Source organism: Impatiens glandulifera, chromosome 9, assembly GCF_907164915.1.
Source record: "Impatiens glandulifera chromosome 9, dImpGla2.1, whole genome shotgun sequence".
NCBI lineage: Eukaryota > Viridiplantae > Streptophyta > Magnoliopsida > Ericales > Balsaminaceae > Impatiens > Impatiens glandulifera.
Window position 1 is genome coordinate 19,200,176 of NC_061870.1, and position 64,440 is coordinate 19,264,615.

Below are 64,440 nucleotides of genomic sequence, written 5' to 3' on the forward strand. Positions count from 1 at the left end.
TGTATTTTGGTAATGAAAGAAACATGTAATTTGGACTTCAAGAGAGCAAAGGTGAAGAAGGGACACAACTCTAATGAAACTGTAGATCAGAAGTTTTTAATGAGAATGGTTGCGAAAAATATATATACAATACTGAAAAGATTTGTTTGACTACACCGAAAGTAAAGGGTTCGTCTCGTTTCAGCCGACATGAATTTTTTCTACGATTAAATTTAAAATTTATTTTATATAGATGTTAGTAATAGTCAATTTCAGGGAAAAATAATAAGGTTGAAAATCTCTTTATTTTTTTCTGCAACTGACTTTTGCTGAGGTCTATATTAAATGACTTTTTGATATAATTGTAGAAAAATGTTTTGTGTACTGAATCGAGATTAATTCTTTTATATTCGGCGTACTTCACCAAACTTTTCAGAAATGTATATATATTCCCCTTAGTAATCCACACCCTCTGTTTAGGTTTTTTCAAAAAAGATTTGCCATTTTTATTTTCTTGCCATCATTATTATTGTATTATTTTTATTAGGTGTCTTTTCTACTTTGATCAAGAAAAAAATGAATAGATTGATGAATCTGAAGATGAAGTGAGATTCTGCTGCTAGTGTTGAAGTAGAGGTAATAATGGTTGATTGTACAAACATTATTCTTTTATTTTTGTTTTTGTTTTGATGCTTTCATAGTTGAAATACACTAAGTCTTTGTCACTCATCTGCTTGTTGTTACAGTTAAAAATCATGTTTGTCAAGTTAATAATTGTTTTTGTAACATTTTAATCCTTTGTTTCTTGTACTCCAACCTAATAGGTGGATTTTGAGGTTTGTGCAGCCTGGAGATGCATCTGAGTGTAAACCAAATGTATTGCAAGCACCACCTAATAATCCTCGTTTAAATTGACCCGTGTCCATTAGTCCAGCAAGGGAAGAAACGATGACCAAGTGGTCATATTTTTTGCAAGCATGTATAGGTACTGCAATCAATGTTCAACACAAATGTCCTACTTGTAGGAAGAAGCTGAAACTAAAGAACACCATCAGGGTTTATCTTAACTGATTGACTGACTATATGTGAGTTTTCTCTTATTGAATGTTTTATTTGTTATTTATATGCATTTGAACTGAAAATGATTGTTCCATGTTCCATGAGACAGATCATCGTTAGATTAATTGACTATACGTCTGATCGTTGTTTAAGTTTGTTAATCTCTTTTTTGTGAATAATTTTGAATTGATTATATCTTCCTTTTGGGATTGATCTTTTGTGCAGATGGTTGTTTCAACATTGAGGAAGAAACTCTAATGAAAGAAACATGTATTTTGGTAATGAAAGAAACATGTAATTTGGACTTCAAGAGAGCAAAGGTGAAGAAGGGACACAACTCTAATGAAACTGTAGATCAGAAGTTTTTAATGAGAATGGTTGCGAAAAATATATATACAATACTGAAAAGATTTGTTTGACTACACCGAAAGTAAAGGGTTCGTCTCGTTTCAGCCGACATGAATTTTTTCTACGATTAAATTTAAAATTTATTTTATATAGATGTTAGTAATAGTCAATTTCAGGGAAAAATAATAAGGTTGAAAATCTCTTTATTTTTTTCTGCAACTGACTTTTGCTGAGGTCTATATTAAATGACTTTTTGATATAATTGTAGAAAAATGTTTTGTGTACTGAATCGAGATTAATTCTTTTATATTCGGCGTACTTCACCAAACTTTTCAGAAATGTATATATATTCCCCTTAGTAATCCACACCCTCTGTTTAGGTTTTTTCAAAAAAGATTTGCCATTTTTATTTTCTTGCCATCATTATTATTGTATTATTTTTATTAGGTGTCTTTTCTACTTTGATCAAGAAAAAAATGAATAGATTGATGAATCTGAAGATGAAGTGAGATTCTGCTGCTAGTGTTGAAGTAGAGGTAATAATGGTTGATTGTACAAACATTATTCTTTTATTTTTGTTTTTGTTTTGATGCTTTCATAGTTGAAATACACTAAGTCTTTGTCACTCATCTGCTTGTTGTTACAGTTAAAAATCATGTTTGTCAAGTTAATAATTGTTTTTGTAACATTTTAATCCTTTGTTTCTTGTACTCCAACCTAATAGGTGGATTTTGAGGTTTGTGCAGCCTGGAGATGCATCTGAGTGTAAACCAAATGTATTGCAAGCACCACCTAATAATCCTCGTTTAAATTGACCCGTGTCCATTAGTCCAGCAAGGGAAGAAACGATGACCAAGTGGTCATATTTTTTGCAAGCATGTATAGGTACTGCAATCAATGTTCAACATAAATGTCCTACTTGTAGGAAGAAGCTTAAACTAAAGGACACCATAAGGACACCATCAAGGTTTATCTTTAACTGATTGACTGGCCATATGTGAGTTTTCTCTTATTGAATAGTTTTATTTGTTATTTATATGCATTTGAACTGAAAATGATTGTTCCATAAGACAGATCATCCTTACATTAATTGACTATAAGTCTGATTGTTATTTAAGTTTGTTAATCTCTTTTTTGTGAATAATTTTGAATTTATTATATCTTCCTTTCGGACTTTCTTTTGTGCAGATGGTTGTTTCAACATTGAGAAAGAAACTCGAATGAAAGAAACATGTATTTTTGTAATGAAAGAAACATGTAATCTGGACTTCAAGAGAGAAAAGATAAAGAAAGGAACATGACTCTAATGAAGCTGTAGATCAGAATTTTTAATGAGAAGGTCGGGAAAAATATATATACAATACTGAAAAGATTTGTTTGACTACACCGAAAATAAAGGGTTTGTCTTGTTTCAGCAGACATGAATTTTTTTTATGATTAAATTTAAAATTTATTTTATATAGATGTTAGTAATAGTCAAATTTAGGAAAAAATAATAAGGTTGAAAATCTTTTTATTTTTTTCTCCATCTGGCTTTTGCTAAGGTCTATATCAAATGACTTTTTGATATATATATTCTCCTTAGTACTCCACAACCTCTGTTTCTGTATTTTTGAAGCCATTTTTATTTTCTTGCCATCATGATTATTGTATTATTTTTATTAGGTGTCTTTTTTACATTGATCAAGAAAAATGAATAGATTGATGAATCTGAAGATAAAGTGAGATTCTGCTGCTAGTATTGAAGTAGAGGTAATAATGGTTGATTGGACTGCTTAGTAGTTGAGTTCGGAGACAACAGTTAGAAGAAACATTATTCTTTTGTTTTTGTTTTGATGTTTCATATAGCGACCAAGGCTGCATTATTAGGTTTTGTCTGTTTGTAGCTCGTATATATTTTCAAGATATATATCGTTGAAATTCACATATTTTTCTTAAAATAAGTGACTAATGGAAACTTCTATGTTTATATTGATCTTGAGCAGACCACGAAGAGATGGGATCCATAAGGTTACTACTAGATGTTTAATTTACTATTTACTACTAAATGTTTTTGGTGTTATAAAATGGAGGAAACACATATTACAAGATGTTATTTTGTTATAAAATGATGGTGCAAGCACATAGTGTCTAACTTTATACTATAATTTTGTTCTTTTGTTTTTTGGTCTTAGGGGTAGGTAGATGATGACGGACTAAATGAAACAGTTATTGTAAGCATCTTACTTCTAATGGTTAATCTTGTATGTTTTGATTACTCATTTTTTTTTATTTTTTTTATAGTTGTTGAGAATCAATCAACTCAAATTTTCCTTGTCATTTCATTACTAGTGAAATAATCCAACACTAGAAAACTAAAATGTCATAAAAGTGTATTCATGTATTTTGTCAAGTGAAGGTCCACTTTTGGAATGTCCACAATGAGCTATATGTTGGATCCTATAAGAGCATGGAGGGTTGTTTGACTCGGTTAGTAGATTCGCATTCGTCAAAATTCGGTTTGTTTTATAAAATTTTATGACTTTACCTTCTGATGGTAAATCGTCACACATTCTCCCATTGCACATGCAAATATATGTGCTCTTGGAAATACTTGAATGGTTAAACTTTTATTTTCTCCCAAAAAATTATTTAAATATTATTTTACTTATATCTCTTTGATAGATAATAAGTGAATTATGTAAACTAGTTGCTATTTTAATTTCTTTATTCTTTAGTTGAGAATAAATTTTTAAAAAAAAGAAATCTCCTACATTAATATAATTCAAATTATAATATATAATTGGAGACCTTTCTAAAAAAAACATATATATAATTGAATTTATATTAAATCATGTACTTGTAACTATTAAATGAAATAAATTGAAATAAACATTCCTGATATCAACTATGTCCTATGTTTGAGAGTTGAGGAAAGTATAAACTATTTATTTGGGGAATGCACTTTTATAATACAAATCTGGAGGAGGTATGCTGCAAACATTAACGTCATCAACTTTCCAGGAACATGGGAAGAAATCCAAGAATGGATGAAGAATAAAGCAAAAGAAAGATTCTTCTATGTAAATATGCTAAAATACTACTTTAGAGTAGTAATCTACAATATCTTGAAAGAAAAAAAAAATTAAGAACTCACAGTGGAAGAAGTAGAACTGCTAAAAATATTTGAAAAGATATAACTTCAAATTGAAATGCACTTATTTAATTCTGGAGAGAAATCGAAAGGAATGAAAAGAATATGAAGTTTTTCCATATATGAGATATTTTGTTTGAGAAAGTAACAAGTAGAATCAAAGTAAAAACGTTATAGGCGTTAACTGATTGTTGTTATTGTCTGTAACTCAATTCTTATTTTATTGTCAAATCTAAAAATTGTCTAGATCTGATTTTAAATTTTTGTATTTTTTTCTCTCTTTTAAATTTTTCTAATGAATTGATACTAAGTTATTTTCCCAAAAAAATATTTTGGCCAATTTTTAGAAAATATTTTACTTATTTAATTCGTTTATCCTATCCAATCTAAAATATATATCATATATCTTAAAACTTAAAATCTAAGGATATATAATCAATTATTTATTATATACAACAAATGTCTTAACTTCGGAAAAATGATAAAATAACTCTAAAGTGGTATTTAAGAATTTATTATATTCACAAATTTATTTTTGTGAAAATAATAAATCAACCCACGAATTTTATTGAGTTTTATAGTCTAATTTGGATACATAAAACAAATTAAAATAGATATAAAGGAATGAGAAAATCATTTTGATTTAAAAATATTCTTTTAATTTTTTTAAAAGTATTTTTAATATGTCCAAGGCATTTCTTACAAAAAAAATAAAATGAAAAATAAAGAAATGAAACAAAAGTGAAATGGACCTAAGGGGCTTATTCCTAGGCCTTGGGCCCATGTTTCATTTTGAGTCAGCAGACCAATCAATGGATAAACTTGATAGTGGGCTCTCCGGGAAGCTAGACCAGACCAGCAAATTGGCCTAATTGACGGAAGATGACCTAAATCAGTTTCTTTCGTACATTAGAACAAATAGAGTTCTCCTAACTATCCATACATTCATGATTCATCGCTTGAGATCGCTCAACCGTCTATGTCTGATATCAAATCACAAAAACTATCCAAAACAAACTAAACATAACCTAGACAACATATAAAGGGAGAAATCTGAAAAAAAAATGAAATACAAAATTGATTTCGATCGATGGATATTGATTTGGGATTGATCTCGAATCACCCATAATTCACGGCTTAATCCATTGGGTTTTCCATTCCTGAGTAGAGGCTCAAGAAAGACTAGTTTGACTTCGATCTTAATAAACCAAAATTGAGTATTCTAAATCCAAAATCAACTGAAGAACTACGAAAGTAAAAGCCTATTTCAAATCATACTAGTGAAATACTACCAATTGTAATTCCAAATATCAGACAATAATAGATAGTAGGCTTTGGTAATTCCAAATATCAGACAATAATAGATAGTAGGCTTGGTGATAGTATCAAGGGGTTTTTTTTTTTTTTTTTTTTTTTCTAAAGGGAATCGTAAGAGAGTATTATTCACCGGTAGTGGAGGGGGTAAATTTGCCGCCATAAACTAGGGAATGTCAACTCAATCGAGAATTTACCCCACCTCCACAAATGCTTACGTCTTGACGGACGACCCATCGCTAAAGGGTGGGTCAATCCCGTACATTCTAGTTTTTCCTCTCAAAACATCACTTAGTTTGTAACAAGTTGTTATTTTCGTGGACAATCTTTACACATAAGTGTAGAAGTATCGATCTCAGTCGTGTACATCTTTGCAAGTAGGGTTAGGGTTATATACCCTTTTCAAGTAAAAGACATTTAATAGGGTAAAACTTATGAGTCCCTTAGTTGTTTAAAAACATGCCTATTATGTTTAAAACGTGATACAAACATTTTAAAATCCAAGTTTATGTTTTCGAGTTAAACATTCGATCACCAATAGAGTCGTTAGAAAGTTGTAACCCCCGAAAAACCCTCAAGTTCCGATGGCATTAGCATGAGGTTCGATTATTTCAATATTAGTTTGCTTGTCATGAATCTTTTTAAAATAAAATATTATTTTAAAAGGTTTTGAATGATTCCTAACAGCTTTTGAAATTAATTATAAAAATAATTAATCAGAGTTCAAATTTGAATAATCTTGGGGATTTGTCGCAATCAAATTACAATTTGATTTTTTTAGAAAATCCGTTGTTTAAATTAATTAAACTTAATTAATTTAAAAGATTATTTATTTGAAATAGAGTCGCCAATTATTTTTAAAAAATCAATAAAAGTGGCATACATGTACAAACGTATATAACTAGAGTTTCTTTTTGGTTCGTAATTTGGTGATATTTGAAAAAGTCATTCGCACTTCATCCGTCGTACCCGTTCTATCAACGGTCTCTACTTATAAATTGTCTTTTGAAAATCGGTTATATAACGTTTTATTTAAACGATTATTCTTTCGATCCTATTCATGCATAAGTTTGTGCGTTATTTAAAATTTGTAACTATAATTATTTAAATGTTGGTACATTTGCAGATGAAGTTGACTAAGGAGAAAAATTCCTAAAATTCATCAGTTGCTTAGAGGCATTAGAATTTAAGCATATATATCAAACAAACATTTGTCAAAATATTTTTTTGTGTGGAAATATCTCAAATATATTTTAAAATCATTTTCTATTTTTTCGGGGCTTTTAGAAAATTGTTTGGAGTTCCAAAATTATAAATAATTTTGTAATTTTAAAGAATCAAACATGCCTTAAAACCGGCGTTAAAATTTTGATTTTTGATTTTAAAACTATTTTAAGGAGAAAGGAGCTATCCAATAGTTCCCTTATATCTCATATACTTGATTGGTACCAAAACAAGAACAATAGTTGTTCGTTTTGATCAAATCAATAACTCAAATTTTCAATTATTTTGAAAATTTTAATTTTGATCAAACATGATCGGGATGGATCAAACATGATCCAAACAGTTGTCCAACATGATTATAATCATGTTAAGAAGTTTTCTAGGATATGATCTTAAGATTATCCCAAGAACAGCAAACTCGTTTTTTTTTTCAAATTTAAATTTGGGTTTTTCTATTTAAGATTATTTGATTGTCTCTAACCTATATAAAAAGTTTATAAATGATCATAGAATTTATTTCTAACCTTAAAACACCATAACTAGACAGCATACAAGTTTGTTCAATTTAAAATATGAAAATTTCAAATTCCAACTGAAAATATGAATTATAGGGTGATTGAAATCTTACCAAGGATTAGAGAACACTCCTTAGACCTTAGGGAAACTTTGGAGATGCTCATATCCAATTTTTAAGGCCTTATACAAAAAAATTGGAAAATTTTGAAAGCTTGAAGCTTTAATGGTAGAATTCTAGTTTTTCTAATTTGAGGCTTAAGAGTTGATCTCTTGCCTTCGGAATGATTCGGGAGGTCTATTTATAACATTCATGAGTCGGTGGAGGCTTTAAGTGGATCGAATCAGCCAAAAACCATCAATGGTGTTTTGGCTTTTCTTGAACCAACTTGGCGAAATATGGATGAATCACCCTATGGAGATAGGAAAAATGATCACCGTGGTAGAGTGATCATTTCATTTTTTGAATCAGCCAATTTGGTTGACTATTGGGAGAGTTCCATTTTTTAAAATCAATGGATAGAATTTTATCCTTATCTTTTCGGCAATCAGGAGACGAAGGTGGCGGTGGAAACAACGTACATTGTTTTGTGTGCTTTAGCACGTTCTGTTAGTGATCTGTCCAATGTTGTTAGCGTTTGGGCGTTCCGTTAGCGATTTGGCTAACAAGCGTTAGTTGATCCAGTGCTTCTTGGGTCCAGCCCAATTAGGTAATATAAAAACCAAATAAACCCTAATTTGTTTCTCTCTCTACCACAATTTTCAGAGAGAGTTCTGTGAAGAGATCAAGAGAAACAGAGTGAAGAAAATACAGAGGAAGAAGAAGAGAAGAAGATATAGAGGAAGAAGAAGAGAAAGAGAACAGAGTATCACCTTCTTTGTCTTGATTACCCTCAGGTTCATTTCTCTCTTACTTGTAAAGGGAATTTCATGTTTTCTCAAACCTAGATTTGTTTGGGTTTGAATGAAATTAGTTTCTCCGTATGTATACCTCAACTTTAGGTTTAAAGTTGAGAAGAACAATTGTATCGGTTTCTTACTGATTAGTGAAATCTGTTGGTTTTGCCCCGTGGTTTTTTACCCTCCGTGTTGAGAGGGTTTTCCACGTAAATCTGGTGTTCTTTATTACTTTGCTGATCTGCTAATATGATTTGGTTGACTTGTGAAATTAATCAGATCAATTGATTTCAATAGAAAAGTATTATTCAACTTGAAATTCCTAACAAGTGGTATCAGAGCTGTTAGGTTTACTTTCTATTGAAGAGTGTTTTTCTCGGGTTCAGATGGAAGGCAGTAGCACTATGATCAGGCTGACAAACAATAACTGGCAGATTTGGAAATCCAAAATGGAGGACATCCTTTATTGTAAGGATCTGTATGAGCCAGTTGAAGGAGATAGTGCAAAGCCAAAAGAGATGGCTGAAGCTGATTGGATAAAACTGAACCGGAAAGCAGTCGGCACAATCAGACAATGGCTTGATGATAGTGTTTATCACCATGTAGTAAGTGAGAAAAGTGCTCATGAGCTATGGAAGAAGCTAGAGTCATTGTATGAGCAGAAAACGGCAGGTAACAAAGCGTTTCTGATCCGAAAGTTGGTAAATCTGAAATTCAGAGAAGGCACAGGTGTTGCTGAACATTTAAACGAGTTCCAGAGCTTGATTAATCAATTATCAGTGATGGAGATGACCTTAGAAGATGAGCTACAAGCCTTATTGCTATTGGGATCATTGCCTGACAGTTGGGAGACATTGGTTGTGACTGTTAGTAATGCAGCTCCGAATGGTGTGCTTACTATGAGTATAGTTACTAGCAGCTTGTTCAATGAGGAGACAAGAAGGAAGTCAACTAATACAAATAGTGCACAGGCCCTAGTCACAGAGAACAGGGGAAAAGCTGAACACCGACAACAATCAAGAGGCCATAGCAAGTCAAGAGGCAGATCAAAATCTAAGGGAAGAGAATGTTATCACTGTGGTAAAGAAGGTCACATGAAGAAAAATTGTAGAGCCTGGAAAAGACTACAGAATGAAGGCAAAAATCAGAAGAAAGATGATGAAAACAGAAATACCACTGCCACAGTAACTGCAGATGATGTAGTTATTCTTTCTTGTGAAAAGGAACAATATATACATGTAGAAGATCACCAAGGAGTTGAGTGGATAGTTGATACAGGTGCTTGCTATCATGCTACACCGAATAAAGAGTTTTTCACCACGTACAAGGCTGGAGATCTTGGTACAGTGAAGATGGGTAATACTAGTCACTCAAGCATTGTGGGTATTGGTGACATTTATTTACAGACAGAACAGGGGCATCGGTTAACACTGAAAGATGTGCGTCATATTCCTGATTTGCGTCTAAATTTGATATCAGGTGATGCATTGGACAAAGATGGATTCAAGCATTATCTTGGTGGTGGTGAATGGAAACTCAGCAAAGGATCAATGATTGTAGCAAAAGGAAAGTCGTGGCACTCATTGTACAGAACACATGTGAAGGTACTCAAAGATGATCTGAATGCAGTACAAGCTGAAAGCTCTCTAAATCTGTGGCATCAACGCCTTGGCCACATGAGTGAGAAAGGGCTGCGAATTCTGGTGAGGAAGCTGCACATCCCCTCAACCAAAGATGAGGTTCTGGATCTATGCAACTATTGCCCATTTGGTAAGCAACATCGAGTCTCTTTTAGTCAGACATCAGAAAGAAAACATAATGTGTTAGACTTGATTTATTCTGATGTGTGTGGTCCTTTTGAAGTGGAGTCATTGGGTGGCAATCGATATTTTTTAACATTTATTGATGATGCGTCTAGAAAGGTGTGGGTTTATTTTATGAGAACAAAAGACCAGGTATTCAATTACTTTCAAGAGTTCCATGTCATGGTAGAAAGAGAGACAGACAGTAAGCTGAAATGTCTTCGCTCTGATAACGGGGGAGAGTATACCTCCAAGGAATTTAAAGCATACTGTACCAAATATGGTATTCGACATGAGAAGACAGTGCCTGGAACTCCGCAGCACAATGGTGTGGCTGAGAGAATGAATCGCACCATTGTAGAAAAGGTGAGATGCATGCTGAAGATGGCAAAGTTGCCAAAACAGTTTTGGGGAGAAGCAGTTCGCACAGCCTGCTATCTCATAAACATGTCGCCATCTGTTCCTTTAAAATTCGAGATACCAGAAACAGTATGGTCTAAGAAGAATGTTTCATACTCACATCTAAGGGTGTTTGGATGCAAAACATATGTGCATATTCCAAAGGAACAAAGATCCAAGTTGGATGATAAAGCAACTCCATGTATTTTCCTTGGATATGGAAATGAAGAATTTGGGTACAGGTTATGGGACTCAGAAAAGAAGAGAATTGTCAGGTGCAGAGATGTTGTGTTCTTTGAAGGTCAGACAGGGATAAGTCCAGAAATCAACGAGAATTCAGAGAGGGTTGATGAGTTCATAGAACTCATACCAGTTCCTTCATATGTACAGTCAGCAGTAACAAATGAAGATGAACATGATGAAGAAGTTGCTGAAGAAACCTCTGACATGAATGGTAGTAATAATGATGATATTATTAATGATGCTTCTATGCAGGGGGAGCAACATCATCAAGTGGAGCCAGAAGAGCCCCAAGTAAGAAGATCAGAAAGAGAGCACAAACCTTCTAAAAGATACCCTTCTTCAGAGTATATCCTGTTGACAAAAGAAGGAGAGCCAGAAAGTTTTCAGGAGGCACAAGCTCATAAAGACAAAGTTAAGTGGCATGATGCAATGAAAGACGAGATGAAGTCATTGCAAGAAAATGACACATATGAGCTTGTGGAGCTTCCTAAAGGCAGAAAGGCCTTAAGAAATAAATGGGTGTTCAAGCTAAAGAGAGATGAAAATGGAGAACTTATGAAGTACAAAGCCCGACTGGTTGTAAAGGGTTTTGGACAGAAACAGGGCATCGACTTTGAGGAAATTTTCTCACCAGTGGTAAAGATGACTTCCATTCGTGCAGTGTTAGGTCTAGTATCTGGCCTAGATCTTGAACTTGAACAACTTTATGTAAAAACTGCATTCCTTCATGGTAACCTTGAAGAAGAGATCTATATGGTGCAACCAGAGGGATTTGAAGTGAAAGAAAAAGAGAACATGGTTTGCAAATTGAAGAAGAGTCTATATGGTTTGAAACAAGCCCTGAGACAGTGGTACAAGAAATTTGACTCCTTTATGATGAGTCATGGGTACCAGAAAACCAAGGCAGATCCATGTGTTTTCTTCAAAAGATTTCCTAATGGAAAATTTATAATCCTTTTACTTTATGTTGATGATATGTTGATTGCAGGACATGATGCTCTGTTTATAGCTATGTTGAAGAAAGAGATGTCCAAGACATTTGAAATGAAAGACATGGGTCAAGCACGCCAGATATTGGGCATGAAGATTACTCGTGACAGAAAGGCTAAGAGACTTTGGTTGTCACAAGAGAAGTACATTGAAAGGGTGCTTGAAAGATTCAACATGCAAGGAGCAAAGAAAGTAAGTTGTCCACTTCCTAGCCATTTGAAATTGAGCAAGAAGTTGTGTCCATCAACAAAAAAAGAAAAGGATGAAATGTCAAGTGTGCCATACTTCTCAGCTGTAGGGAGTTTGATGTATGCAATGGTTTGCACTAGGCCAGATATAGCTTATGCAGTCGGTGTGGTAAGCAGATTCCTTTCTAATCCAGGAAAACAACATTGGGAAGCAGTGAAATGGATTCTTAGATATCTAAGAGGCACTTCCAATTTGTGTTTGAGTTTTGGAAATGGTGAACATGTGCTAGAAGGTTACACTGATTCTGATATGGCTGGAGATCTGGATCACAGAAAATCCACTTCAGGTTATGTGTTTACTTTTGCAGGGGGAGTCGTGTCATGGCAATCCAAATTGCAGAAATGTGTGGCTTTGTCAACCACAGAAGCAGAATACATTGCAGCCACTGAAGCTGGTAAAGAGCTATTGTGGTTGATTAGATTTCTCTTGGAGCTTGGTATGCAACAAGAAGATGCAGTTGTTTTCTGTGATAGCCAAAGTGCTATAGATTTGAGCAAGAATGCTACATATCATTCCAGAACTAAGCATATTGATGTGAGATTTCATTGGTTAAGAGATGCAATAGAAAGCCAGCAGATGAAGCTGAAGAAAATTCACACTGATAAGAATCCATCAGACATGTTTACGAAGATAGTTCCAAAAGACAAGTTTGAGCTTTGTTGTCGGCTTGTCGGCGTGAATACCAAGTGATGACTTGAAGATCGGTGTGCCTCTCTCCGTGGGCTGGAGGGGGAGATTGTTGGGCCTTATGGGTCCAGCCCAATTAGGCAATATAAAAACCAAATAAACCCTAATTTGTTTCTCTCTCTACCACAATTTTCAGAGAGAGTTCTGTGAAGAGATCAAGAGAAACAGAGTGAAGAAAATACAGAGGAAGAAGAAGAGAAGAAGATATAGAGGAAGAAGAAGAGAAGGAGAACAGAGTATCACCTTCTTTGTCTTGATTACCCTCAGGTTCATTTCTCTCTTACTTGTAAAGGGAATTTCATGTTTTCTCAAACCTAGATTTTTTTGGGTTTGAATGAAATTAGTTTCTCTGTATGTATACCTCAACTTTAGGTTTAAAGTTGAGAAGAACAATTGTATCGGTTTCTTACTGATTAGTGAAATCTGTTGGTTTTGCCCCGTGGTTTTTTACCCTCCGTGTTGAGAGGGTTTTCCACGTAAATCTGGTGTTCTTTATTACTTTGCTGATCTGCTAGTATGATTTGGTTGACTTGTGAAATTAATCAGATCAATTGATTTCAATAGAAAAGTATTATTCAACTTGAAATTCCTAACACCTTAGACCTTAGGGAAACTTTGGAGATGCTCATATCCAATTTTTAAGGCCTTATACAAAAATTTTGAAAATTTTTAAAGCTTGAAGCTTTAATGGTAGAATTCTAGTTTTTCTAATTTGAGACTTAAGAGTTGATCTCTTGCCTTCGGAATGATTCGGGAGGTCTATTTATAACATTCATGAGTCGGTGGAGGCTTTAAGTGGATCGAATCAGCCAAAAACCATCAATGGTGTTTTGGCTTTTCTTGAACCAACTTGGCGAAATATGGATGAATCACCCTATGGAGATAGGAAAAATGATCACCGTGGTAGAGTGATCATTTCATTTTTTGAATCAGCCAATTTGGTTGACTATTGGGAGAGTTCCATTTTTTAAAATCAATGGATAGAATTTTATCCTTATCTTTTCGGCAATCAGGAGACGAAGGTGGCGGTGGAAACAACGTACGTTGTTTTGTGTGCTTTAGCACGTTCTGTTAGTGATCTGTCCAATGTTGTTAGCGTTTGGGCGTTCCGTTAGCGATTTGGCTAACAAGCGTTAGTTGATCCAGTGCTTCTTGGGCGCGCGCGTCTTTGGTTGCAATTGGCTACACGGGCGTGTCTATAGCATTGGATGAAAATCCAACGCTCATCCATTGGACGTGGTTTCGGTTGTAGCTTTATTGATTGATTACGGCTACACCCGATTGTAGATTTAATTTTTATTTTAAAACTTTAAGGGTTTGTTTGAAATTGATTTTTCTTTCACCATTTTTTCTTTAATTTTGATTATTTTAAATGCAAAAAAATATGAAATAAATATGAAAAATATTTTACCAATATATTTTATTTTATTTGTTTTGCATATATTTAGGGTTAAATAAATATTTTTTATGTATAAAATGGATATCTCTTTTCATCCTTAAATTATTTGTTTTAATTCCTTGATTTTTTTCTAAAATTATTTTAAGATAAAATGAGTATATCATTTATCCCAAATAAATATATTTTTTTGTTTTGACAATTTCCCTTAATTAATTTAGATTTAATTGTCTCAATAATTAATTTTTTAATTAGGTTTTGACCTTAAGGTTAATTATCTTGATTTTATTTATTTGAAAATAAATCAAAATAATTATTTTAATTTTATAAATTGAGTATGTAAATTTTTAGTGCTTACAATTTCGTTTTCAATAAATAAGACTCGAACTTTGAATTATGTTATAGGAGAATTGAACTATCAAAATTTTAGCCATTTGAGACTTTTCTAAAATGGATAAAATGTCGTCTTCTTATTTTAACTTATCATTTCATTTTTTTAATTAATTTGTCATTTTTTTAAATGAAGTAATATTTAGAGACATGTTGTACTTTTTTTTAAAATTTAGTGTTGCTTTCGAGATTTATACCTTCTAATTTATCGAAGTTTGTTTCGGTGACTAAAATAATGTTTAATCTAAGGAAAAATTGAGAAATCTTGAACATGATAGATTTTGTATTAATTTTTCAAATAATTTCGTAACCATATTATTTTGTGTAAATTTACTATTTTTTTTATTGGATTTGTGTTTTAAATAAAATATTTTTTCAAGATATACACGTTCAAAACTTTCAAATAAAGTTTGAATGTTTTAAAAAATTATAATGGGTAAAAGTATTTGAAAAATAAAAAAAAATGTTATTTTGTTTGTAAAAATGTGGTAAATTAATTAAGTAAAAGACAATATTATTTAAAGTAAAAAGACAAGCTTTCAATCTTTTATGAAAAAATTTAAATGTCTAAAATTTTTAGAATTGGAACTTACGTGATACAATTTAATATTATAAAAATATCTAAGGTCGAATATGTTTTATATGATGAGAAAAAATATAATATATATATAATTAATATTTGAAGAGAATATAATATATATATATATATATATATAAAAGTAGAAAAAAAAAATTATGAGAGTGAAATTAACTATTAACTCATATAGTAATACTATGATTTATATATATAAATTTAAATTATTTGTGACTTTTTTTGAAGTAAAAATATTCGACTTAAAGTTACAGCCGACGTTTCGGTACCGCAGACGGTTTCAAATTATCGAGACTTAAAGTTACAGCCGACGGTTCGGTACCGCACACGGTTTCAAATTATCGAGACTTAAAGCAAGACAATAAGTAGTTTCATCTTCCGAAGACGAAGAAGGAGTAGAAGAGATTGAAAACCTACCGTGGAGAGTACGCTTAGAGAGAGAGAGAGAAGCTGACTACTTTTGCAAGAGAAGTGTTTCTTCTTTCAGGGTTTGTCTGTAAATAGTTCATACGACGGATGACACTCTGATACGGAATCAGAGGGAGGCGTTAGAAGTTAGAACTCCGCCTCCAACACCAGATCTGAGGTTCTTTAACTTCATCCCCAGGCAGCCATCTTTCATCAAAATAACCAAAATCTCTTGATTATATCTTCCTCTCTCGATCTGTTACATGCAGGTAAAAGGGTACATGGGAGAGAATTAGCTTAGGGAAGCACTAGAAGGATCTGATGTAGTTGTTATTCCAGCTGGTGTGCCGAGAAAACCTGGAATGACTCGAGATGATCTGTTCAATATCAATGCCGGCATTGTTAAAACTCTGTGTACTGCTATTGCAAAGTACTGCCCGAATGTGAGTGTAGAGATTTGTCAGATATAATAATAATAATAATAACTTGTTTTGAAGGGTAAATCTTGATTTGTGTTATTTTCAGGCTATTGTGAATATGATTAGCAATCCTGTTAATTCTACTGTCCTTATTGATGCTGTCATTGTTCTTTTTATCTACACTAAACTATTTACATACCATAAGACTTTTCATCTTTAAGTAAGATGAATGTTGATGTTCTATATTTTTATATTGTGAGTAATATTTAACATACTACAAGAATGAAAAACTAACATTTAATTGAATAAATGTGCAGGACTAACTAATAGGGAACTTGTAGCCCTAACTGGCGGGCCTTTACCTTCTTCAACCTTGGGACAAGTAGCTCCAACCGGAGTGATAATGGTTAGTGATCAATGGAAACTAATGCAAAATTAAAAAAATGTTTTCTTTGACATTTATTAACTATCTTTTCCTTTGGTGGCAAGATCTGTTTTTCATTATAAATTCTTTGATCGATCTTGAGATGAACAAAATGATGTTTGTTTCTATGTTTATTATCATGAAAATAATGTTAAATATTTTCTCTAGTGGTCACCATATTGGAATAATAGTGGCTTGATAGCAAGTATATATATGATTAACCTTGTTCATTATAGGCAATATGTAATGTTCTTTTAAGATATACATGATTGGACATGAATAGCTAATAATTTATTCAAAAATAGATACATGATGTTGATGTTTGTGTAAAGAAACTAAAAAAACAAATTAGATATGATATGAATGACATGTTAATTAAACTTGTTCAATATAGGCATCATAGAATGTTTTCTTTTCAGAAATACAAATACATGATTAATTAGAAGTTTTGAATTAGATATATAATGAGTACCCTTTTTTTTATTTGAATAGTTGATTTCTAAAAATGTACTCATAAAAAGAGTTTTAATATTTTTTATTGGAGAAACAACAATTCTCTCGATCCAATGATTTGTCAGTCAAAATCAAAGAAATTTCCTCCAATACCTACGAAGATTACTACTTCTAACTAGTTATGGATTATGCTTTGTCTTCTGGAGCTTCCTCTAAGAAGTCGAGAGGTTTCCCTGCACCTCGGGATGGAAAGGTTTTCAAAAAATTAAGAAAAAGGAACACAAAAGAAGCAATTAGATTCAGTGTAACTAGTAATCTCTCGGTATGACACTGAATTTTATTCACAATCTAAAAGCATTCCTCACTTACCTTTAATGTTAATACAATAACTTCAAATTCATTGAAATCTCTTCAAAAAAAATATAAGATTCTTAGATCTAAACCAGACACCGTCGATGTCTTTCCTTCTGGAGCTTTTTCTAAGATGCCGACAGATAGCCCTCTTGGGGAGAAAAATTACTCCAATAGATTGAAGAAAAATAGACAGAATTTTAATGAAGCTGTAGACTAGAAGTTTCTTAATAAAAATGGCGAATCTTCTTAGAGGTTGTGGAGTGTGGAGGATATATATAAAATACGGAAGAGATTGGTCGATGGAAAATAAAGGGTTTCTTCTCATGAGATTTGTCTGGTACTTCTTCAACCTACTTATTTTTTCATGCATTTGACTCTTGATAAAATTTATATAAAGTAATTTTCTGATAAAATTGTAGAAACATTCATGTCTGCTGAAGCGAGATAAACCCTCTATATTCGCGTACTCGACAAATCTCTTCAATATTGTATATATATCTTCATCACTCTACAACTTCTGAAATATAGGTTTTTTCAAAGGAGATTTTTCATTCTTATTCAGAAGTTTATAGTCTATAGTTTCATTAGAGTAATGTCCCTTCTTTTTCGTTCTATTGGAGTAATTTCCCTCCCTATGAGGGGGAGTCTGCCTTCTTAGAAGAAGTTCCAGAAGGAAAGACATCGATGGTGGCTTGTTTAGACTATGAATCTTTATAGTTTTTTTAAGGAGATTTGAAGTTAATTTCTTAACATCCAAAGGTAAGTGATGAATCATTTTGGATTGTCAATCTGATTTAGTGTCAGACGGAGAGACTACTGGTTACATTGAAGCTAGTTGCTTCTCTTCGTGTTCCTTTTTCTTAGCCCTTTTGGAGACCTTTCCATCCCGAGGTGCAGGGGAACCTCTCGCTTTCTTAGACGAAACTCCAGAAGACAAAGCATCGTTCATGACTGGTTAAAACTATAAATCTTTGTAGGTCTTGGAGGAAATTTCTTTAGCTTTGACTGATGAATTTTTGGATTGAGAGACTTGTTGTTTCTCGAAACCATTTGCTTCTTTGTTGGAGGCGGAGTTGATCTAACGCCTCCCATTCCTGGAAATCAACAAACAACCATTCAAAAGATATAACTTAATTACCTTTCATTAACCCTAAACAAACAATTGGATTATTTGAAATAATGAAGTGGCCAAGATTGTATTTTTAGGTTTTGTCTGTTTGTAGCTACTACATATTTTCAAAATATATATTGTTGAAACTCACACATTTTTCTTCAAATAAGTGACTAATGAAAATTCTATGTTTACACAGATTATGAGCAGGCCACCAAGAGATGGAATTCATAATGTTTAACTTACTAGATGTTTTTGATGTTATAATATGATGGAAAGCACATATCATTTGTTATAAAATGATGGTGGAAGCACATAGTGTCTAACTTTACACTATGAGAATCAATTAATCACTCAAATCTTTCTTTGTCATTTCATTATTAGTGAAATAATCTAGAAAACTAAAATGTCATAAAAGTGTGTCCATTACATGTATATATTTTGTATTTTGTCAATTGAATGTTATGTTGTATTTTGGGTGCTTGCTTGGAGAAAAGAGTCCAAAATGTCTCTCAGTGTCTAACCCCGGTTTTTGATTCTCATCAAACATGGCAAATAAATAAACCTCTAGAGGCCTACTTCCTGCAGTCTTAGGTGTTCCTCCGGTTCCAGTGACATGAGTAATTAAGTTTTTGTAATAAGTTTCTGCATTTCCAACTGTTGCCACTTCATCGTTTCCACTCGAAGGCCAACCTGTCTCAGATATCACGATCTCCACGTTTTTTCCACCAGCCTTCTCAACCGCATAGTATGCCGCATCCACCATCGCGTCAAAAAGATTTTGATATTGAAACTCCCCATTTTTGTCCATGTTACCTGTCGATGTTGATGTGAACAAAGCATACGGAAGTGGTATGTTCTCTTTATCGTTTGCATATGCAAAATATGGGTATATATTCACAAGAAGCGGCCCACCTGTGTTTTCCAAGAAGACAACGATCGGTTCCATGAAAGCCCGGACGTCGTCCCTCAAGGAGCAATTCCACGGTGGATATGAATTGTTGAACAATGCTGAGTACGTCGCTGTTGAGACCTTAATCGAATCCGTCAAACCAAATATGTCTAGTGCTGCATGCAAGTTTTGCATGGCAGGAAGAACAAATGTAGCGAAACGGGCGTTGTCAACGTTGTTTGGATCCACCTCGTTTCCAACAGATATGTACCGAAATTTAACTTGTGGGTGGTAGTTTCTTATGTTTCTTTGGACCCAATCTATGGCAACTAAATTACTTGATGCAAGGATTTGAAGGTCTCCGTTTGGAATGTCCACAATGAGCTCTATGTTTGATCCTATAAGAGCTTGGAGGGTTGTTTGACTCGGTTCGTAGATTCGCATTCGTCGAATACTATTTGTTTTATAAAATTCTATGACTTCACCTTCTGATGGTAAATTGTCACCCATCCTCCCATTGCAAACGCCAATATATTGTGCTCCTGAAAATACTTGTATGGTTAAACTAATAATTTCTCCCAAAAAAAAATATTTAAATATTATTTTACATATATCAAATTGATAGAAAATAAGTGAATTATGTAAACTAATTACTATTTTAGTTTCTTTATTCCTTAGTTGAGAATAAATTTTTAAATAAGGATATCTTCCTACATTAATATAATTCAAATTCTAATATATAATTAGAGACCTTTCTCAATAAAATATATATATATATATATATATATATATATATATAATTGGAATTATAATTGAATTTATATTAAATCATGTATTTGTAACTATTAAATGAAATAAATTTATATCATATATTCTTCTTTTAATCCTAATATATACAAATTACAAAATTAATAAACTAAATATAACGTCTTATACACTAAAAAAATAGTTGTTTTTAATAATTAGTAGTGCAAGAATTTAACCATATATATTTACTAAAAAAATATTATGAGTCTTTCATTGGGCCTAATGAAATGAAATTTTACAGATAAATAAGAATTTTTAATTATGAAGACCCATTGATTGAGGAACTAGACATAAAAAAATGTCAACTCCATGAATAATACTCGATGAATAATACGATGAGTCAAGATCAAAACGAGACGTATTGACATGAAAAGAAAAAGAGTTACCGGTAATATTTGTGTTAGATAACAAGAAAATTATCCGGAGAAGAAGCATAATAAGTTTTGTTGGTGTGGACAACAAGTTGAAATTAGCCATGGAAGAAGAAGATTGAGTGCCGGTTAATTAGATTTCAACAATCTAATAATGAAATGAGCATGATCCATACCATTAATCTTGTACTATTTATAGGATTGATAGATAAGAGAGATCTTTAATTAAGCAACAATAAAGATCATGACTTTGTTTAAAATATTTACCAAATATTAGGGCCAGCCACATACATATTTGTGGAAATAATAATCAATTTAGGAGAATATATATCTTATTGCATTATAAGTATAAAAAAGGAAGGTAGGTTTAGATGTAGACTTAACCAACTCAATGTTTTTGCAAGAAAAACAGGTCAATAAACCCATTATCTTTTTAAATGTATTATATAAATCCAAAGCTAAAAGAGTTTGGTATAAGTGGCAATTAAAAAACAATGAAAAAACTAGTGGTTAAGTTTTGTAAGTTGATATCAAATTGACAAAAAAAAAAAATTAAATTAAAAGGTTGGTTTTAATTCTAGTAATTTAAATAGACCATTAATTGGCTTTGAAAGAAAGAGAATATTTGAGAACAATATGTAAGACTTATTTTAATTTTTTTTTCATTAACTTTTCTGTTTGATTCATCTTGAATCCTTTGGAGAATAATGTAGCACTGTTTTCATACTTGGGGTCTTGAACTTGAACTTTGTTTTGATTGTTTAGTTATTATAGTCTTTCAATTTATATATATATATAAATTCAAAAAGTTATCTTACTAAATTAATTAAGAAAAAAATATTTTACAATATTTAAAAATTTTAAATTTATAAAAGATTATCGATTGAAAACTTTAATCGTATTTTATATAATAAAATAATAAGTTATTTTGTTTGAAAAGATATAAATAAACAAAAAAAACGAATTACAATACCAAGGTAAAATAGTGAAATTGAGAATTATAAAATTACACTAGATTGAATCTGGTTGTAATTTTAATTTTAATTCTTAATATTAAAAGTTATACATAACTTAAGAATTGAAAATGATCTCTTAATTTCAATTTCAATTTCAATTCCAATATCAATTACATATAAAAAAATAAAAATAAATAAAAAATAAAAAAATCTACGTTAATTGTTCCCTTCAAATATATTATTACTTGTTTAGCAAGGAAAGAAATATATATATATATATATATATAAACAATGGTAACTCGAAAAGTTGAAAAATATTTGGGTTATTTTTTTGATAAAAGTTTTTATTTTATGTTTTGTAAAATAAAATAACAATAAAATTATTAAAAATAATTTATCTATGTTTGGTTAGTTGTCTTTATGAATATTGGTATATTAAAATCTTAAAAAAACAGAACAAACATATATTTTAAAATTTTGTATTGGAATTTGTTTTGCTTTAATTTGCTTTCCTTTGAGATGGTATCATCGATTTTATTCTATCAATTTTATTCTATACAAATATTAAAGTAGGAAATGATATAATACATCAAAATTTTGAGTCATCTTCTTCCTTGAATAATAATAATGCTTTAATGGAATTTAATTATTATATGAATGTCAACTGTTACCCCCAAAATGACAATACATTAAAATTAAGTAACTATATTCTACACATATTATTAAGTAACACTAGTCATTTATTAATTATAGACTCAAAATATAATAAATAGTTGTGATCAACTTGTTAGCATAGACACAAACTTATAAATCTTTTACATATATATAGCCAAGAAGTTTCAGAAACATTTATCGTATATTTAAAGTTAAACTATATAAATATAATTTTTTTTAGAGAAGATAAAATAATGATAGAAGGGAAATTATATTTTATATATATATTTGATATTACATCAACACTATTTATATACATTATATTCATTAAAAGATTAAAAGAATAAATGACAACACTAATAATATATAATTGGTAGACCCTTGGTAGGTGTTGACGTTTCTTTGGGAATGAATGAGACTTTATGTTGTCTAGTCTCCTTAAATATAAAAAGACATTCTTATCTTTAATAGCCTCCATGTCTGTAATATCATCCCGCAAGCGAAACGGGGAGGCACACACCGTGAGCTTGTCACGGAGAAAAATGAACCGAGGTGATGACAATCCTTTTGTAAATATGTCAGCAATTTGATCATGAGCCGGGACATACTGAATAAGTAAAGATTTTTGAGCCACTTTCTCCCTAACAAAGTGAAAATCAATCTCAATATGTTTTGTACGAGCGTGAACACTAGATTTGCAGAGAGAAATATTGCGCCGATATTATCACACCACAAAGTCGGTGGATGGATTGATGAAATTCGTAATTCACTCAAAAGAGATTGAAGCCAGCAAAGTTTGGTAGTGGCATGAGCCAAGGCTCGAAATTCAGATTCAGATCGAGCAATAACATGCTGCTTTTTGGAGTTCCACGAGACGAGGTTATTACCAAGAAAGATACAATATCTTGTAGTGGATCGACGATCATCAGGACAACCTGCCCAATCAGCATCAGAATAGGCCTCAAGGTTGAGGATGTCGATGGACGAAAGACAAGTCCATGGTGTGGAGTATGACAAAGATATCGTAATATATGTTTGACCGCAACCCAATGGGTGAATGTTGGAGCGTGCATGAATTGACAAGCGCGATTGACTGCAAATGCTAATTCAGGACGAGTGAGAGTTAAATATTGTAGAGCTCCCACAATACTTCTATATAAGAAGGGATCGGAAAGGGGATCACCGTCATATCTAGAAAGTGAAGAACCAATAGAGACGGGAGAATTAAGTGGTTTGGAGTATTGCATGTCAGCCCTAATAAGAAGGTCCTGAATATATTGTGACTAACTCAGAAAGAGTCCATCAGATGAGCGAAAAGCTTCAACACCGAGAAAATAATGGAGTTGTCCAAGGTCTTTAAGTGGGAAGTTGTCTTGTAGGCGAGAAATGATTGTAAACAGATGTGAGGCTGAGTTTCCCGTAAAGATAATGTCATCTATGTACACAAGGATATATGCAATGATTGTAGATGTATGATAGAGGAATAAGAAGGAGTCAGACTTAGCTTTAAAGAATCCAAGCGACAAGAGTGAGGATCGTAGCGTAGAGTACCATTCACGAGGTGCTTGTTTTAGACCATATAGGGCTTTATGGAGCTGACACACGTGATTAGGGAATTCAGGATGAACAAAACTAGGAGGTTGAGTCATATATACCTCATTGTGTAATTTTCCATGAAGAAATGCGTTGCTAACATCAAGTTGGTGAATAGGCCAATTTCGGGACACAGCAAGTGCAAGAATGGTCCTTATGGTTGTTGGCTTAATAACTGAACTAAAAGTCTCAACATAGTCAACACCAAGTTGTTGATGAAAACCTTTCGTCACAAGACGAGCTTTATGACGCTCAATTGAGCCATCCGCTTTCCGTTTGAGTTTGTAAACCCATTTGCAACCCACAATATTTTGTCCAGAGTTAGGAGGAACTAGAGACCATGTCTGATTCTGAATAAGAACATTATACTCGGAGGTCATGGCTGAATGCTAAGAGGGATCTTTATTGGAAGAGGAGAAGCATGTCGGCTCAGGGGTGATGGCTGTGGAAAGAGCGGAAGAAAAAGGGAGACAAGACTTGGCACGAGTGCGCATAGGATGATTGGAGCAAGCAAGAGCTTTGAGAATTGGAGTATGACTTTGATTGATGATGGGTGAGGGGGTAGTAGGTGGTGAAGAATATGAAGTGGGTGATGAAACATTTGAAGTAGAAGGTGAACTACTTGGGTTAGGTGAAGGTGGAGGTGATGAAGAGGGTGAACCGCTTGGGTTAAGTGAAGGTGGAGGTGATGAAGAGGGTGAACCGCTTGGGTTAGGTGAAGGTGGAGGTGATGAAGAGGGTGATGTGGTTTCAGGTGGACTAGTGTGTTCAGGTGGACTAGGGATAATAGATGTGATAGGTAATAAAGAATGAAGATTTGTTGTTGGTGATGTATATATAGGTTGTGGGTTTTGTGGGGAAGAGGATGAGTTGTAAGGAAATGTGGTTTCATAAAAAATGACATGGCGTGAAATAAACATGCGTCCCGTGGGGATGTGAAAACATCGATAGCCTTTATGTGAGAGACTATAGCCCAAAAATAAGCACTTTTGGGATCGAAAGTCAAGTTTGTGCTTGTTGTAAGCTCGAATAAGAGGATAACAATGGAATCCAAAAGTGCGCAAAAAGTTGTAATTGGGAGTTTGATTGAACAATACTTCATAGGGAGATCGATTACCCAAGACAGGAGTAGGTAATCGATTGATAAGATAGGTACCTATGGAGAAGGCTTCATCCCAAAAATAAGAGGGCATAGATGCATGAGCAAGTAGAGTAAGAGATGTTTCAGTAAGATGACGAATTTTCCGCTCGACTTCCCCATTTTGCTCGCTTGTATGAGGGCATGAGATTCTATGATGTATACCATTAAGAGAGGTAATATGTCCAAAGGTACGTTATTCGCCTCTCCCATCAGTTTGTAGAGTTTTTAGCTTTTTACTGAACTGGTTTTCAACTAATGCTTTAAATTGAATAAATACTGTTAACACATCAGATTTGCGTTTGAGCGGATAGAGCCAAGTAAATTGACTATAATAATCAATAAAAATAACAAAGTACCGAAAACCATTAGAGGAAAAAATTGGAGCAAGTCCCCAAACATCTGAGTGAATAAGCTCTAAAGGTGCAGAAGAGCACGTTTTGGATGATACAAAAGGAAGTTTATGAGCTTTCCCAAATTGACAAGCATCACAAAATTCAGTATGCATATTACCCAACAAAGGTAACTTAAAATGAGACATAACATAAATAGAAGTTGCAGGAGACGGATGACCCAATCGAGAGTGCCAAACTGATGCAGTTGATCGGGAACTAATAAATGCTTGTTTGGGTGCACTCTTTGGACTGAGTTGTCGATATAATCCATTATGCAAGATTCCTCGAAGAATTTCCTTCTTCGTGACCTGATCCTTCACAACACAAAAGGTTGGATAAAATTCAAAGAATACATTATTGTCGGCTGTAAATCGAGCCACACTAAACAAGTTCTTCGTAATCATGGGAACATGCAAAATAATTTTAAGATGCAAAGATCTGTGTGTACCAGTAAATGACGAATGTCCAATATTAGAAATATTTAGCCCATTTCCATTCCCAACTAGAATTTGTTGCTCACCATTGTAAGGAGAATGAATGGAGAGATTGTCCAAGTTAGTGGTCAAATGATCAGTTGCTCTAGAATCAGGGTACCAAGCTGAGTCAGATACAATAGATGGAGTTGCCATCATAGTTGCCGATGAGGAAGATGAACAAAAATTCTGGTTGAATCTGCGTCGACAAGTTCCTACAGAATATCCTGGAATATTACAAAGTTGACAAATTAAACTAGAACGACACATATTAGAGAGATGTCCAAAACGACCAAATGTCTGACATTTAGGCCTATTTGATTTTGAGGACCACGATAAGGACGATGAGGGCGATATGGGCCAGTCCTTAAATTAAAGAAATTTGATGGCTAGTCTAAAATAGAAGATGTATTAGAGGCACTCTGTTGTGAGTGAAAAGAGCCACCTGGTGTCGATGGACGAGTAACAGATCCAAAATAGGGAGAAAATACACCTTTATCCGTATGATTCGTAGTCGCTGAAGTTCCGTGACGGCTATATACAACATTAGCAGTTGGCGAGTTGGCATAGAGAGACTCAAGTGAGAAGTAATCTAGAAAGATCGTCGACATTAATAGAATCTGTACGTGTAGTAACTGCGATTAGAAGGGATTCATACTCGGGTCCAAGGCCGCCAAGAACGTAGAGAATAAGATCTTCGTCTGCAACTTTCTGCCCGGCAACCGCAAGGTTATCAGTTATAACCTTGATAGCTTGGAGATAAGACTCCATGGATGATTCTCCTTTTTTGATAGTTTGAAGTTGAAGACGGAGCTGCATTAGTCTAGCTTTGGATTGAGTAGCGAAACGTCGCTCAAGTGTTTCCCAGAGGTATTGAGATGAAATACAGTTTTCACCTGCGACCTGTGCAAACACTGATTCAGATAGTGTTCCGAGGAGCCAGCTTAACAAACGTTGATCTTGTTGTTCCCAGGCCTGAAGCTCAGTGGAAGTCGATGCTTCTGCGGTTTTAATAGGAGCTGGGAGATCTTCATTGACAAATCCAAAGAATCCGTACCCTTTTAGAGCAGGTACAACTTGAGAACGCCAGAGAACAAAGTTCTTTTGGTCGAGTTTGATAATAGATGTATGTTGAAGAGAGTATGCATTATTTTGAGCCATTTGAGAAGGGGATCGATGTAAGAGGGGTTTTCCTGTTGATTGCTCTGATACCAAGTTAGAGAAGATAGAATAATGATAGAAGGGAGATTATATTTTCTATGTATTTGATATTACATCAACACTATTTATATACATTATATGAAAGATTAAAAGAATAAATGACAACACTAATGATATATAATTGGCAGACCCTTGGTCCCTTGGGAATGAATGTAAAAGGCATCCTTATCTTTAATAGCTCCATATCTTTATTTTTAATAGCTCCATATCTTTAATATGAGTTATCTATTATAGTTATTAAAAGATTTTGTAATAATGTGTATTTTGGTTTTAGTTAAGCATTTATATTATTTTTTTAATCTTTTTATTTTAGTGCCTGCCTAGAAATGACCTAATTGGCCTTAACCTGTGACTACCACAAATATAAACATGTATGAATCAATAAAATTAATAAGCTTAAACTGGAGGAAAAAAGTATGAACATGATAATCTTAGGTCTAACATATATTTATAAGCCTTATTTTAAATCTAATTTAACCCTGAAATAATTTAAGTGGTTAGATATTATTTTAACTTCGATCATAAATTTTTAAAAGTTTTGAGTTAACAATTTTATTTTAAAATATTAATTTACAAGTTCATTGTACAAGATTAATTATTAAGAATAAACATTCAAATGGATTCAAACAGCCCAATGTTTTTAAGATTTAATTGTTATATTAATTTTAATAAAAAAATCCCCTGTTTTATTAGTGTTTCGTCATTTTTATTTTAATAAAAACAACTCTAATTTCAATTAGGGTTTCCTAATTTTTATTTTAATGAAATGCCCTAATTTTAATTATTGTTTCAAAATGGTCATTTTTATTTTAATAAAAACATCCCAAATTTTAAGTAGATTTTAGAATTTTAATTTTAGTTAGGGTTTCATCATTTATTTTTTTATAAAAATATCCCTCTAATTTCAAGTAAGTTTCTGAATTTTCATTTTAATAAAATGTCCCTAATTTTAATTAGAGTTTTAGAATAGTTATTTTTATTTTAATAAAAACATCCCTAATTTTAAGTATGGTTTCAAAATTATTATTTTTATTTTTAATGAAAATGCCCCTATTTTTATTTAAGGTTTTAAAATTGTCATTTTTATTTTAATAAAAATATTTATACTTTCAAGTAGGGTGTTTCAGAATAATAATTTTAGTTTTAATGAAAATAGCTATAATTTTAATTAGGCTTGTCGTGAACACAACATCTATCACGATAGAATGTCTTCATCTATAATCCTCCTCCTTCACTTTTGAATGCGTGCTCATGTTCTGATTTGTCTTTTGAATTCCCGTTTCTTGTCTCCCTGGGAATTAAATGATTTGTTGAAGATCTCATCCTGTTACACCCCCAAATTAGTAACTCTTGAAAGAAGTGATATTCGCAATAGTCATAGAAAGTCTATAAGTATTATTTAAAGGCATCAAGATCATGCCAATCCACTTCTCTTCACTAGGAAAATTGACCACAATTGTGGCCAAATGTTTCAATCTATCCATGAATACCCCGAACTTTTTGTTCGCTTCTTGTCTCAGATCTTCTAGCTACTTGACACCGGGAATATCATCTAATAATGTGAGAACCTCTAGTTGATCAATAAGTTGTTGGACCATGGCTTATAGTTTCTCCATTCTGATTTCAGATGCCATTGATGCATAACCCAAATCCTAATTGTTTATTGTCTAAACTAGGCTTGACATCCCCTCTTCTAGCCTAGCGACAACAAGAGGTGGATATCCCCATGCCTCCATGAAGTCTTGGGTTCGAGCCCGTCGGGCGGCAAGTTCTGCGCCTGGTTAAATGGTTAAGTGTGTTTGCGGGCTATGTGCTTAACCCGCGGGGAATTAATCGCACTCCATAGGAGCAGCGGAACCCAACGTTTTCAAAAAAAAAAAAAAAACTAGGCTTGACTTTTCAAATTTGTCACCTTAAAAATAAGTAATGACTATCAACTCTTCATCTTCAATAATCAAACTCGACGGATCTCTCCCGTCTATCAAACCGGCTAGAATGAACATTCTTATCCATAAGGTCCTAAATTGCAATTTTCAACGGAATGTACTAGTTGGTCTCGTGTGCTTTAGTCCAGTGATACTTACACTAGTCGTCGAAAACCTTCCTGAGATTGGCCTATCCGAGTTCGGGGGTCAAGACATGGATTATATTATTTTGTATCAAATTCTCAAAGGCTTGAGATAGTGACATGCCTAGGTCATTGAATTTATTGAGTGTCTTAGGTGCGAACATGGTAGCTTCTTTAGATGGAGGGGATAAGCTGGTTGGCGGATAGTAGATGATCCATAAAAGCGTTTAAACCTGGTATTCATGATGTCGAGTGCGTCTACATCCCACACATTATCGATATAGTTTACATCTACCTTTTATTTCTTTTGATTGAAACAAGGTTTCCTTGGTAAGATGACTTTCCTTTTACGACTTCTTTCTTGAGTGCGTCATCGTAACCAATTCTATAAGTGATCAAATCATCAGGAAAGTATACTTGTTAACCGACATGACTTTGGTGTACGCTACATTTATATTAGCGTAGATCATGTCTACTTGGGTTTGTTCGTTTAACATTTCATCGATTAATGAGACCACGATCTTCCACCTGTGACATATGATTCAAAAGTTTCACTTGGACCCTACTTAATATTACTAAGTTTTCTCTTAGACTTGTCCACCTTTTATAACATATCGAATCGACTTATGAAGAATTTGGATAACTCTTCAATAGTCTAGTATTGGGCTATGTTATAGCACAATTATCACTCAAGTGCCACTTCTTCAAGATATCGGGGGAATAACTGCAATATTGTGGACTCCATGAGTTACAACTACATAATGTTTGTCAAGTAATGTTCATAAACACAATCATATCCTTATTCCCAGCGTACTTGGTCAGATATGGTAATTTTTGTCCTTAACGACCACGACTCTCTTCGCTACCTCCAGTCTATACTTCCAGTTGTCTGCTCCGTATGTTGACCTTCCACTAGTTAAAGAGTCGATATGTGCCATCATTTCGATATGAGAAGCCCTTAGTTGTGCGAGCTCATCATTCTGACTTGCTAGTTGTATTGGTGGTGCCGGGATAGGTGGATAGATTTCAATCCGCCTTTAGGGTTTGTTCAGTTTGACCCCGTGTTCCAACTTTGAGGCATATTGAGTACTACCGGTTCTTTCTTTTATGTTTCTTCAATCGTGAATTTCTTTCCCTCTTAGATATGTTGTAGCCTTAGTATCTTTAGAGCGGATTTTCGAGCTTCGTCGTCGTTTGAGGCATACCATGACTCCACTGACATTTTTTGTGTGGTGTGTGAACAACTGAGGTGGTAGGTTTAGGAGAGTTAGTTGGTTGGCTAGTGGCCCCAAACAAGGTTTGTTTGGCTAAGGGTGGATTCAATAGTTGCTTCATGCAGTCAAGTAACAATGACATCATCTCATGCAAATCTTGAATTTGGGTTCTAGAGATAGTGTTTGAAACAATTGGCTCTTCAACCCTTGGTTTGAGCGGAATAGTGAGTGGCGTGGACTGTGATGTTGGCTCTCCTTATACATTTTACATATGAAATGACCGGTTTTAGGATCTTATGATTGGCCCGTGGGGAAAATATTTAGTATGTGGAGTCATCAAAACAAATAAGTCAACATAGAAAGTAATATGGACAATTTGGTCTCACCCTTATGAACATATGTGTCCTAAACGTAATAGACGCCAAATTTTCAATTCGTCTTTTTATTTGAGAAATTGAGTGTTTTATTTTGCTATGAGATAAAAGTCACAATAACAAACATTCACTCATATAAAAAGAAAATTTACATAAGAAACGACAAAACAAAATCTAATTTCAGTCCTTTGTCATTCATCTGTTCCTTCATCTTTTGCTCTGGCATACTTTTGCGTTGCTTCCATCAGATAATTAGTCTTCTTGAGAGGGCTTTCTTATCTCGTGGCTGAACTTTTCGAACCTCACATCAACGTGACTAACGATCTATTATCTAACGTGGTCTAAGTAACAAAGACAAGCATTGCGTTTTCCCTTTTTATTTTCAAACGAATTTTAGAACATATTTTTGGATGCCTATATATATAACTCGTTCAGTCAAACTAGTCCAAAATTTTGACAAAATATTAAAAAAATATTTTAGAGTTATTTCATTTTTCAACCAAATCTTAGACTAGCTTGACCAACAAAATAGTTTGCAATAACAAATTATGATTTATATATATTTTTAAAATAAAAAAAACTTATCTAGACGTATATACTTGTACAACTAGTTTAGTTAGACATATAAACTAATAAAAATTTATTTAAACGTAAGTACTATTAAAAATTGACTAATCTGGCCTCTATTAGTAACTATTGTTAATTTTTTTTTAAAATTTTTAAAATTTATTAATTAAATATTCATTTTTTCTTTCTCTTTCTTTATTAATTAATTAATTAATTAATCTGTTTTTAATATTTTTATTAATTCATTCATTCATTTATCTTTATTCCTATTCTTTCTTTTATTATTTTTTTAATTCTATATCAATAAATATTATTTTAAAACTAGTTGGTGTACAAAGTAGTTCAATGTTTTATACTATAATATTTTCATGTTTTGTTCAAGTATTTTTATTAAATAATTATTTGTATAATTTTTTCATTTTCCGTGGAAATTATTTTTACATAAATTGAATATAGATTATGTATTTCGTCATATTTATGCAAATTAGAGTAAAAATCAAAGAGGAGGACAAATGAATTTTAAAGATAAATGACTTAATTAATTAATAGAAAAAAGAATAAATAAAAAAAATAGTAAAAAGAGATAAATAAATAAATTAATTAATAAAAAAGGAGAAAAAAAGAATGAATATTAAATTAATAAATATTAAAAATTTTAAAAAAAATTAACCATAATTACTTTAAGATGAGTTAAATGAGTTTTTTTTCCTTTTTAAAATTATATACTCATCTATGTAATTAAAACTACTAATTAATAAATACAACTAATCCCATTTGAAAATTAGGTGAAAAAGGCCGACCGGAAACATTATAAAAAAACCGGCCGGAAGCATAGGGATTGACGACAAAAGATAATATAAATAGCTTTTTCCACAGCAAACTTCAGCCTGCTGCTTCAGTTTCTCAGTCATCCCTGTTTCTCTCTATAGATCCTTCTTTCTACAGATCCAGAAACAAGGATGAACTCCGCAGTGTTGTTGAGATCTATCAAATCTTCCCTTAAACATGGTTCTTCTTCTTCATCATCATCATCATCATCGTCTCATTTCCTCTGCCGTTCTTACTCGTCGGAGCCTCACCCAGAGCGCAAGGTCGCCGTTTTAGGAGCCGCCGGCGGAATTGGGCAGCCACTCGCCCTCTTAATGAAACTAAACCCCCTTGTCTCCAAGCTCGCTCTTTACGATATCGCCGGAACCCCTGGTGTTGCTGCCGACATCAGCCACATCAACACCAGATCTGAGGTTCTTTAACTTCATCCCCAGGCAGCCATCTTTCATCAAAATAACCAAAATCTCTTGATTATATCTTCCTCTCTCGATCTGTTACATGCAGGTAAAAGGGTACATGGGAGAGGATCAGCTTAGGGAAGCACTAGAAGGATCTGATGTAGTTGTTATTCCAGCTGGTGTGCCGAGAAAACCTGGAATGACTCGAGATGATCTGTTCAATATCAATGCAGGAATTGTTAAAACTCTGTGTACTGCTATTGCAAAGTACTGCCCGAATGTGAGTGTAGAGATTTGTCAGATATAGTAATAATAATAACTTGTTTTGAAGGGTAAATCTTGATTTGTGTTATTTTCAGGCTATTGTGAATATGATTAGCAATCCTGTTAATTCTACTGTCCCCATTGCTGCTGAGATCTTCAAGAAAGCGGGTACATATGATGAGAAGAAACTGTTTGGTGTGACTACTTTGGATGTAGTCAGAGCTAAGACCTTCTATGCAGGGAAGGCTAAGCTCCCTGTGCATGGTAAGGAATTGTTGTTTATAAAATTATCATTCATTCTAGTGAACTTTTATAATCATGGTAATAATAATCATGGAAAGTCTAGAAATATATGTAACCAGTTGGGATGTGATATGATTGCATCGCGCCATATGTAAGGACACGATCTGGTTGGAAAGATTGAGTTAGTCAGTTTGATTTCGAAGAGATCCCTTGCATATGATGCAAAAGGGTCGTGTTCTATCATATGGTCTATTTTAGCCGACCAAATATCTGAGATATGATTTTGCTGTTTCAGGGGTTATTGTACCAGTTGTCGGTGGCCATGCTGGGATAACAATTCTCCCACTATTTTCACAGGCGACATCTGCAGCTAACAATTTGTCAGAAGAAGACATCATTGCTCTTACAAAGAGAACACAAGATGGAGGCACTGAGGTTGTAGAAGCCAAGGCTGGAAAGGGTTCCGCCACACTCTCGATGGCGTAAGTATTATAATCCAATTCAGTTGGTCAGTTGTTTGGTTTTGGTATAATGTATGTGCATTTTGATTTTGTATGCAGTTATGCTGGAGCTACTTTTGCAGATGCATGCTTAAAGGGTCTTAATGGAGTTCCGGACATTGTAGAATGTTCATTTGTGCAGTCAAGCATAACCGAGCTTCCATTCTTTGCTTCTAAGGTAATGATGACAAAGGTTTTTGAGTTCATCGAGACAAAAAACATTAATATACTGAAAAACAACTTGGTTTGCAGGTGAGATTAGGTAAGAATGGCATAGAGGAAGTTCTAGGGTTGGGCGATTTAACCGACTTCGAGAAACTAGGATTGGAGAGCCTCCTACCAGAACTCAAGTCTTCTATTGAGAAAGGGATCAAGTTTGCCCATCAGGACTGAGAGACTTGTTTTCTCAGGAAGACCGACGCTATTTTGTAGCATTAGCGCGACACTTTTTCTTCTTTAATGTTTGTTGAGCAGTTGGTTGAGCTATATTCTCAACCACAGAATGTTTCCCTTTTAAAATTATGCTAAGAAAAATAACACCAATTATTGCAAGCCAAGACCTTGCTTGATGTGGATTATTTGAGATGAATTCTAAATAAACTCATAAATTTATAACCTACATCAATCAAACTAAACAAAGATTTTTTAAACAAGATTCCAGATGTGAGAATATATACAAGATTTATATCTTAAAGGGTGGTTCTACAGCTGCCCTATCATTACCTACCCACCCTTTTCTCTTCAACACAGAAGAACAAAAAGAAACATTAGGCAAAAATGACTGAGTTTTTCTATAAAATACAGTTCTGAAATATGGGCATCCTCATTCATTACCTAATAGAGAACCAGTGCATAAATATCAAGAGGATTTTCGATTTTCTAGTCTTGACACACCTTCACCCTTTCTCATCAGCAAGAAGAACCACATGTCTCAAGCTGCATTCTTTGCAAGGAAAACAATATCAGTTGAAGAACAATCTGCACATCTTAAGACAATACTAATATACTATGACTTGAAATAAATCTTTTAGTCTTTTTATTTCACTTATTTTTACAAATTCCAGAAAAAGAACATTCATTACCTTAGTCTACCATTCTCAATTTCTAGGCGCCTTCCTATCATATGAACCATTGGCAGAAGAACTAGCAGTGTCCGAGTCTGCACATGCAATAAATTTAAGTAAAGTTACTGAAAAAGCAAATCCACGACGATTCAAAGGCAAATAGTTTCACCACAACAAAGAAATATTGCTCACCACTTGAAGAAGAACTGGAGTCACTGGTTGAACTACTTGACCCACTACTTAAATCTCCTTGTGCATCACTTTGCAAGTGAGGAGCACCAGTTTCTGCTTCAAGGACAATTCAACGTATTAATGTCTTTGGAAAGGTGCAATGTTTGTTTCGGGCAGAATTGGAATTAGAATTGAGGATCTAATTTCAAACCTTTTGTTTGTTTGATAACTTAAAATAAATAATTAAAACTATAATTCCAATGGAAATTGAATCTGTGTGATTTTTTTAAGTTTCAATTTCAGAAATGCAATTATATTGTTTCTCCAAACATAAGAACTAGATTGTAATTCAATTCCATTTGTTATAAAATTGAATTCTAATTCTAATTATACACATCCAAACATAGCCTTAAAAGAAAGGGAGAAAACAATATGTAATGAAGATAAAACATAGTTCTATTATTAGTCTTTTCATGTTTTTCCTAAGATCTTACCAATATTTGCTTCTTTTTCTGTCTCCAAAACAGCTCGTGGAGAAACCTGAGAGCACAAATTATTCAATAGTATATTAGCAAGCTGCCTCTAATTAAAAATTAAAGACATACAATTCAAAAGCCTTACCCTTCCAGAAACACCAGATACAGTAGTAGCCTTAGCTAGAAGAGCTAGTTCAGCCTTTCTTTTGTGCTTGCTCAAAGTTTTCTTGTAATTAGTCACAAACCTATCAAGTTCCCACAATGTCTCCGCATCAACACAATCGATGTCAACCTCAATCTCATCGTCATGTTGGCTCAAGTTCGAATTTCTTTTCTTGATAATCTGCACTATGCTGTCCAATTTATCAATAGGTAAACTCTGAAGCTTTGTACTTAACTTCTGCTTTTCGTCATATGTCATATCTCTCTTATTAGGGTCCTTCGCTTTGGGTTTTTTCGGAGCAGGAGACTTGCCCATTGAATTGCTGTGTTTTAGGAAAGCTATGGGTTCTATACCATCGAATGGTGGCGGAGGGGGCTGCACCTTTTTTGATGTAGGGGTTAGGATTTCCATTTCCTGGACAAGTTGATACCTCCAAGAAAAGTTATATTCAGCCTCTATATCTGAGTATTTCTCTTCAAAGATCTTCAACAATTCCTCTGTCATGAGATGGACATCTTGTCCCTTTGGATTATACGTCATGGCATTGCTGAAGGTGAGTCTTACATCTTCGGCAAATTCTCTAGGAGTTTTGTACAAGTTACTGGCTAGCTGATTCTTGACTGTACCCAAATCCATTGGGTTCGTAATGATATCGTGATAGTCATGTAGCCCAAGTGATTCTGCATCAACAGGCTTCTCAAACACCCAACCGTACTTGTGCTTCAGTAACCTAGCCACCAAGTGACTGCAACTCTTTAGTGCTTGATTGGTATTTTTGTCCACACCAAATCCCTTTTGCCTATTATGTTTCTTCCCTCTGCTAGACTTTGACTTCTTGTTACTTTCAGACGGTAATCTATCCTTAGCAAGAAGGAACTCTGAGTTAAGGTAATATTGATTAACCTTTGGAGTTCTCTTCTCTTTTTCAACAAATTCACTAGTGATATGACTATTTTCCATCACAGAAATACTTAACTGCCTAAATGGTCTAGAATCAGAATCATGATGATGCACTGATCCCACCTCCGAATGGACCCTAACTAAACTCCTCTGAGGAGGAGGGCGATAATAATCTATAGTAGCATCATCAGTAGAAGAACCACTTACCTGAATCTCTTTCTCATCAAGCCGCTTGACTATATTCCTCACCTGATCAAGTTCTCTTAACAGTTTCCTCCTCAGCTCCTGAATGTGACACTTTGGTACGTTTGCTCCCAAATTAATTCTCACTAAGTTCTCAACTCTTGAAACAATAGGTCTATTACAGCCATTTCTTTCGGTAAGTCGTTCGCAGCTTCCATTGGGAACATGAACTTGTGCTGATTGATTATGGCTAGAGGAATCATCAGACACAACATGCAGTGGTGAAAGACTTCTCTGCTGCTGCTGGGATGAGTTGGCTTCCTCTGTAGCAACAGTCTCCAGGAGCTCATGCGAAAAATGATCATCAAAGTTGTTGTCCTTATTACCATCTTTCTGGTTGTTCATATGGGGCGAAGTAATAAGAACAGTGACGGTGGAAGATACATTCGTATCGCCACAGCTAATGGCATCTGGAATCATGGTGTCATTCACAGTTTCAACAGCAGTGATGGCTGCAGTGCTGTCAGTAGTGATGTCCACTGCAGGAAAGGCCAGTTTTTCATTAGGGACGGTGGTGAGGATATTCTTAAGCCCTCCACCTCCACCTCCTCTGAGATGTCTTCTAGTATAAACCTTGGTAGCGCCCCCCCATCTATGCTTCTCTCTCAACTCATCGGCACCTAATAATGCCCTAGAAGCCATATATGAAAAGACGCTCCCAAATAAAAAAAAGAAAACCCTAACCCGAAGATCAAACTGAAATGCAAATTAGCTCGGACAGATAATACAAATCCTATAGAATTCACAGTTCATCCGAATAAAACATCAGTAAATTCGTCCGATGAGAGTCTGCCAAGTCATTTCCCAGTCTCTAGGGACCGAGAAACCAAAAAACGAACTACGAACGAGATTCTTAATATCCAATAGAGACGAAGGATCATGGGAGATAGAGATTACCGAACAACAATCGATGGTCGGAAAATTCAAATCTATGTAGAAATTAGGTTTTCGATTTCCAGAGAACAAACCCTAACTTTGAACACCATACATACATACATACATCAAACTTTCGATCCGCACTCCTCTCCCGCTCTTCAACTTCCTTTCTCTCTCTCTACACTTAAAGAGCGTTACAATTTTTAATCTCACGCGCCCGTGGACTTCAAATCGGAAGGCGGGTAATTGCCACGTCAGATTTTCTTGCTCATTACACGCGCTTTAAATATCAGATTAATGATACACTTTAGAATAAAAGGTCAAATTTACCCTTCGATTTGAGTAAGATTTTCATATATATCCTCGCAGTTATCAAAATTAATTCAAAAACTAAACATGTAACGGTTAGTTTTTCCGTTACATTTTTTTTTTCTTTCTTAAAGTCAAGAAACTAGATCACTTCGAATTCCTTATTAGAGAGAATTCAAACTTATATAAAAAAACAATTAGCAAAAAAAGATGTTGCAACACAATAAAGTAAATTTAGCAAAAAGATGTGCTCTTAAAATTAAGTAAATTTATATTTTTTTCAAGTTATTAAAAGTGAAAAAATTGATAGTCAACTAGGTTCATAGTAAAAAAAATCAAATCAAAGGAAAGGAAACCCTATCAAATACATAAGATTATAGATTACAATACTAGGGTGAAAGGCCACGAATTGGAATACATGATTCCGCTAGTTCATGTTTCCTCTCCTATACGATAATGCAAAAATTTTCTCTCTCAACCTTAATGAAGATTTTTCCTTCATAGTACTGAAAGTTAATGTTGTGGTGATACTAACATATCTTCTCTCCCTCCCCTTCAAGGCTTATACCTGTTGCAGTTGATTTGGTTCGATTCTTTTTATATGAATGAGTCTCTTATCAAGTGAATTAAAATTGTTATTCTATGCTAAATTGAATATATGTAATAAATCGTCTCTTTCTCTTTTTTATATCTTTTTTATATGTAGGAAAACAGTTGAAAAACATTCTTTGTGATTTCTTCAATGACTTTTTTAACATAGGAGATAGCCATATTTTTTTCCACAACTCAGATATAAGTTAGTGTTTATTTTGTTAGACGCGACATCTTATTTAATTTAGATCAAATTTTATATCTGAATTCTTTTGATCCAAATAGTTTTCTTAATATTCGGCAAAAGTTGTTTGCTACTCATATCATCCGATTGTGTTAATAATATTTTCTCAAGTTCGTGTCTGTAAATGAGACGAAATTATCAAATTTGAAATTATTTTTCATGTTTTCAATAATAGGTTATTTATTTGATCTTTAATATGGACACCTTCTTACATGTATCCTCCTATTATTTGTACAAGCTTCTTATTACTTCAGTCATATATATAGATGATCAATTATCATTTGACATGACATTTTTCGGCGTTGGTTATCAACCCTTGACTAAGGATAATTTTAACTATCGCTCTTAATATTTGGTAGAGATTCTTCAGATGCAATTTCATTGGTTCATTCAGTTTGTTCTACTTCAGCACTAATCGTTTATAGGAACTCAATGAGTTCGTTCTTAGAGTGATCCTCAACAAATTGCATATAAATTGCATGATTGTTGGATGTTGTTTATTGTAAATTTTAATTTTGTAAATTGTTATTACAATTTAATATATATATATATATATATATATATATATATATATATATATATATCATCAATTTTATGTAGTGATTTGGTAGGTTTTATTTTGTATTATTTATAGTTAATTTTTTATATATAACTCTCAATTGATTTAATAAGAATTAATTTCTTATAAAAAAATATTATAATAGTAGAATTTGAAATCAAATAAAAAGAAAAATATGAACAATAAACCAAAATGAAACAAAAAAAAGTATTAATTTTATTTATTTTGTTGAATAAAATAAAAACTATGTTCACATTTTTTATAAACATATATAAAGAAGAGTATGATTCAGTAAGCAAATCTATACATTTTTAATTTCTTCACTATGTTAATATTGATTTGTGGACAACTGAAAGAATGATTATTACCATAAATTTATTTTTATACAGACAGTGATACAAAAGGGAGGTTAATGATAATGAGAATATAACAAGACTAAATTTAAGAAAATTAGAAGAGAAATTTTAAATTATGTGGTTGGAGATGGTTAGAACTTTCTTTATTTTGGGATGATACTATCTATATGCTTCGAAGTATGAATAAATAAAATACGATAATAAAACAAGATTACGGGAAAAGGAGGAAACATTTTATTAGGTTAAAACTTAGAGAAAGAAAATAATAATGGTAAATATTTTATGTGTATAAAACTCTAACCAAAACAGGTCGCATAATTGGGCTTAATGTGCCAAATATCAATTTATTATAATTTTATTTTATTGCACCGCGAGTCTAGGCTCAAGCTTTGGTCAAAACTCATCTTAGTCACTATAATTTAACAATCTACACATTGATACAGATTTAATATGTCAAAAGAAAATTTAATCTTTAAAATATAGAAATCATAATAGTCTCCATCTCCTCCAAAAGCCCATACTGAACAACCAAGATCAACCAAGAGCAGTGCTCAAACTTAACAAATGGGAGCGCAATTATCATCGTATCAACATATTATCAACAATACTGATTTTTCTAACATCCATATCACCACGAGCAATAACATAATGTGCAAAATGATATTGTACATCAATGTGCTTAGTTCTTTCATAAACATATGATATTTTGTCATAAAAATAACACTTTGACTATCATAGACTATCGTAATCTATAAAACCTTCTTAAGTTCACCAAATAAGCCTTTTAGTCAAATAACTTCTTTACAAGATTATGTAATGGTCATGTATTATGCATATATATTAGATAACGCGACTGTACTCTATAGAGAAGCTTTCCAACTAATCGTACAACCGTCAATACATAAAACAAAACATATAATCAATATTTTTCTGTTAAGATCGTCAACATAATGAGAGTCGACATAACCGATAACTCCATCTCTAGTTCTTCAAAGCTATAGGTGAACATCTGTTGAACTTTTCAAATAACGTAAGATCCATTGAACTACTTTCAAATACCTTTTACCTAGATTTTCCAGATATCTGCTAATTGCACATACTGAATATATTAAATCTGGTCAAATACAAACTATTGAATACACAAGTGACCTAACTACACTGGAATATGAAACTCGTGACATATAGTCGATATCCTCGTTCACTAAGGTGACATGTTAGAAGAGAGTTTAAATTAAGTTGTTAACGGGAACTCATGAAACTAGTATCATTCATATTGAACCGACTAAGGGCTATCTCAATATACCCTTTCTGACTTATGTATAATTTTCTAGCTGCCCTATCTCTAGAAATCTCTATTCCGGGTATTTTTTTCAGCTCATAAATCATTCATATCAAACTATCTACCAAGTTGTATATTTACCTTCTTTATTTTTTTCTAATCATTATCCGCTATAAACATATCATCAACACACACACACACATATATATATATATATATATATATATATATATATATATATATATATATATATATATATATATATATATATATATATATATATATATATATATATATATATATATATATATATATATATATATGAGGAGATAAACAAACGAGCTATCGTCACTAATTTTAAAATAGACACAACTATCAAAATCACTTCTATTGAAGTCATGAGTGATCATATTAGAATCAAATCTTTTATACCACAACTTTGACAATTGTTTTAAATCATAGATAGATTTCTTCGAATACCATACACAATCTTCATGTCCTAAGACTATAAATTATTCAGATTGATGCATATAGATGTCCTCATTTAGATCCCCATGTAGAAATGTAGTATTCACATATAAATACTCAAACCCATATTATGCATCGCCACGATGTCAAGTAATGCTCGAATCAAAAAATGTTTTACAACTGGAGAAAATACGTTAGTAAAATCAATCCTCAGAATTTGATTGTAACATTTCACAACTAGTCTCGTTTTAAACCTTGCATCTTTAATTATAGGTGTATCTTCTTTTATTGTATACACCCACTTACAACGAATAACCTTTTTCCTACATATAATTTTACTAGGGTTCCACGTACCATTCTTAAGAATAAATTTCATCTATTCTTGCATGATAATAATCCACTTGTCAGAGTCATCTCAAGTGACTACATCAAAATATGAAGAAAATTTTCATAAGAATCAATATCTTATGCATCACTCAATCCATTAATAACCAAAACAACTTCATCGAATCTTTGAGGAGGTCTAATATCACATTTAGGCATGTCAGTAACAATATAATATTGTGGTGGTGCAGACAATGGTGAATTATCAAACAACTCTGGTGTAGTTGGTAGTAATAGTATTGTAGGTTCAAATTCTGATATGCTCTAAAACTCCACATGTGTGCTAGATTTTTATTCAATCTTAATATCAGAAGTGCTAGATTTTTATTGAACCTTATCACCATAAGTGCTAGATTCTTGCTAAATTTTATCGCAAGAAGATATAGAGAAGGTAGTATTTAACATTGGCCCGCAACACATTGAATATTTAACCATTACTTTTGTTTATGTTTCTCCTTAGGTCTGGTTTTCTGTATCTGACTAGAAATCTTTATTATATATTGTATATAATATAATATATATTATTAATCCAAATTAATGGGTGCCAAATCTGAGCTAGATAGAAAATGCATATCTTCAACCACCACACAAATTCATATACACAAAGTTTCATCGCCGATTATCTAACCTTATAGGGTTTCACACAGGAACCCTATTCTCCATATATTTTCTTTATCACAATAGAATTTTTGCTATGAAATTCAATCAAGCTAATAACGCATACAATCTTCTACCAATATACCAAAATGTTTTCCCTTATCTTTGGAAAAACTAAAACTACAACATTTTCCACCTTTTAAAATACATGGATGAATTCTCAACTATTTTAGGGCAATATAAAAAATTGGAAAAAAGTAGTATCATTTTCTTCAAACCGTCCCCAAGATCGACTACCACAACACACTTTTAAACCTGAAAAAAAGACTCCTCAATTAGAAAATTTTGGATTGCCTCTCAACATTGATATCAATGTAAAAAAATCAGCAACTAAAATTTCAACATTGATCGTATAAGTCTAAACTCAATGGCAGAAAATCATAATTTCTCTCTTTCTCTGCACCTTCACTTCTGATCAAGAATATCCTCTAAGCTATATTCTAACATACACAATGTCCTTAGCCCTCCTTCCATCATCAACTCACAAACAAATGAATCAAGATTGATAGTGGGTTTTGATTTCAATTCATAAATAAATACCAATACCACAAGAGTTGAGACTTGTTAATAATATATTATTATATTATATATTACTCTATACTTATTGTTGGGGAAAATTAAAAACAAAGTAAAGAAAAGAGTTAATTAAATAATAATTAATTAACTTAGAAATAAACGGAAATTATGAAATATTAAACAACTGAATTTTGATGATATTTTAAATATGAATGAAGCTAAGTCGTCTATTTGTTTGTGTGCAGGTGCATCAGACTATGTTAATTTAGATGTGATCTAAGTAGGCTAATAGACATGTTACGTAGTTAGACGTTGTAGTCTAACTCCATTAGACGTGGTCTAATGGGTAACGTAGTTAGACGTTGCAGTCTAACGCCATTAGACGAGGTAGTCTAATGGGATGCAAAGTTAAACGTTGACGTCTAACTCCTTCAGACAAGTTTGAAGGGATACGTAGTTAGACGTTGTAGTTTAACGAATACATAGTTAGACGTTGAAGTCTAACGCCATTAGATGTGGTAGTCTAATGGGATGTGAAGTTAGACGTTGACGTCTAACTCCTTCAAACAAGTCTGAAAGGATGCGTAGTTAGATGTTGTAGTCTAACAGATACGTAGTTAGACGTTGAAGTCTAACGTCATTAGACGAGGTAGTCTAATGGGATGCGTAGTTAAACGTTGTAGTCTAACAGATACATAGTTAAACGTTAACGACTAACTCCATTAGACTCGATAGTCTAATGTGATACGTAGTTAGACGTTGCCGTTTAACTCCATTAGACTTGGTGGTCTAATGTGATACGTAGTTAGACGTTACAGTCTAACTCCATTAGACTTGGTGGTCTAATGGAACACGCAATTAGACATTGGCGTCTAACTCCCTTAGACTTGAAAGTCTAATGGAGCACGTCTAATGCATCGCTTCAATAGTCGTTTGAAGTCAGCATACGTCTAACCACGATCAACTAGTTGTATGCTACTCTGCTCCACTCACTCATGTGTAGTTTAACAAGTCAGTTAATTGTATCTAATGAACGAACGCCACGTACACAAATGTCCTTCCAACGGTTTGTCCAGTATCGGACAATATTAGAGAGGATATTCGGCGCACTACTAGTTTGGTACGGCCACAATCCATTTGCTCAGAGTCTGTTGTACTCATGTACTATGGGCGGTTTTCCAATGGACGCTTACCACGTGTCCATGAAGAAGATTCGACTGTTGGTGTTCTTTTACTACAAATAGATGCTCAATAACAACGAATGAATCTCACCAGTTACCAATCTTACAAGCTTACTCTTGCTCTTACTAATTTCTTACATTTTTAAGTTCAAGAGAGAAAGAATCATTTACTGTCTAGCTGAGAGAATATTGTAAGTTGAACATATGTTATTCTGTTCAATAGAGAGTTAGCTAGCTCAGTAATCTGTATTTGATTCAAAATATCTAGTGAAATCCTTCCGGTTGTGGAAGAAGGGGTGACGTAGGAGGGTTTGCTCCGAACATCCATAAACAACTCCCTATGTTCTTTACTTTCTGTCATTCATCTTTCATTGGTTCAAAGCTTCAAATCCGACGAACACTTCCGCACTTGAAATTATTTCAAGAGTTCAAAGAATTTGTAAAGAATAGAAACAAATATTAATCTTTAACAAGATTAATATCAAATCGTTTGTCTTAAGATGTTATCAATAGTCAGACCCTAGTCTCTATTGTTAACACCGATCCTATCACTTATTATATTGTGATTATATTTAATAATGTAACTCATATATAAATACATATATCATCTAAAATATAAATGCACAATATTATTCTATGTATCTCTTTTTTAAATGGTATCAAAGCATAGGCTCTAGGTTTTATGGTTATTTAAGGTTTGTATATTTATTTTTTAATATTGATGTTCACATTGATTAAACTTTAATGGATAAGTCTTTTAAATTTGCATTATCTACCATTGTTGTCACATTTACTTCATTAGAGAATAATTTTCTCAAATTCTCTTTCAAAGACCTTCAATCACTTTTACAAAAACTTCAATCGGATCATGGTACTACATCTTCTCCAATCTTACCATCTTCAGTCTTATCTATCACACCAAATATTTTCACCTCATGGTTTTTTGATTCAGAATGTTGTAATCATATGACTTTTGAATCTTCTTTTCTCACACCTACTAAAAAATGTATTATTCTCCATGTTGTTTATATTGCTGATAATACCACTAGTAAAAAAGGAGTATTAGTAAGGGCGAAAGCCGAAACTGAAAGCCCCTAAAATCGTTACTAATTATATTCTATAACGACATTTATCGTCGTTACCATTCGTTACAGAAATAAACGTTACTAATACTCTTCTAATATTAGTAAGGGCTTTCAAAAACCGTTACTGAAACGCATATTAGTAACGACTACACAATCGTTACTGATATTATCATCCGTAAGGGATTTAACAAAGATAAAACCATTGCTGATAAAGTATTAGTAACGGTTTTCTTATGTTTAATACCGTTACTAATATATTAATAGTAATAGTTTTCTTATGTTTAATACTTTTACTGATATATTAATAGTAACGGTTTTCTTATGTTTAATACCATTACTGATATATTAATAGTAATGGTTTCTTCAAGCTTAATACCGTTACTAAAAAACATAATCGTTTTATTTTTATTTTTTTTTGAATATTTCATATTTTATATCTATATAAACAATAATAATCCAAAACCATTAATATAATCCAAAAACCACAATCATCAATCAATAAACCACAATCATCAATCCAAAAACCATAATTATAAATCCACAATCATCAAATCATGAATCCAAATAAACCATAAACTAACCAGAATTCAAAAACCACATATCAATACCTCAAGTGGAAGGGGCATCTGTAGTGGGATGATTCAATTCGTCGTTTATGTTATCACCTTCGATTGTGGAGGTTGCTTCTCCTGAACGCAATACAAGTTGATCCTTTCGTTTACTACACAGACTTTCCACTATCTTGTCAGGTATCTCTGAAAATCGACTTTAAAGATTTAGAATTGCAGGGGAGAGGTATTCTTTTGATGAAAATGTGTTTTCTTTTACCTCGTTTAATGTCCAATTGGTACATCAAATGGTGGAACTTCCTATAGAAAATCAAACAAACACTTAGACTGAATAATTGTGGAAAGTGGGTGTCAGGAATTCACATTTGACAGGTTTGTGAACTAACTTCAGATAGTTAATTAAACAAAATCCAGTATAAATAGAGAAAAATCCTAAATTTTCTATTCATGGGTGTGGTTTGTTTTCATATAACCATTCAGTCAAATAAAAGAGTAATATATTTAACAATCTAAAAATATAAATAGATAAATGTTACATTCTTCAATAGTCTCAAGTTGGTATATATTTATAAAAAAATCTCAGTTCATCCAAGGCAAACAATTTTGAATACAAACTAAGGATTGATTGTGGATGGGTTTGGTACAATTTTGAGTACAAAACAAATTCAATTTTGAAATTCAAAGCAATGAAGTTCAACATTCAAATTAACGAGATATTGAAATTACCTTTCCCTGGATAGAATGAGATCTTGAAATTAGCATCAAAGTTGTTAGCACACCCTTTGACTCTACGGAACACTTGTCTGCTACTGTTGGTACTCCGCTAAGTGCTGAAACACTCTATCGACATCTAGTTGATAGTCTTATATACCTTACTATCACTCAATCAGATATTACATATGGTGTCCATATTGTGAGTCAATTTATGTCATATTTTCGTACTACTTACTTATATATCGGTATTCGCATATTACGTTACATTAGAGAAACTTTATTTAATAGACTACATTTTCCCACTATTCTCCTATAGAGTTATGAACATACTCTAATGCTGACTGGGCAAGAGATTCAACTGATCGTCGATCCACTACTGGTTATTGTTTTCTTTCTTGGCACATCTCTCATTTCATGGAGAAGTAAGAAACAAATTGTTGTTTATCTGGCTACAATGGTTACTCTAAGATATGGGTGTTCCTTCATTCTCTAATACTCCTCTTTTATGTGATAATAATAGTGCAATGCAGATTGCTCATAATAATGTATTTCACGAACGTATCAAACACATCGAAATTGATTATCATGTGACATGACATCATGTCATTAATGGTACCATACAATTGATTCATATTTCTTTGCAAGCTCAGATTGTTACCAAATCTCATCCTTCTCAGCGTTTTCAAGATTTAGTCTTCAACCTCAAGTTATTCAATTCTCTTCCACCTTGAACTTGAAAAAGGGTGTTAATAATATATTATTATATTATATATTATTCTATGCTTATTAGATTGTTATTATATTTTCTATTGTAACTTAAGTATATTAAATATATACACACACAATATTATTCTATTTTTCTATACAAACCAACAGAATTTAATGGTATGCAGTTTTTATTGGCCAAACACCATAATCTCAACCTCCTCTCAAAGGTTATCGGAAATATATTCTTCACAGCCTTGAAAGGGATGATCTTCCTCCTTCATCTTGAATTGATCATCTTCAACACAAATATATGCCATAAAAATTATAAAATTCAAGTCTTTAAAAAATGCTGCAAAAGCAACCAAAGATTATTAATGAGATTTTTTGAAAGTTGAAAACAAAATCATTAATGAGATTTCTGAACAATTTCTGAAAAAATAAGATTCACAAAACCTATCTTATTTTTCTCTAATGGATTCTCTCTGGAGTTTTTTTGGCTAATAAATCTTTATCAAATTACAAGAATGTGACATCTTTGCATCACGAAGTCTTAGTCAACTTCACATACATTTATTCACTACCCTTTCTCAAAGGCAACCTACTTTGGCTCTCTTTTGGGCATTCAATTTGATTAAGATGTGAACTTGACTATTTCACTGGAAATTTTTTTCTCAAAACAATTTATCGACTTATACAAGTTGTTATTTGCCGCAATCAATATCTCCGCAATAAGAGATTCCAAAAACGCATGTGATTTTGAGGGGACTACAATCACTTATATCCAACTCTTTGAAATTCAAAACATGTTATCAAGCAAATGAGAACAATGTTATTCATCAATTCCTAAGCATTATTTTCCACCTTACTAAAGACTATTTAGACTCACTTTTCATTATCTCACATTGGGGGGTTTCTCACATTGCAAGGCAACTTTGTTAATTATAGTGAATCTATTTACACAAATCCCTTATTCTAGTTTAGCGGAACAAGAGTTAGATATATCCAACCTTCTTTAGAGGTTCTGAGTTTGAGTCCGTCAGTTGACAAGTTTTGCGTCTGGTTAAATGTTTAAGTCGAGCCGTCATGTGACAAATTCTTCGTTTAGTTAAATGTTTAAGCGTGTTTGTAGAATATACTTAATTTCCTTGTGGCCACCTTCATTTTTATTTACTCAAATGATAGACATTTTGACTCATCCAAAACATTATCAATGAAGCCGAGAACCAAAAATTTGAAATGTTCTCATTTATCTTGAACTCGCACACATCAATAACTTCATAAACATATTCAAATCAATGAACCAATAAATGTTCTCGTTGTGTTTTCTACATTAAAGATTATTCATACTATGAGATCTACTTGAACATATGTCCCTTTCAACTGAAAAAATATCCATTATATTGAATGTGATACGACCTTGTTTTATATTTTTACTCCACATTATTTTATTTTTTTATTAAAAATAAATAAATAAAAGTTAACAAACACATCTACCAAAGAAAATTGACCAAATGTATTTAAAGGGTTTATTTGATTGTTTTTCTATTTTGCTATTTTAAAAGCCTAAGACCAACTCCAACCCACCCTCAAACCCAAACTCAAAATGGTGAAAACGTCATTTTCTCTTTCTCAAATACCCATATTTGAGTATTTACTATTCACAAAAGCATTTGATTTTCAAAATTATAAATAAGTCCTTTAACTTTTGATATATGGATAAACATTTTTTTTAGTTTGCATTTATTTTATTTAAGATATTTAATGTAAAAAATACTATTGATATGTATTAATTTTATATATTTAAACTTAAATTTTATAAATTATAAATTTATAATTTTAAAATGTATTATTTTGTTGTGCATGAATTATTAATATATAATTAATTTTATTTTAATTTTATTAAATAAATGAGAAAATATTGGAATTAAATATGTAAAGTTGATAAATATATAGATAATATTAATAAGGTTAAAAAGTTAGTGTAAAAAAAGGAATATTCTAAAAAAAAATTTGAGTTTGGAAATAGGTTTTTGGGATGGAGATGACATTTGAAGTGACATTTACTGCATTTTAGGTTTGAAAATGAGTTGGTTCACTTTCTAGTGGCATTATGTAATTAACTCAAAATCGTAGCATCGGCATTATGTAATTAACTCAAAATAGTTTCTTCTAAACTTCATAGCATCTCTTTTGGGGTTAAGGATACTTCTAAAGCCAATTCTGAAAAGAAAATATATATTTTTAAAATGTAACATAAACCTTAATTTTTTAAAATTTATTTTTTATTTTCTTCTTTAATTATTAGAAAATGGACAAAATTAATATTTAATCCCTCATTTTATTCATAATTTTCATATTGATTGGTTAAAGTCTAAGAAATTTAATACATTCTTAATTAAACTTTGTTATTTTAATTATTTTAAACCTTGTCACAAGATCAAGCCGAAATCAAATTAGTGCTAATTTGTGAGTTATATTACTATAAACTCAATAAAAATCCCATCCATTCACTATATGTACCTACTGAGTATTAGACACACTTGTTCAAAATTTTGTATCATTAGAAAAAGCCAAGTCTAATACTCTAATAAAAGTCTAAGAAATTTAAATGAATTCTTAATTAAACTTTGTTATTTTAATTATTTTAAACCTTGTCACAAGATCCAGCGGAAATCAAATTAGTGCTAATCTGTGAGTTATATTACTATAAACTCAATAAAAAGACCCCATCCATTCATTATATACAAGTATTGGACACTTATTCAGAATTTTGTATCATTAGAAAAAACTAGCTCAAGTCTAATACTCTAATAAAAGACTAGAACAAGATCAAGATAAGTGATTCTTAATCACTAATCATCACCAATATAGAAACAATTACTTAGTTAGAATCTTAATCACAATCACCAAAATTAAATTGAAAAAACTATAACAAAAGAAATGCATACCAAAACAGTCATATTCATTAGCAAGAACTTTCAGTTTAAAATGGAAAAGAAAGATCCCATTTTCTCAAGTAACCATCATAACAAAAGGAAAGATCTTTCTTCTCATCTATTGCAAGAAATTGATAGAACAAATTTCAATCATCAACTACCAGTTATGGGTTTTTTTTTTTATCTCTACCATGATTGAATGGATTCAAAGAAAAGAAAAGATAGAAGAGAATGAAGAATCACTCTTCAACAACATTCACCAGTTCATACTCAACAAGAGACAGATTGTTCGTCTCCTTCACATCAAATGTAGCAGGTTCAGTCACCTCAACACGACCCCATTTGTCAACTGCAAGCCTCATTGAACTTTTGAACATGTCAATCTTTGAATTTCGAATGTTTACTGTTGCTCCAGCCTTCATCAAGTCAACTAATATACACATACATACATTCATACATAGCAGAGAAATGAAAGCAAGATCTTACTTAATCTGTAATCTGTAATCTGTAAATCTTAACTTAATGAAGATATGATCAAAATGTTGACAACCCTAATCCAGAATTATGGAGAAATCTCAATGACATACATATTGAATGGAAAATAAAATAATTAATAATACCTTGATCGTTACGAGCGGTAAATAGGATGGTTCCGGTTTCATCTCCGACGAGACATTCGGCAATGCGAGTCTGGCGGAGATTCTGAGAGGCGGATCCAGATTTCTGCAAAACGGTGGTTGAGGAAAGAACCTTGACAACGAGAGTATGGCCGGTGGTACCTGGCTTGAGATCTGCGACCTTGACAAAGAGGGGCTTTCTTAGCTCGGTTTTCTGGTGTGGTTTTGACGCCATGACTTGTGATGATGATGAAGCAGAAACCCTAATCTTGTTTGATTCTCTCACTAGAGTGGTGAAATCGGGAACTCAAAACTCATTCTGTAACTAGCTAGCTATAAATGGGAATTGGGAATAAGCTTTTGCCGTTTCGTTTTCTCATCGCCATTTTTGGGCAGTTCAGGAAGTTGTTAAATGGTTATAATCCCATGTGATCAAGACCATGGGAAATTAAATTCACATATTATACATAATTAAAAATACAATTTTTTTTTTAATTTTTTTTTTTTTAAGAACGCTGATTCCGCTTTGACTTCTGAGTGCGACTAATCTCTGCGGGTTGTGTACATAACCCGCAAACATATTAACCATACGCAAAATTTGTCATATGACGGACTCGAAATATCTACATTTTCTTATCGCTAGGTTTCAGAAACTTATCTTAATAAATAAAAATTAATAAAATTTGATTTTAAGTGTCTCGGGCTTAAAAAAATCTATGGATTGGACAGAATTTATCAAATGACGGACTCGAAATATCTACTTTTTCTTGTCGCTAGGTTTCAGAAACTTATCTTAATAAATAAAAATTAATAAAATTTGATTTTAAGTGTCTCGGGCTTAAAAAAATCTATGGATTCGACATTAATTCATTGAGCAATTCAATTTTGGGAATGTCATAGTTACATAATAAGGTTGCTATCTCTTCGACTTCTACAATTGTTGAATCGCGTTTAAGAACGTTGATTTTTTATGCCTTCAATTCCACGAAAATGAGATATTCTCTTTTATAAATAGTAATCTCGGGTGCCCGATAAATTTCCCAAAAACGGACCAAGACATGATAATAAAAATAATCTCGAAATAGAACAGGACAGAAATAATAAATGTAATCTCAAATCCCAACAACATTAACATCCCTAATCTTAACCTAAAATTCATTGAGAAATTTAAGGGGGAATGACAGTTCATACTTTGGATTTTAAATTGGTCTATGCTTACTTTGGATTAAATTTGACCTAGAATTTGGTCTTTAATCCTGAATTTTTAGTATTAAGAAATTTAAGGGGGGAATAGCAGTTCATATAATAAATAAAACCCAGTTTGAATTTGAGTTGTAATGAAATGATGAGAAGGACTGACAATGAACAATTTGAATTAGTAAATTCTCAGAAAAATGGAAAAAAAGTAAAATAGAATAATCATATTACTTCTTTATGATAAAAAGAAGATAATATTATGATTATGTACATTCAATCAAAATCAATTAATGAAAACACAATAATAATATAATAATAATAATATTAAACTACAATAAAATTTTAAAAAAAAAAGAGACTCCACTCATAAGCAATTTTTCAAGCAAGCTCCATCATCAAATCAACTTGTTGGGTGGTTCATATCTCCAGAAGATTGGCCTTGCCATCTGCAAAACTCATTTAAAAAGATTGAAAATTTTGATCATTTTCCAACAAGAACAAAACCGACAAGTTCATTGCTAATCACAGACAGAATTCGGTTTTTCCATACACAAATGCGGTTTTCCATGAGTATTGAGATTGGAGATCACTGACCTTGATAACAAGAATCTCGCCAGTGGGCTTAAGTTAGCACTAGAAGGAAATTCCTTATTTTGGGCCTTGTTCTGGACATCATCATCTTCTTTTTTCTTATTTTCAACAGCCAATTTGTCCTTCTTCCCAAAAGTATGAGCTGCTAAGTCCTGCAGATCCTTCAATGAAGACTCCTTCGAACTGCAGGTTTTTTATTATCTTTTTTTTTTTAATGTGATTCAGATTGAATGAGAAACAAGAATATGACATATACTATTTTTACCTTCCTAACCGCTGAAGGAATCTTGTAACAAAATAATCACAAGATCCCGGTTTCATACGCTCCATTCCCCCTAGTGCATTTACAACCGTTCGCACAACCAGTCCTTCTGGATCATCCCCAATGGCCTGTGATAGATAATGATATAGAATTCCCAAAATATTTTAAAAGTTGGAAACTGAATTTATCTTTCCTCATCTTTATACTTTATTTTACTTACATCTTTTAACGAAGGGATCAGTAAATGTGATAGAGATGTAGATGTAGATGCAGGAGTTTTGGTATTGTCTTCGTCTTCATCTCTTGAATGACGTGATGGAACTAGAAATGCTTTTTGTGCATCAGCATAATCACGGGAAGAATGTCTGAAATAGAAATTCATTGAAATTGAATACATATCAAAATAAAATAAAAACTAAGGCTCGTTCAATATACCTTGAAGAATCAGATGAACTTGTTGAATCCTTTTTCCTGATTTCTTGATCATTTTTGCTGGCCTTTCCTAGTGCAGACTTCTCCCTAGGGTTACTTTTCTTCATAGCAGCAGTTGCCTAGAGAACGCAACAAGAAAATCTCAATCAGAAGATAGTCGCGGTTGAAAAAGGTTACTGTTTATAGTATTTTTAAATTAACCTCAGCAAGGTTCAAGACACTGTCTTCAGATGCACTTGAAGTTCTTTCTTGGATGCCAAGTCTAGATTTCGGAGTTCGAGGAGAATCTGGATCATTATGTTGTCCACGATAGACTATAGTACCACAAGCAGAAGCATCCTCAACGGGTGCATTCATAGTCTAATAGACAAGTTCAAAGTAATCACCATTAAAAAGCATGGAGAAGTTAGAACTAGCTCAAAAACATGATTCTCTAAATGAAAGTGAATTTGCCTTCTTTTTTCCCTTTTTTGCTATGATAAACATACCGCGGTACTGTGATCGGTAAAAGAAGAAGATGGCTGAACTCCTCGGGAGGATCGAACTGCAACTGTTCCAGTCCCACTTGCTGATGATGTTTCTTCCTGCAAATTGAGGACTTTACACATCCTTACCTAGTTTACAATGCAAATTGATAACTAAAATGCATATATTTCCTTACAACACACTCATTTCTATAACACAGATGGTCGTCGTCAAGAGAGAAGAGGTTCAGATAAATTAATAACATTCCTGTTCTGCCACATTAGCTTATAAAACATAGTCAAGATTCAACATAGGCCATAATGAACTTAAAACAAAAATAGTAATTTGTGCTAATTTGGAGAGTGAGCTTTATCCCAAATTTTTGTTGTATCTTGGTCCCACCATTGAGAAGTCGCCAAATTTTGTCAGGCAAAAGGTGTGGCAAACAAAATTGTTATGGAGTCAAATTGGATTTTTGGTTGGATCAAAATATTTGAATTTTTTTAGGCTTAACCCAAACGAAATCTGAGCTCGATAAAAACCCAGTTCAAAATTTCGGATACCAAAAGGGGCGCATAGGAAATTTTAAGTATGAACAACAACCAAAAGAGCTTCTAGATGAATGCATGCTTATACTATGCAATACAAGAATGGGTGTTTTCCTTCATGTAAGCCTCATGGTTGTAATCTCATTTCCTTCTTCCATTATTTTCTCTTTATAACATGCATTTTACCTTGATTTTGTCATGCTATAGGACCCATTGAAAACACTTTTTGAAGCTGGAGCTAGGTTTGGACAAAAAAAACGTAGATAAATTGCTTTTGAAACACTTTTGTTTGTCAAGTATGAAGTATCTCATCCGTATGTTGATTTAGATGAAAAATGTTCAGGAACATAAACTTAACTATACATATATTCATAAATTTGTTGACATTTTCTCGTCTAAACTCAGACTCAACTCCAGAAAGTGTTTCCAAATGGTCATTATGGATCCAAATACTTTACTTATTTTTTCTCTCTTTCTTTTTTATGGTAGAAGAAGAAACTATCTCACCTCTTCATGATGTAGGGCGGCACCTCCAGAAGAATAGGATCGTTGAGTAGCAGCTGGATTGCTAGGAATCTCCTGTTTCCTGTCCCTGGACTGTGGCGGTTTTACTACAGACCGCATTGTCCCTGTACCAGTTGAAGGTGCTGGCCCACCAACATTGAAGTCCCAACCCGCATTTCTCAGAGTCTTCCCCTGACTGCTGGAAATTGTACCGTTAGTTTATTATTAATGGCAGCACACAATTCGTACCTTAAGATAGAAAAAATTGAGAATTGACCAACCTGGCTTTGACAGTATCTTCAGGTTTTGAATCTCTTGTCACCTTTACAGTGCCAGATCCCTCCCCTACAGTTGTATGACCATTCCTAGGTGAATCTCCATCTTCTTTATGTTGAAACTTGGGCCGTTCTCTGTTGAGTATAACATAAGTAAGTCTAATTCTCAAGAGAACAATCCACAAAGGAAGTTAACGCTAATAATCATTGCTGATGCAGAATTCATCATTCGTATTCATGTTTATATAAATAACCTTGTTCGTTTGGGATTATGGAAAAGTGAGTTATTTGGGTAAAAAGACTCAAAAGATATTAATATATGATGAAAAAAACAAAAAGGAAAAAAAGGGGGGGTTTTGGGGAAAAAGAGGGGGTTTTAATTAATTATTTGAATGATTTGATTGATAAGACGATGGATGAAAAGATGGTGATTCACTTCTTGATGATGGAAATGATGCTTGGAATCATAACAGACCTTATTCTCTCCAGTAGGCGGGGATTCTTCCTAGCATTCCTGATAAACCGATGCTTGAGAAGCTCCTTTGCACTTGACCTCTGATATAACAAGATTGAAACCAGCATAAGTAATTCTACTACAATATTGTTTTCCACTTTCAGATGAAGAAATGAGAGTCCAAAACAAATAAATCCAGATGCCAGAAATCCCCTAGGTTATGTTTATAATTCCAATTATTTTAGAACTGGAATTGGGAAGAAAGGAAGGAAATATGTATTGGTTTTAATAAACCTACCTCAGCAGGAACCTTTTTCAAACATAGTGAAACAAATTCTTTCATGGGACGGGAAAAATGCTCATCCAGCTGCATAAAAAAAAGTAGAAACTTATTAACCCCAATTACAAAGCAGTTAATAGAAAAAAAAATATGGTGGGGCAGAAAAAGAAGAATACCTGTGGAGGATTTTCCCGAGGTATAATGAAAAGAACTCTCATAGGATGAAGATCTGACAGGGGAGGTTCTCCCTTAGCCATTTCAATTGCTGTTATTCCTAGAGACCAAATATCTGCCTGCACATAGCAAAACAATCATCCTTTCATAAAGTTGCTTAAGAAACTAAATGAAGAACCTAGTTCGAGAAATTTACCTTCTCATTGTATCCATCTGAATTTTGAATTACTTCTGGAGCCATCCAAAATGGAGTACCTACAAAAGTCTGTTATGTCAAATGCATCAGTGGGAGTGTTGAGGACATGTCCACAAAGTAACTTTTCATCTTCTTACACAAAGCAACAACCAAAACTAAACAGAGATACAAGAAACAGAATGAAAATGACGACGAATAAGATCTGTTGACATTCAGCTAAAGAAGAAAAACATGCCAACGCATTAATCCATATCATCTTATAATAAAAGGTATTTTTGAAGTCTGTAAATGAAAAACACTTGGCGCTTGTTTGATGAGAAAGTGAATCATTTGCATTATTTGGTCGATAACCAAATTACACTGAGTATTTGATATCTATCTTGGTATTTTAATTAATGATTTGATGGAAGAATTGATGGGGTTGATGAGATGTTCGATTATTTGGATTTAATCCAAATAACCCGCACCAAACAAACCTTTAATGTGCTAAAGAGAGTATAGCATGATCTTCAATACACACCAAAAAGAGTTGAAATAATCTATTGCACACATTGCAAGAAGCATCTTAGCAATCAATAAAAAACAACGATAATACCTGTCTTCTTGATATAGTCCTAGTTAACTGTGCAGAAACACCAAAATCTGCAACCTGTCACAAAATTGAAAATTTATTGCACTTATTTGAAATCAATATGAATAGTTTCATCACAAACACAGACAAACTTCTCAACTTGCTTCAGCACAAAAGACATACCTTGACATCACCATTCTCATTTAACAAAATGTTCGCAGCTGCCAAAAATATATCGAATTCAGAAACCATAGACGAGTATGCCCACCAAAGGAGTTAACAACAATTGATTTTCCTACAACTTCCTTCAAACACGAACAACAGTTCACAATCCTTTGAATTTCAGAAAAATACCTTTAATGTCTCTGTGAATTTTCCCCTCTGTGTGCAAATACTCAATTGCGTGCAACAAATCTCGTAAAATGCATGCTATAGACATCTCATCCAACGGATGCCCTGGTTGAATCTAGAAGGTGCAATAAGGAACACTAATCAAATAACAGATATTTCATGTATATAAGTTCAAAAATAAATGATATCATCTGCAAAAGGACATTAAGAGAGAAATAGAACAGTAGTTCCAAGATTTTAAGAGAAATCAACACCAGATAATTTCTTTTTTAAATGTTGAGATTTGTATTAATAGAAGAGGGTGAATTCTAATAATACAAAAACAGTTGTATCAATAGAGAAGACCTACTAGATCAGCAACAGAGCCACCAGCCATGTATTCCATTATTATCCATAGTTTCGTTTGGTCAAGGTAAGAGCCATAATACTCTGTAATATAAGGCGATCTACATTGTGAAAGAACTGCAATTTCCTGAGAGCAAAAGTCTTAGTTGAGAAACTTGATGCAAAAATGCAACAAATCAGTAATAATAATCATTTATACAGTAAAAAAAATACCTTCTGAATATCATCAATTTCATCTTCCCTGTAAAAGACAAAACCATAAGAAAGAAAGTAAATAAAAAGTTGAAATTTAAACTCTTCCTCACAGGCCTTGTTTGTTTAGACTGATAAAAGATTAAAGTCCTCTTTTGATCTGAATCTGCCCCCACAACTGATTATGAAACAGACAATGTCTAATTACTTCCTACGAAACTTCTAAGGAAAATTTAAATCCATTCGGGAGTCATTAGCGTAATGATAAAAACGACGACAGGACAAATAAAAAAGTTAAATGTTTACGATGAATAAAGGTGAACATTGTCGTCTAGTGTTTTTATGGATAAAAGTCGAGAACAGAAAAGGGACATATGGGCCCATTTGGAAACACTTTCTGGAGCTGGATTTGAACGAGAAAACATATATAAACTTTATTGGAACACTTTTTTTTAAGCATCTCATTCGAATGTTGATTTAGATGAGATTATGTTCTGAAAAATAACTTAATTAGAGATTTATTCATAAATTTGTTATGTTTTCTCATCCAAAGCTAAACCTAGCTCCAAAAGTGTTTCCAAATGGGGATTATAAAATAGGGATATATGGTGTGGACACTCACGATTCTTCCAAGTCAATTACTTTAATGGCAACGACTTTATTGAATTCTTTATCAAACCTGCATATCAATCAACAGAGACAGATGTCAGGGCCGCTATTTCCAATTTTACGAACCATAGTAGAAGAAACGAGTACCACTATTATCCCTATCATAGACATTATAGTACTCTCAAGTTTCTCAAACAAAAGTACAAGTTGTTTCATTGCAACCAACTAGTTTGTAAGTTATATAAACGATAAAGAGTGGCATCAAATGAATTAATACATAACTTTTGTGAAAAAATAAAAAAGATTTCGTACTAAACATAGAAGATAATTATCCAAATGTATCACCAAGCCTTTCTCAGGATTTCACATTACACATCATGAATAAAACAACACAGAACCTATGTAACCTTCCAAATTAAACATTCAGATCAATTTGAATGCGAAAATACCCTTTATAGACATTTCCAAATGACCCCCTTCCTATCAACTCCAAGTCACTAAATCTGGAACCTGTAACTTCATCAAGAGCAGCTGTCTCAGACATAGTTAAGCACAAGCTCTTTTCCTCCTTTCTGCCCCCAAATGGTGCATCAAACAGTCTTATCAAATAAAAAATCTTCTTCCTTTCTATCTAATTGGTCTGCATTCTCAGCCTCCTCCATCCACATCATAGAGAAGAAATTGACATACAGCAAAAATTGGCTGGTTTAAATACAATAATGATGATGATGATGATGGTCTTGTTTATCAAACCTGAAACAAGATGAAAACCCACTAAAAGGCTAACACTTGAAATGATCGTACAAATAGAAAAGCCAAAACAACCACAATGTGAGATCTGAAAATTGGAAGGATTAAACGTGAAGCATAATGTGATAAGCTCTTGAAAAGAATGAAATTGTTGAGTAACGATTTACAAATCAATGATGGTGAAGTTAGAAAGTGGGTTTTGAAGTGACAATTCAACCAATTGGGGTCGCCCAAACACCACTGCCACACAGAAGAAACGAAAGCGAGTCTTGAGACCCTTACACAAAAAGGGTTGACGAACGTACCTGTAATTGTAAATGATTATGAAAAATGGACTTGGATATCTCTCTCTGTTTATGGTGAAAAGTAAAGATGTCGATCTGGGTGTCGTCAAGAAGCAACAAGGGTCGTCTTCTCCTCCTCCTCCTCCTCCTCTTACCTTGAGAGATTCACGGAGCCTTGAACAGATATTATTGTGTTCGCTGGCGGCAAAGAGATCGAGAAGAAAGCACGTTGGCTGGCGTTCAGAATGATGGCCTTGGCCCTCTCTCTCTCTCCAGTCTCCTCCCCCTTCTTGAGTTTCTGGATTTCCACCAACAGTTGTTATTTTGTTAAAATCATTTATTGCAGGAATTTCTTGTGTTTCTTCTTCATACACATATTTTAATATTTTTCTTTGGTTGGTCATAAATGTTAATTTTTTTTTTTTAATTTATTACTATAGTTTTTATCATAATTATCATAGAAGTAAGGATGACAAATTAAAATCATTAGATAATTCAACCGAATTATTTCGTTTGGAGTGATTTTTCCCTGGTTTGACCAGCAGTTGATCGAGAATGGGACGAGAATAATATTTGTGTCATTCCCCGCTGATTGAGAATGGGACGGGGATAATATTTGTGTCATTCCCCGCTGATCGAGAATGGGGCGGGGATAATATTTGTGTCATTCCCTGCCTCAATCTCACACCTGAACATTATAAATACAATTAAATATATAAAATCATTAATATATTTATTTATTCATTATACTTTATAAGAGTTTTAAGTTTATTTTTTTTATAATAATATAAATTTTTAATATATTATAATATATATATATATTAAAAAATTTATTTATATAATTTTATTATATAAAAAATTATTATTATTATTTAGAAAATGTGCCCGTGGAGATTTTTCGAAATAGAACGAAGCGGAGATGGTAATAAAAAATCCCCGAAGTATAAACAGGATAGGAATTGTAGAAAAAAATCTCCAAAGTAAAAACGATACGAAAATAGTAAATGCATTCTCTGCTCAAAAGGAGAGTTTATACTTTATAGCCAATAAAAAATAAAAATAATTCTTTTTTCTCATTTTAATTTTTAATTTTTTTTATTAAGTGGACGAATTCAAAATCGATTGATTTGATATTGCATTTTTTTAATGAAAAAATAAAATTATTTAGATTATTATTTAATTGAATTACTTACTTTTTCTTTTTAATGTTGTTATTAACAACTTAAATATTTTAATAATTCTATGAGATTGTTAATCCAAGAATTATTTCTCCATAATTGCCTAGGTTCATTTGTGTGGCTTATTTAGTATATTTCTTTAAAAAAAAGTTATCTTTTAAGATCAAATATTCTAACTTGAAAGACTTTACAATTTATTGTAACACGTCACCAAATTTATATATATATATAATGATGCTTAATTTTTAAAGTGTCCGGATTGCCGGGGTCGAGAGCTGTAGTTAATTTGGATACTTGGGTCGGATTGTGGGTTGACCCGCCTTTATATTTAAAATGGTTAAAAATAAAATTAAAAATGCTAGAAGTATGTTTCAAATTTGCAACCTAACAAAACAAGTACAACTCTTTAACCAACTAGGCTACTAAGACTTTATATTTTAAATTCAACACTAAATTTGATAAACGCGGGACGTTTTAACATTAATATAAGTTCAACTTTTTAACTAACTAATCTATATATATATAATGATGCTTAATTTTTAAAGTGTCCGGATTGTCGGGTCGAGAGCTGTGGTTAATTTGGATACTTGGGTCGGATTGTGGGTTAACCCGTTTTAAAATTTAAAACGGTTAAAAATAAAATTAAAAATGCTAGAAGTATGTTTCGAACTTGCAACCTAACAAAACAAGAACAACTATTAACTAACTAGGCTACAAAGACTTTATATTTTAAATTAACACCAAATTTGATAAACGCGGGACGTTTTAATATTAATATAAATTCAACCTTTTAACTAACTAATCTATATATATATATATAATGATGCTTAATTTTTAAAGTGTCTGAATTGTCGGGTCAACTATTTAACCAACTAGGTTACAAAGATTTTATATTTTAAATTAACACCAAATTTGATAAACGTAGGACGTTTTAATATTAATATAAGTTCAACTTTTTAACTAACTAATCTATATATATATATATAATGATGCTTAATTTTTAAAGTGTCCGAATTGTTGGGTCGAGAACTGTGGTTAATTTGGATACTTGGGTCGGATTGTGGGTTGACCCATTTTTAAATTTAAAACGGTTAAAAATAAAATTAAAAATGCTAGAAGTATGTTTCAAACTTGCAACCTAACAAAACAAGTACAACTCTTTAACCAACTAGGCTACAAAGACTTTATATTTTAAATTCAACACCAAATTTGATAAACGCGGGACGTTTTAATATTAATATAAGTTCAACTTTTTAACTAACTAATCTATATATATATATATATATATAATGATGCTTAATTTTTAAAGTGTCCGGATTGCCGGGTCGAGAGCTGTGGTTAATTTGGATACTTGGGTCGGATTGTGGGTTGACTCGCCTTTAAATTTAAAACGGTTAAAAATAAAATTAAAAATGCTAGAGGTATGTTTCGAACTTGCAACCTAACAAAATAAGTACAACTTTTTAACCAACTAGGCTACTAAGACTTTATATTTTAAATTCAACACCAAATTTGATAAACGCGGGACGTTTTAACATTAATATAAGTTCAACTTTTTAACTAACTAATATATAATGATGTTGAGTAAATGAATACTTGAGTCGGATTGTGGGTTGACCCACCCATAAACTTAAGACGGTTAAAAATAAAATTAAAAATGTTATCCGTAATTTTTTTCACGATTTTTTATATTATTACTCGTGTAAATGCACGGGCTAAATGCTAGTTAAATATAATGATAAAATCATATTTTTATGAATAATCTTAAAAGAAAGTCCATACTTTTAAGAGTATCTTAAACGCAAATACAAACGCAAATACAATCGTATTTTTGAAAAATTGATGAACGTCTATGCAACATAGAGTAGAAGCATTCATTTATGTATTCTCTTAAATCTTAAACATTATATGTTTCGTAAAGATAGATTATCTTAACCTTGTAAATGTATGGATAAGAATATATATAAAATATTATTTATCTATAAATATTTTAGATAGAATTAATATTATTCAATCTAATTAATTTTAGTTTGTAAAAATTAAGTTTAATTTTAAACTTAATATTAACATATATTTTATTTCCTCGTCGCACTCACTTAACCCCTCAATTGACCATTTTCTTGTGACTCACACTTTTTTATATGTATTTTTTATCCACTGGACAAATCACCCACCAATTTTAGTTGACCTTAATTGATGACACACCTCTTATATCTCGTCAAACTCAACCATTAACCCTCCAATTGACCCACATCTTGTGACTCACACTTTTTTATATGCCTCTTTATCCCCTCGACAAACCACCCACTGACTCTAATTTTGTGACTCATACTTTTTCATATGGCTCTATCTCTCGACAAACCTCTCACCAATCTTAGTCAACCTTTTTTTTACTCTCACTTTAATAAATCAAAAACAAATCTCAATTGATCACAGACCTTTTATCCAACGTCAAACCAACCACTAACCATCACCCGACATTAATCTTGTGACCTCACACTTTCAAATGCTCGTCATACCAACCATTAATTCAAATCTCACACTCGACAAATTACCCACCACCCGACATCTATCTCGTGACCTCACACTTTTAAATGTTCGCCAAACTAACCACTAATTCCGACCTCACACTCCATAAACCACCCACCACCCGACCTCCATCTCTTTACACTTTCAAATGCTCGTCATACCAACCAGTAATTCCAACCTCACACTCGACAAACCACCCACCACCCGACCTCCATCACGTGACCTCACACTTTCAAATTTTCACCAAACCAACCACTAATTCCGACCTCACACTTTCAGATGCCTATCATTTGTTTAAAAGTTGCGTCACCATATATTATAGTCAAGAATACATTCTTGAAAATATAAATTTACATGTTTTGGGATTCGAACCATAGTCTTAAGAATAAAATGTGAACACTTAAACCGATAGACCACTTATGGTTGTTGAAATAATTTTATTATTTTGTGTATGTATATTTATTTTGTATTTAATATTTATTACCAATTAGTTAATTTTTATATTAACATAAAAATTAATAAAGAAATATAATATAATATATATAAGGTACCACCACCCGACATTCATCTTGTGACCCCACACTTTCAAATGTTAGTCAAATCAACCATTAATTCTAACCTCACACTCGACAAACCACCCACCACCCGATCTCCATCTCGTTACCTCACACTTTCACCAAACCAACCACTAATTCCGATCTCACACTTTCAGATGCCTATCATTTGTTTAAAAGTTGCGTTACCATATATTATAGTCAAGAATACATTCTTGAAAATATAAATTTACATATTTTGGGATTCGAACCATAGTCTTAAGAATGAAATGTGAACACTTAAACCGATAGACCACTTATGGTTGTTGAAATAATTTTATTATTTTGTGTATGTATATTTATTTTGTATTTAATATTTATTACCAATTAGTTAATTTTTATATTAACATAAAAATTAATAAAGAAATGTAATATAATATATATAAGGTACCACCACCCGACATTCATCTTGTGACCTCACACTTTCAAATGTTAGTCAAATCAACCATTAATTCTAACCTCACACTCGACAAACCACCCATCACCCGATCTCCATCTCGTTACCTCACACTTTCACCAAACCAACCACTAATTCCGACCTCACACTTTCAGATGCCTATCATTTGTTTAAAAGTTGCGTCACCATATATTATAGTCAAGAATACATTCTTGAAAATATAAATTTACATGTTTTGGGATTCGAACCATAGTCTTAAGAATGAAATGTGAACACTTAAACCGATAGACCACTTATGGTTGTTGAAATAATTTTATTATTTTGTGTATGTATATTTATTTTGTATTTAATATTTATTACCAATTAGTTAATTTTTATATTAACATAAAAATTAATAAAGAAATATAATATAATATATATAAGGTACCACCACCCGACATTCATCTTGTGACCCCACACTTTCAAATGTTAGTCAAATCAACCATTAATTCTAACCTCACACTCGACAAACCACCCACCACCCGATCTCCATCTCGTTACCTCACACTTTCAAATGTTCGTCAAACCAACCATTAATTCTGACCTCACACACTCGATTAACCACCCACCACCAGACCTCCATCTCATGACCTTACACTTTCAAATGTTTGTCATATCAACCATTAATTCTGACCTCACACTCGATAAACCACCAATCACCCGACCTCCATCTCGTGACCTCACACTTTTAAATGTTCGTCATACCAACAACTAATTCCGACCTCACACTCGACAAACCACCCACCACCCGACCTCCATCTCGTGACCTCACACTTTCAAATGTTCGTCAAACCAATTATTAATTCTAACGTCATACT

The 64,440-nt window shown here is 32.7% G+C and overlaps 4 protein-coding genes and 1 long non-coding RNA gene across 13 annotated transcripts in view; 2 read left to right on the top strand and 3 right to left on the bottom strand.

Moving 5' to 3' along the window:
* Nucleotides 1–2,888, top strand: part of LOC124915620 — a 4,183-nt gene extending 1,295 nt beyond the window's left edge. For 2 of the 6 annotated variants that reach the window (XR_007096858.1, XR_007096859.1), the window contains exons 3-6: nucleotides 1–615; nucleotides 804–1,064; nucleotides 1,264–1,922; nucleotides 2,111–2,888. The exon at nucleotides 1–615 is cut by the window's left edge and continues 44 nt beyond it. This is a non-coding gene — a long non-coding RNA (uncharacterized LOC124915620). The remainder of the gene's footprint in view (nucleotides 616–803; nucleotides 1,065–1,263; nucleotides 1,923–2,110) is intronic. The other 4 variants (XR_007096860.1, XR_007096861.1, XR_007096862.1 and 1 more) reach the window with 4 other exon arrangements.
* A 29,100-nt stretch (nucleotides 2,889–31,988) lies between these two features.
* On the top strand, nucleotides 31,989–33,909 carry LOC124913830 (malate dehydrogenase, mitochondrial-like). Its single transcript, XM_047454257.1, has 6 exons — nucleotides 31,989–32,348; nucleotides 32,440–32,613; nucleotides 32,693–32,861; nucleotides 33,136–33,322; nucleotides 33,401–33,518; nucleotides 33,593–33,909. Exons 1-6 carry the CDS (start codon nucleotides 32,067–32,069, stop codon nucleotides 33,731–33,733), a joined length of 1,071 nt encoding a protein of 356 aa, XP_047310213.1. The 5' UTR covers nucleotides 31,989–32,066; the 3' UTR covers nucleotides 33,734–33,909.
* Nucleotides 33,910–33,963: 54 nt separating this feature from the next.
* LOC124913829 (transcription factor GTE4-like) lies at nucleotides 33,964–37,387 on the bottom strand. Of its 3 annotated transcripts, none has more exons than XM_047454256.1 (5): nucleotides 35,197–37,387; nucleotides 35,070–35,115; nucleotides 34,597–34,689; nucleotides 34,423–34,499; nucleotides 33,964–34,283 (listed from the first exon to the last, which is right to left on the bottom strand). In XM_047454256.1, the coding sequence occupies exons 1-4, from the start codon at nucleotides 36,997–36,999 to the stop codon at nucleotides 34,438–34,440; spliced, it is 2,004 nt and encodes a 667-aa protein (XP_047310212.1). In that variant the 5' UTR covers nucleotides 37,000–37,387; the 3' UTR covers nucleotides 33,964–34,283; nucleotides 34,423–34,437. The 3 variants fall into 3 exon arrangements, with proteins under 3 accessions (XP_047310212.1, XP_047310211.1, XP_047310210.1); XM_047454255.1 differs by having other exon boundaries at nucleotides 33,964–34,276; nucleotides 34,597–34,692; XM_047454254.1 differs by having other exon boundaries at nucleotides 34,597–34,692.
* A 12,367-nt stretch (nucleotides 37,388–49,754) lies between these two features.
* LOC124915328 (uncharacterized protein At4g28440-like) lies at nucleotides 49,755–50,805 on the bottom strand. Its single transcript, XM_047456022.1, has 2 exons — nucleotides 50,410–50,805; nucleotides 49,755–50,219 (listed from the first exon to the last, which is right to left on the bottom strand). Exons 1-2 carry the CDS (start codon nucleotides 50,639–50,641, stop codon nucleotides 50,029–50,031), a joined length of 423 nt encoding a protein of 140 aa, XP_047311978.1. The 5' UTR covers nucleotides 50,642–50,805; the 3' UTR covers nucleotides 49,755–50,028.
* Nucleotides 50,806–51,810: 1,005 nt separating this feature from the next.
* LOC124914108 (serine/threonine-protein kinase 24-like) lies at nucleotides 51,811–59,207 on the bottom strand. Of its 2 annotated transcripts, none has more exons than XM_047454589.1 (21): nucleotides 58,908–59,207; nucleotides 58,302–58,605; nucleotides 57,866–57,922; nucleotides 57,265–57,292; nucleotides 57,056–57,178; nucleotides 56,710–56,821; nucleotides 56,539–56,576; nucleotides 56,380–56,433; nucleotides 55,785–55,853; nucleotides 55,591–55,707; nucleotides 55,433–55,501; nucleotides 55,156–55,235; nucleotides 54,687–54,815; nucleotides 54,409–54,601; nucleotides 53,377–53,472; nucleotides 53,090–53,248; nucleotides 52,892–53,007; nucleotides 52,677–52,821; nucleotides 52,460–52,584; nucleotides 52,198–52,377; nucleotides 51,811–52,049 (listed from the first exon to the last, which is right to left on the bottom strand). In XM_047454589.1, exons 2-21 carry the CDS (start codon nucleotides 58,394–58,396, stop codon nucleotides 52,004–52,006), a joined length of 2,031 nt encoding a protein of 676 aa, XP_047310545.1. In that variant the 5' UTR covers nucleotides 58,397–58,605; nucleotides 58,908–59,207; the 3' UTR covers nucleotides 51,811–52,003. The 2 variants fall into 2 exon arrangements, with proteins under 2 accessions (XP_047310545.1, XP_047310544.1); XM_047454588.1 differs by having other exon boundaries at nucleotides 54,409–54,604.
* Nucleotides 59,208–64,440: the final 5,233 nt, after the last annotated feature.

What these genes read in the sequence shown, in the direction of transcription:
- LOC124913829 (XM_047454255.1), bottom strand. Translation starts at nt 36,999, where the DNA reads ATGGCTTCTAGGGCATTATTAGGTGCCGATGAGTTGAGAGAGAAGCAT. An exon ending in AGAAAAAGAAGCAAATATTG is followed by an intron (nt 34,693 to 35,069) that starts GTAAGATCTTAG and finishes TTGTCCTTGAAG; the next exon opens with CAGAAACTGGTGCTCCTCAC. An exon ending in CTCCAGTTCTTCTTCAAGTG is followed by an intron (nt 34,500 to 34,596) that starts GTGAGCAATATT and finishes TTGCATGTGCAG; the next exon opens with ACTCGGACACTGCTAGTTCT.
- LOC124915328 (XM_047456022.1), bottom strand. Translation starts at nt 50,641, where the DNA reads ATGGCGTCAAAACCACACCAGAAAACCGAGCTAAGAAAGCCCCTCTTT. An exon ending in TACCGCTCGTAACGATCAAG is followed by an intron (nt 50,220 to 50,409) that starts GTATTATTAATT and finishes TGTGTATATTAG; the next exon opens with TTGACTTGATGAAGGCTGGA.
- LOC124913830 (XM_047454257.1), top strand. Translation starts at nt 32,067, where the DNA reads ATGAACTCCGCAGTGTTGTTGAGATCTATCAAATCTTCCCTTAAACAT. An exon ending in GGCTAAGCTCCCTGTGCATG is followed by an intron (nt 32,862 to 33,135) that starts GTAAGGAATTGT and finishes TTGCTGTTTCAG; the next exon opens with GGGTTATTGTACCAGTTGTC. An exon ending in TCCGCCACACTCTCGATGGC is followed by an intron (nt 33,323 to 33,400) that starts GTAAGTATTATA and finishes TTTTGTATGCAG; the next exon opens with TTATGCTGGAGCTACTTTTG.
- LOC124914108 (XM_047454588.1), bottom strand. Translation starts at nt 58,396, where the DNA reads ATGTCTGAGACAGCTGCTCTTGATGAAGTTACAGGTTCCAGATTTAGT. An exon ending in CAGATGGATACAATGAGAAG is followed by an intron (nt 55,708 to 55,784) that starts GTAAATTTCTCG and finishes TGCTATGTGCAG; the next exon opens with GCAGATATTTGGTCTCTAGG. An exon ending in CCGCCCTACATCATGAAGAG is followed by an intron (nt 53,473 to 54,408) that starts GTGAGATAGTTT and finishes CTCAATTTGCAG; the next exon opens with GAAGAAACATCATCAGCAAG.